Source organism: Pinus tabuliformis, chromosome J (genome assembly GCF_031772625.1).
Source record: "Pinus tabuliformis cultivar Carrire ecotype Pingquan chromosome J, CPIR1, whole genome shotgun sequence".
Lineage (NCBI taxonomy): Eukaryota > Viridiplantae > Streptophyta > Pinopsida > Pinales > Pinaceae > Pinus > Pinus tabuliformis.
In genome coordinates, this window is record NC_142295.1 from 906,499,746 (window position 1) to 906,571,834 (window position 72,089).

The 72,089-nt window shown below is 37.5% G+C and overlaps 2 protein-coding genes across 2 annotated transcripts in view; both read right to left on the reverse strand.

The window, feature by feature from the left end:
• LOC149229652 (uncharacterized) overlaps nt 1-1,467 on the reverse strand; it is a 3,976-nt gene extending 2,509 nt beyond the window's left edge. The window contains exon 1 of the mRNA XM_089381091.1: nt 1-1,467. This exon is cut by the window's left edge and continues 757 nt beyond it. Coding sequence (XP_089237217.1) covers nt 1-1,467 — 1,467 coding nt within the window.
• Nucleotides 1,468-25,192: 23,725 nt separating this feature from the next.
• LOC149229653 (uncharacterized) lies at nt 25,193-40,433 on the reverse strand. The gene is made up of 4 exons (XM_089381092.1): nt 40,326-40,433; nt 39,941-40,060; nt 27,067-27,888; nt 25,193-26,656 (listed from the first exon to the last, which is right to left on the reverse strand). The coding sequence occupies exons 1-4, from the start codon at nt 40,431-40,433 to the stop codon at nt 25,193-25,195; spliced, it is 2,514 nt and encodes an 837-aa protein (XP_089237218.1).
• Between the last annotated feature and the right edge of the window lie 31,656 nt (nt 40,434-72,089).

Here is a 72,089-nt window from a genome sequence, read left to right on the forward strand (position 1 = left end):
ATGTCTAGATAGAATTGGCTTCAGGCGATTTGCGATAATCTTAGCAATAATCTTATACAGACAGTTACAAAGGGAGATGGGTCTGAAATCATTGAAGGAGGAAGGGGAATCAGATTTCGGAATGAGGGCAATGAAGGTGGATTTGATGGCCGAGGGAATATTGCCACTTCTTCTATAGTCCTCCACAATCTTGAGTAAATCATCCCCCAGGATATCAAAGAATGCAATATAGAATTCGATGGTCCACCCGTCAGGTCCGGGGCTCTTATCTTTCTTGAACCATTTTATGGTAGCTTCAAGCTCTTCCTTCGTCACTTCCATCATCAGGTTCTCCGAGTCCTCCTGTTGCACAAACCTGGGGAAAAGTTCTGCAACCCGCATTATTTCCAAAATATTCACTTCTCTAGGCGCCTTGTAGATGGTCTTGAAGTGCTCATTGGCTAATCTAGCCAAATCCTGCTGAGTTGATACCACTTGGCCCTGTTCATTTTGAAGTTCCCAGATAGTATTAATGGCTTTCCTTCCATTGGAAAATTTATGATAGAACTTAGTGTTGTTGTCACCTTCAGTGAGCCAGATAGCCCTGCTTCTGAGACGCCAGCTCTCCTCTCTTTCCTTCAGGATTTGGGAATGCTTTGAGACTAGGGAAGTGTATAGGTCCTTGTTTGCCTGTGATAAGAAGGTACCATTGGATGAGTCCTCATATAAGGCTATGGCTCGTTCTGCTTCCTTCAAAATATTATCATCGTTTATCCGTTTCTGGTGTGCCCAATTTCTAGTGATCCTCTTAAGTTCTGTCAACTTCCTTATAAAACCAGCAGTATGATCCTCCCGTTCCAAGATAGGATTGGTTTCCCAATATTCAGATACCAGTTGCGAATAGGAGGGATCCTTGAGCCAGGAGGCATTGAATTTGAAGGGGCTTTTAATCCTCTGAATGTTATCCAACAGTTCCAAAAATATAGGCCGATGGTCAGATATGCCGCCAGTACCAACCCACTGCCTAATGCGAGGATGAAAGTTTAAGAAGGCTTCTTTGATAAGAAATCTGTCTAACCTTCTTGCAAGACTGTGATCTCCACTTCGGTTGTTAGTCCAAGTATACTGGATTCTGACTGAAGGAATGTCTACCCACTGATGCTCTTCGAGTAAGGTAGAGATCGTGTCGGATAGGCTGTCAACCTGGGCCGAGTGGCCCCAGGATTCACAGAATCCCAACGAGAAGTTCAAATCTCCTCCCAGGATGATGTTATCTGCCTGTAACAGTTCAGAGTCAAGAAGGGTCCTCCAAAATGTTTCCCTATCCACGCAAGGGCCATATACATTCATGATACAGATTTCAGTTCCAAGAGAGTGGGTGTATATGTCTATACCAATGAAACCTCTGCCTCCCCATAAGTTCCTGAGCTCCATAGACTTGTTACAGAACCCTATAGCAGTACCGCCCGATCTCCCGGACGCATCCATAGCATGGAAGGTCCAATTCGACAGCCATGAGTTAAGAGTAGGAATGAGGGAAGCAGCCGAGCAAAGGGTTTCTTGTAAGAAAATGACATCCAACTCGGTCGATGTGAGTAGTCTTCTGAGGGCTAGTTTTTTGGGGGGGCTAGCAACCCCTCGGCAATTGAATGATAAGAATTTCATGGAGGGTGAGGCAGAGGGCCGTTCCTTGCTCTAAGGGCCCTGTCAATGGTTTGTTGTCGCCCGAGGGCAACTTCTTCACCCGCGGCGTGTCTGGCTTTTGTTAGCTGAGAGGGGCGTCCCCTAGAAGATTTAAGGGAGGCCGGGGGAAACACAGGGTCCAGACCAATCGCATCTAATCCCTTATCCTTTGTTCTGGAGCGGAGAGGGTACCGGGGGGTTATAGGGGGAGAGAGGGGGGGGATAGAAGGGATGGAGGTTGAAATCAGGGAGGGGATGCTGGGGGAAGGGATGGGGGAGGGAAGGGGGAGGGAGCAAAGGAGGGAGGAGGGAGGGATAAAGCCCAGGGATCTCGGGAGAGCCAAAGTGTCCGAGGGTGGAAGAAAGGGGGGGAAGTACCCATGCAAGTATGAGATGCAAAAACTTTAGGTAAGCCAGATACAGGAGGAGAGGCAGGGAATAACATACCCGCAGTCGAGGTGATCTCCTTTGCTGGACCAGAGCTTGTTGGAGGAGGAGGCGAGGAAGGGATGGAGTCCGCTGGTCGCTTGTCCGATGCTACTTTGTCAGGAGATCTTCGAGGTTCCCCTGCATTTTCTGGTACAGTGTCTTCCTTGCACTGAGTAGGGCTTCCTCCCGTCTGCTCAGTCTCCAGTCTCTGATCAAAGCCCCTATTCTTTTGCAAGAGTGGGCAGTCCTTGTACAAGTGCCCTACTTTGTGGCATCTGCAGCAGCGATACGGAATGCCTTCGTAGTCGATAATCTGCTTGCGGGATGTGTCCCTCCACTGTATAGTGATGAATTCCTGAAGCCCTCCTCTTGTGTCAAGATTAATAAGGATGCGAGCATATGCCATCATACCCGTGAAAAGATAGGACTTGTCGTACTCCATGTAGGTGCCAATAGCGTTGCCGATCCGTCTGAATATGTCTTCAGACCAGTATTGTAATGGGAGACCCGGGAGCCGAATCCACACTGGTCCTATACCAATCTGTTCAGTCTCCGGATCGAAGAGTGGCATCCAACGTTTCAGCAGAACCGGGGCATGCTCAAAGTGCCAGTAGGAGGATAAAACCCAATTTGTGTGGTCGGCACGAGCGAATCTCAAAGCGAACCATCCCCTCACAAAAGTCTGCACGAAGGGGATGTCAACCAAATGGTGACCCCAAACCTCTGCTGCCCAGGCCTTCAGACGGGCGGTCGTGTAGTTCTGTCCCTTGATGCGACCAACCAAGACTCTGTCAGCGAAATCCATAGTTTCTCCCCACTGTATGTCCTCTTCTAGTCGCAGGAAAATGTCGTCCGCCTTAGATTTGTAGCACTTGTACTTCTTCTTGGTCCCTTGAGGGGGAGGCGGATGTTGTACCCAGCTCGGAGGAGGGTCCAAAGAAACAAGGGGAGGGCAAGGGTTTGACGAGGAGGGGGGGAGGCCGTCAGCCGAATATGGTAAAGTACCGGCAAGAGGCGGGACGACAGAAAAACAGCCAGAAGGAGGAGCAAAAGAGGTCTGTAGGTTCAAACCAACTGTTCCCCCGGTCACCGGTGGAGGAATCTGGGTTTGTGAGCCTGTGGTAAGAGGGTCTAAACCAGGGTTAGGGTTTAGGCAGGCGGAAACGAAACCGAGGGATGACGGGGAGGCCGGGGGGGTAGATAACGATGGCCAGGTAGGAGGGTCGTCCGGCAGGACCACAGGATGAGTCCGGGAGGGTTCAGCCAAAGAGTAGCCAGAGCTGAACAGTCCAGCCGACATGGGAAATGAGGAACGCCAGATGGATACCCCCTCCAGCGGGTCTTCGGAATAGTCCACGGCATCAATATCCTCCATGTCGACAGCTGCTCCTTGGAATGGAGGGCACCTCGTAACTGCAGGAGAAAACGGAGAAGATACCAAAAACCTCGGACCGGACAGCCAGGATACAGGTGCAGACCACGGATAGAGACGGTCGGTAACGGAACAACGAATAAACCCCTTAGTAACACGAACAGGTCAAAAAACCCCTGGTGGAAAGAAACCGCCGCAGGTAGTATGCAGTAACGGAGACACAAACAATAGCGATAGAGCAGGTTCAGCGGCCGTCCATGGTTAGCCACAGAAAATCGAAAACCCTAACCGTAACCCTCTCATGCAGTCTCCATCCTCCTCCCCACACACCGTTTGAGCATGTCTTATCGGAATGTTTGACATGATGAAAGTTGATATTGTTAAACGAATATTGACCTAGTTTTTTTGGGCCAATGACAAACATTATAAAATTGCAAATCAATTTGGAATTTCACTTTTATGGAAATTAAATTTGTGAACTATTTTTTATCTTTTTTTATTTTATGGTTAGTTTTTTAATATTATAATATTAATAATATAAATTTAAAATTATTAAGTATTTTGTTTGCAAGAGTCTTTTTTGACTTATGATAAATTAGTGTATGAGTTTTTTTTTTTTAAATGAAAAAACAAACAAACAAACAAATAAACTTACTAAAAAAAACATCAATAAAAAAATTATAAATTTCTCTATTCAATTAATATATTTACTAATTATTTTAAGAAATAAAATATTATTATTACATTGTAGGAGTGATCTATATTGGAATTGGGTTTGAGGATTTTTTTTTTTTTTTTTATAAATAGGTTAACCAGATTTGAAAAATAATTGAAGGTTTTTTAGTTTCAGATTAAAAATAACATATTTAATTTAAAAATCATTTATTTCACCACATATTAAACACAAACTGTTAATTTAAAAATCATTTATTTCATCTTGTTTATTTAAAAATCATTTATTTCATGTTCTTGTATATTTAATCACACACCATGTGAACACCTAGGCTCACGTCGAGATACAGTCAAATGGGCTCAAGCTGTTATGCTTTATCTCACGTCATGCAAGTACACCCAGGCTCACATGGGCTCACGCTGAGATACGGTCACATGGGCTCAAGGTTTTTTTCTTCCCACCCATCAAAGTTTAGTCTGCGTGAGAAACGGTCACAAGGGTTCACGTTGTTTTGCTTCCCACCAATAAGAATTTAGTCTGTTTCGCATGGAGCATTAGAGAAAGGGTTTTTGGAGGTCGTGCATGTGACCATGTGGGCTAGTGTGTTATGTCCATCGTATATGCCACCTACTTTGTTGGAAGCCTATAGTCATTAACCTACAGTTGTATTTTATTTTTAATTGTTGCAAGAAAGCGTTGTTGGTTGTTAGGGAAAATATTTTGGTCCGAAATTTTACACATCGTTTTTATTTTAATTCTGAACTATAATATCAAAAAGAGACTTGTTCCAAAGTGTTGTTTACTTTGTGTATGAAAATGGATCGGTATAGTCGTTATAGTCGTATCTTGATTGAAGGTGTTTTAGATTACATATGGCATAGTCTAATTTAGAGATGAAATGATTTTTTTTATGATATTTTTTCTAGTTAGTTTGAAATAAAATCTAGTATAATTTTTTAAAAACTTGAGTTTAAGTTGTATAATCTGTAGAATTCATTTGTTTTAGAGGTTTTTTCAGGGTGTTGAATCCATTTATAAATTAAAAAATGTACTTTAGACAACAAAAGATTTTATTTTTCCTAAAATTGTTTTGTTGAATCCTCATAAAACTATGCCATTATATAGTAGTGTTTGTAGTTGCAATGTGAGACAAGTAATTGGTAGCTTGGTTTGTGCTTAAAGTTGGATAAAAAATTGAGACTTAAGTTTCATATATTAAAAATTTGAAAATTATATATATATATATATATAGTTACCGAGGCTACTAATTCGCCCATAAAATAGTTGAAATTTTGGGAAATCTAGATTACAACTGTCAAACTTCAACAATTTGTTGCCCAGGAGATTTTTTATGGTTTTGAATCTATTTCCAACATAAAAAATAATTCAAACACTCCTATTCCATTTCCACCATAAAAAACAATTCAAACACTCTTATAATCAGATTTTTTTTTTTAAATATTCGCTAAATTCCAACAACAACAAAAAAATTCCAGACAAATTTATAACCTCAATAAACAAAACCTATATATATATAAATTAACCATATTAATTTATTAATGTAATATTACTAATAAAATAAAAACAATTTACTTTAATCTAAAAACTATAATTATCCAAACTACCTAATCATTTTAACAACATTACCCTGCGCTTTGATCCTCTACCTTCCTCTATATTTCATATTGATATCTTCGATTATGACTTTTAATTTCAACCAAAATATCTAAAACACATCCTGTGGGACATCAAATTCCAGGCGAAGCCAAAAAAATATAAAAAAACAGTTATTCATTTTTAACGGTTGGTGAAATGTCTGTCCCTTCCGGAAGAATTGTTTTTAGTGTTATTAGCGATCACAAATTGTTGGTTTTCTTTATCCTCCTCTATTTTCTTCTTTGAAAGACCCTGATCTGCGGGATTGTCGATCTGTAGGATTGTCGATCTTATGTGAAGTCCAACATGCGGGACCTCCAACCGCTGATAAGCTGATAGACTGTGCCCGGGACCCTCCGATTTGCGATGTGCAATATCGGTGTTCGACTGATTGCAGATTTCATTGTTTTCCCCTACTGTTGCTTCAGAAAAGCCCAAATTGTGATTTGCGACCCTTAGCCATTTTTTCTTTGTTTTCTAGCTTTGCCAAGGTATCTTCAATCTTCAGTAACTTCTGATCCAAGAGTCCATTTTTGGACTTCCACCTACCGTTGGAAAGCTTATTCTGAGCTCTATCCATTGGAGGGAGTCCGATTTAGCTTTGAGAGCATATGTGGCTTGGAATATGGCTGCAAAGTTCTCTGTTCTTTGGTACTCTTTTTATAACTGGAACTTTGTTTTCAGAAGGTGACAGCATGATCTCAAGATCTTTATCTTTCTTTCAGTAAGATTTTCTACCTCTTTCTTAAAATCTTGAAATTTTGTGAAAACTTCATCCTTTGTCTTAAGTAGATAAACCCAAGTTTTTCTTGAATGATCATCGATGAATGTAACATAGTTTAGATGACCTCCAAGAGATTTGGACATAGGCCCACATACATCAGAGTGAATGAGATCCAGAATCTCTTGGGCTCTAGATGTGCTGTTAGCAAATGGTTTCTTTGTACTCTTTACCAGGGCACAACCTTTGCAGACTCCTTCATGTTCTTCTTTCATATTTGGAATTCCATTTACAATGGAATTTAGGGTTTGTAGAATTTTTTAATAAAGATGGCCCAATATTCTATGCCATAATTCACATGGGCTTATCTCAATGTGGACAAATGATTGATTTTGAGGAGATGCGAGTCTGTATAGTCTGCGTTCTCTAACTCCAATGACTCTAGCTTTTTCAATGCTTAAATATTTGGCCCAAACTACTGCTTTACCATCAATAAAAGCAACTCTATCCCCCTTTTCTTCTAGAGATGAAGCTGAAATTAGATTTTTGTACAAACCTGGAACATATAATATGTTGGTTAGATGAATGTTACTCCACCTTCGAACGCAATTGATGTTGATCCAATTCCTTTGACGAGAAATATTTTTTTGTCACCTAGCTCCACTCAGTATGAAGATTTTCCTTTAGACAAGGTCTTGAGTTTCTTGTGATATCCGGTCATATGTCTTGAAGCTCCACTGTCTATTACCCATATGTTTTCATCTTGGAATGTTCCGGATAGAGCTTAAAACAATCCTTCATTTCTTGAATCTTTTGGATCTTGGGAAGAGAATAATTTACTCCATACTGTTTTGAAGTATTGCTTGATTATTCTAGCTAAATATGAGCACTTCTTTATCAACTTTTCCATGATATAGTTGATCTCCTTCCTGCCCTCTTTGAACAATATCTCTGATACCATGTTGAAGAATCTAGGGAAAATTATGACTTAGAGATTTGTCTTTAACTTATTGATAACGTTTGTGTTGTCTTTCTTATTTAATATGCTTATCTTCGTTATGTTAGTGCTTTCATCAAAGAGTTATCAAAATAGAAGATCAATAGTAGAACAAGTGCACAATATGTTGGACCCAAGCTAGGGAAAAACCTCTCCTCTTGAGAGTAAAACCATTGAATCTCTTCTTATAGATGTTTAGTAAATGAATACCAAGACCCTTGACAAAAATTTTGACTAAGGATTACCTTCAATACGCTTGTCACTATCCCTTGCACTATACAATCTTTGTTTCACAGTCTTTTTGTCTTTATGACATTGTACTCTTTTTGACTTCGGCCTCTTATACATTCGCATTTTTATCACCATCCACTACTTCTTAGCTAGATCATCTGAACTTTACTAAAAGGTAGAGTTTATCATGAGACAGACTTGTATCTGGATTTCACCAAGTCATTGTAGTTTTGTGTAGACTTCTTCGAGAGAATACATATCCCTCACCGAGAGATTGTGGATGCCAAACCGAGAGACTTTAGTTCTGTGTGGACTTCACCAAGAGAATCTATATATCTCACCGATAAACTTTGGATGCCTAACTAAGGGACTATATTTTTGTATAGACTTCACCGAGAGATAGTGAATTCTTCTTCACCAAGAGACTGGGCTTCTATGTATACTTCACCAAGAAATTGTGTATGCTTCTTCACCAAGAGATTGTGGTTATGTGTACTTCACCTTCACTTTTCCTCTTCCGAAATCATCCGCAGTGTTATTCTTGAAATGTCACTCCATGCGTTATACATATAGGTAATTTTTGACATCCATTAGGCTGGCATGTGATCCGTAAGTCAAACAGACTGATCAAGGAGATCACTGTGTTTTTCATTTAGTCTACTTGCAAGGGATAGTAACACTAGGTTTATTGAAGCGTAAATGCTTTGACATGACTATAGTAATACTTATGTTTAAGACACAAAATCCTAAAGACATCAAGAAGATGTGTTTGTTCTATGGTAAATACATCTTCTTGATGAAACCCATGATGCAAGGAACAATAAATGTCTCTTGTCATAATATTATATTTTACATGTCATAATGACTTCCTTGCCTCTAGTTCCGTTTTGGTAACATATCACAAAAATGCAATCTACCGGCTATGCATATTAGATCTACATCTGGACCGACGTTTGAACCTAGTTATGTTTTCTTCAACACAGTCCTCACTTTAACGCTTATCCAAATGATTATTATTATTATGGCACAATTAGTTTAATATGTAATCTATCAATCCCTACAATTAAATTGATTATCTTTCATATATATACCATATTTCGATGGAAGCCCTCGAAACCCTAGGGCCTCAGGCACAAAACCATACGACATTACCAGTATGTAAGAATTTTATTTATTCTATACAACTAGGGGAAAAACCTATTTCCTTTATAACTCTATTTCATTTGAACGTATTTAAACATGTCTATTAAATGATTAATTTCATTATATCTCACAATTTTGATGTTAAAGAAAAGGAGGGGGATTTCGTCTCATTCCAATATTATAACATACCTACCAAGTCGTTCCTTTTACATGTCCTATGATATATGATGCCATCACCCATGTAATTGGCACCCCACTTTGTTTCTCATCAAACACCATGAGTTTATACAGCTGATACTATCACATTAAAAAAAATATGAAGTCAATTTTAGCTCATTAATCATTATCAATTACTACAAATCAAATTATTGTACTAGATCAATCATTCTTAATACACTCACCCCATATTTATTTGTGTTGAATGTTGAATCCATGGTTATTAATATATCATTCGATAGCTTTAAAATGGTCTCCAACATCCACTTCATTTCAATGCCAACTGTAAAAGGGATCTCTCCACCATTGTGCTTTTGATAAAAGAAAAAATAATCCTGGGTTTTTTATACCAAAGGTTCACACTCATTTCATCCTTCTTATGAAACTAAGACTTTCTTTTCATTAGATGATTATAGATGTTAACAACATCTTTCATGCATAAAAATAAATCCATATCTCGAGTTGTGGCATCCATGTCAACATATTTTTTAACATGCATTTTATAGACCAAGTCAATCAACACTTCCAAAAAGAAACAACTCTCTACATAGGAAACAATGTCCCTTGATAACTTTGGTTGATGTAGGGACCTAACATCACCCGAAATTTCATGCTAACCATGAAAAGGCCATCCTTAGCTATATTCATGTTCGTACATGTTATATGTTATTATTGTTATGCCGGGGATTTGAACCATAACTTTTACATTGAAATGGCACTGACAGCCCCTCATTTTCGCAAATGAGGATCTTCGTTTCATTTCATTTTCTCCTCCTTTGTCTTTTGGGCCATATGAACAATAGGTACATAAAAATGTTTGAAAGGTTAATCCATATGACAAATGATAAGGCATGGTTGATACCAACATCTAGAAGCAATGCATCTCTAAAAAACTTACACTTCATATCACATGGAAGCAGTAGGCCTTGAGCCTGGGCATTTATTTTAAACCCGGATGAAATAACATGGAGCTTCTGGGTTGATTTCCACTCCTATAATAAAGTCAGGAATTATATGTGAAGGGATTTTTGCAATCCAATCAATTCCCATGTTGTTTCCATGTACTTCAGACCAATCTAAATCCTTTCTAGAAAAAATTATCTTTTGTTTAGGGTCTTGCACCAAAAGGGCAATGATAGTTTCCCATTTTCCTTGCTTTACCATTTTGTGACCCACGGAGTTGCTGCAATGGTGGCCCAACTAGTTGTTGCAACAGGGACCTAGAAAGTTGTTGCAATAGTGACCGAACAAGTTCCCATAATAGTGACAACATGAGTTGTCAGAACGGTGAACCAACGAGTTTCCACAACATCAATCAGCGAGTTGCTGCAACGTTGAACCAATGAGTTTCTACAAAGGTGAACCAATGAGTTGTTGCAAAGGTGAACCAGCAAGTTGGTGCAACCATGAGACAATGAGTTGCCACAACTATGAACTAGCTAGTTGCCACAACGATGAAATAATTTTTTGCTGCAATAGTGAACCAATTGACTTTTGGAAATTAAGTTTGGTGCTCTCCTAACCCTTCAGAAGCAAAAACCAGTTGGGTGTTTGACAATAGAGAACTAAGTCAAGTATTTCAGAATAGTAGAGAAGTTCCTCATAGAAATAAAAATAATGAGGGCTACTATATTGCACCAATTGTTAATTGATATGCAATCTAAGGAAATTTAATGTCCAGCAGAATCTAAAACCTATTCATAGAGAAACACCTTTCAAATAGTAAAATATTCAAAGGAATCACCATAAGCAGTCACTCTATCCAAGCATCAATATCATCATAGGCATTTATTTCATCCTACCTTGCTAAAGTAACTTATCGACATTTTCAACTTTAAGTCTGATATCCAAAAACTGAGGGAATGCAAACATATATTAAAGAAGATGGCCTAAAGATGGCATAAAAATTTAATTTTATTAAAACTTCGGGTTTCTTTATTAGTGAAATCCCAATGCTTGAAAACAGAATATTTTGTAAGGATCTCGTCTTTCTACTAGGTCAAACAATACTCATGAGGACTGATTTATTTTCATAAAATGAACGATCATATGGAAATAGGGTGCACCATTGAACTAGAGTTTAAGATCTTGTTATTTTTTATGATATTTCTATGCTTGCAACAATTACTTCAATGCCTTATCATCATTGATAGTGATTGTACATAAAACATCAAAAATACATACAAGAAGATATGAGATGATTTGATTACAATTGAGGCTCCCAATTATATACCTAGGTAGCTACCCATTCACGAATGGTCATGTCCTTAGAGACATAACTCTTCAACACTCATTATTAGTTAATTATTCATTATGCATGAGTTTTATTATTTATAGTTGTTTATATATATATATATATATATATATATATATATATATATATTATTCATAACTGGCTTCTAGGAAGGGGAATTAGCCCCTAATCGTACTCTTTAACACTCCCCCTCAACTAGGGAGTAATTCCACCTGTCAACATTCATCCATGGCTATGTTATCATGCCCGTCATGTGCCATCTCTGCAACTTGTCTCATCGTTGTTGAAAGATTGATATCATAGTCTAATAAGAAAGGATTGAAAGAGGGTGGGTCAAAAGACCTTGTCATCCTCGCCAAAATGACAGAGGAAAGTCCTCATGTCTAGTGATAGAACCCCTACCAAGCTTGATCCTTTAATGATCAAGTTGTTGAACATCATGCATCCTAGTCATAGTGAATACAATAGTACCATACATGTCCGTATGTAGTACAAATTAACCCTAATCACTTTTCCTAACTCATTGACTAGATGAGAGGTACTTCCCAAGAGTCCTAGATTGCAAGGGTAGGATGTATGCTAGGGTATCCACAGGGGAAGGTGAATCACTCATCTTGTTCTCATATAATGTGTTGAATAGGGGAAGGTGAACCACTCACCCTATGTTCACATATTGGGACATGTACTCCACAAGGGAAAGTGAACCACTCACCCTAAGCTAATATAACTCCAAGAAGAACCCTGGACCCCTAGGATCTCCCAGAGCTTAATTTTTAACCCAATCAAGATCCCTCCATATAGGGAATGCTTCTCTCTAAACGCTAATAATTTTTCCTTCCCAAAGGCTTTGTGAGGATATCATCAACCTAGCCATCCATCCTTGGGAGCCCCATTGCTCCTCCCAGCAGCATATAGATGATGGCACACAACTCACTAAAGAGATTATTCAAAACACATTGTCTTACAGCTGCCCATTCTAGTAGTAGTGATTTAGAAATCCTTTGTTTCCTATACATCCAGTATACCAAAACAAAAATCATGTTAAAGAAAATATTTAAATAACCTTACTCCCTCTCACTCCGGGAGACCACAAGCCTAATATTTTCTAATTCATGAAGGTGCCCCAGTGCCTATTCTGCATAATTTTATTTCGTACGACTAGACTTTCTCTAGTTTAAGGTGCATGTTGCAATACAAAGGATCCACCTGGCTACCTGCTCATCTTGGGATCCAATAACTTGAAGAATTACCAATCAACATGTGATGCTTCTGACAGTTCACTTCCATAGGGAAGTCCTTTGCTATAATTACTAGGAGGGTTCAACAGAGAACTCCCTTTGAGACAGATAAGATACAACATTCTTCAATTTGTAACCATGAGTCCTACTCATCTTCTTCAAGACCCGAACGTAGCTTCACTGTATGTGCTTATTAATTATAAACATCAATAATTCATAAGGATCTTGTCTTCCCTCTGAAGCCTCTTCATCAATCAGGGAGGCTTAAAATACATCCCACTCAATGAAAATTTGAACGAGTTCATCTATCTGGTGTACTTGTTGTTCCAATCAATGTAGGATCACACAGTATACACTATCCCAATTCATCAGCTAATGGTAACATATTGATCCAGTCAACTATCCAGGCCATACTATAACTTCTAAGAACGTTAATGAATATACGTTTTTAGTGTAGGAATGGTCTACAATGTCTGCATATTGCATTGATATAGACATCTTCAGTCCTTGCAACAATCACATTCTTGTTTTCCATATTAGACAATCCAGTCATACAGAGGTTCATATAACAACACTAGTTACATAGTATGCTTATTCTTCTGAGATTTCAATAGAGAGGATTATAAGAAGTAGCCCTTGGACTATTTAGAGACCGCGACATATCATAACCATAGTAGTATAACATAAAAATATTCCGAGTTTTGTTAAGACAATACCATGATGGTGATCCAAACTATACTCCTAATTTAGATTAATAGGGTTTAGTTATGTGCCATTATTAGATTCCAAATTGTGCTATTATAAGGTTCTGAACTACCTTCAATGAACCACAAAAATCACCAAAAGGGTATCACAGGGATGACTGACCTTGAGTGTCATGATAATCCTTTAAGAGATCCAAACTTATCTTGTCAATGCAAGACATATCATGGTAGTGTATGGAATTACAAACTTTGCATCTACTAATCATTTCTTTTTACATTCACACAGGTTGCCCATACCATATACCATGATGGTTAATATTCTACACATAAGCAACTGTCCTTGAAGGGTTCTTAAAGGATTTCTTTATAACTGCATACAATTTGTATGGCATTGACACATTCCTCTAATGTATTTTCATTTTTCAAGTATTTGAAACAGACCTTTGGTATATCAGAATATTATGATGCAAGTCTTCAGACTTATGACATAGCTTCTCTTATGATGATAAGAGATTATCTAAGAATACTTTAAACTAGATTGTAGTGATGATGCATACCTGTCATTCCAATGATTCGATAATTCATTGATATTTAAACTTAATTATCACATCATAGTATGTTATGCATGGAAACCTTTATCAAGTTAGGAACCAAACAATATGTCAAGTTGAAATCTCTTCAATTTTGTCACCTCTTTATTTCAAATGCCACTTAAGGTTTATGAAAGAGGGTCTTAACCAATCTTATTTGAGCAACCTAACTTCAAAAGAAATATGCTTGAATCATAGACCTTCGATTATGTTTTATTCCCTTTTGACATATATAGTCTTCGAGAGTGTTCAAAAAAAAAATACTATTAGCATATACATACATTATATTTCGGTAATTAGACATATTTACCAGGAATTAATGTCCACCATAATTTATGGAATTATTTGCATTCTTTAGGTAGGAGTATAAATTAAATATGTTGTACATAAAGATTGTAACAATCCCAAAAATTTAACACTATGTCGAGACCTTTCTCTACCAAACTTGTGATACCATGTTAATTTTTATGGTATGTTTCATGCTTGCAACAACTATTTCAATGGCTTATCATCATTGACATTAATTGTAGATAGAACATCAACAATATGTACAAGAAGCTTTGATTACAACTGAGGGTCCCAATTATATACCTAGGTAGATACCCATTCACAAATGGTCATGTCCTTGGAGACATGACTCTTCAAGGCTAATTATTAGTTAATTTTTCATTATTTATGATTGTTATTATTTATAGTGTTTTATATTATTTTTATATATTTTTTATTCATAGCAAGCTTATAGGAAGGGGAATTAGCCCCTAGTTGCATGGTTTAACAAATCTCTATTTATTTCCATGAATTAGATGGATTATTGTACTGGAAGTGTTCTTACGGCCCTTGAAATCTCAGGTTTCATATGGAATAAATTCAACAGAACTTTGTATGGAATAAATTCAATAGAACTTCGGGAACAAAATTGGGTTTCTAAAAGGTCTAATCTCTATATTTTTTGTGTGGGGAACCTTATAGTATGAATAGTATTGTCTGCATTCCCCACAGTCGAATATTCAAACGTATCCAGGGCAAAAAATCTTACAAAAATTGCAACAACGCAAACAACAAAGAGCAATGCAACTTACTGTTGCACTTCATTTTGGGTGACACTGACCTTTGCTCATCTGGTTACAAACGTGTCGGGTTACAATTGCTCTAAAATTATACTTTGTCTCAGGGTGCAAGAGATTTCATAAATGTACAGGTGACTTGAGAACTTGGATTTTAGAATAGAGAACACGACAAGCTGAAGCAGACTCGTCATGAATTCAGATGGGGGTGGTAGAAAAAAACGTCCTATCAAATGGAGCCTGCAAATGGTAATTGAGATGAAGACAGAGAAGGGTATTCGAGACAGAGACAAAGAAGGTGGGAAGATGGAGACATAGAGGGACGGGGCCCACAACGAGTCGACAGGGGTCGGTTAGAGTAGTCTCATCGATGACAAGTCGATGCAAAACCCAAAGGGTAAATCGTCGACTCATTAGACTACTCTAATATTGACAAGTAATGTTGGTGTGATGGAAACTATGGCCGAATATCTTTTACATGGGAATTCATGCTTTCATCGGAAACAAAAGAGTGGAATTAATGGAGTCATGTCAGTCCTCTAACATTGATTGTGAAAGTTGATATTGTTAAATGAATATTGACCTAATTTTTTCGGGCCAATGATAAACATTATAAAATTGAAAATCAGTTTGGAATTTCACTTTTATGGAAGTTAAATTTGTGAACTATTTTTTATTTTTTTATTTTAGGGTTAGTTTTTTAATATTATAATATTAATAATATAAATTTAAAATTATTGTTAATTATTTTGTTTGCAAGAAGTCTTTTTTGACTTATGATAAATTTAAAACTTATCTCTTAAAAAAAACCATCAATAAATTAATTATAAATTTCTCTATTCAATTAATATATTTACTAATTATTTTAAGAAATAAAATATTATTATTATATAGTAGGCCTGGTGTATATTAGAATTGGGTTTGAGGAATCTTATATTTTATATAAATAGATAAACACGATTTGATTTCTAAGAAAATATTCCTCATCTAATATATTGTCCAACCGATGATATGAAAAAGTAATTAAACGTATTTCAGTTTCAATTAAAAAAATAACATATGAGCAACGTTGAAGCTGCTGTGTTTTGTAGCGAGTTTCTGCAACGAAATATTGACAGTGGATATTTAACCTTTAACCTTTACAGAATATTTCTGGCAGTAGTCTTCCCAGGTTTATGTTTAACCTCTGCAGAATATTGTTCGCAGTAGTCTTCCCATGTTTATAGTTAAAATCTGAAACAAACCTTAATCTTGAACTTTTACAGTCTGACTTTTAATTTAATAGAATGAAATTTTAATAACGTTCTTTCTTCCTCACGAACCGTCCCTTTCCATCATTCTGCCCCCTCATATAAATTCAGTTACATAATTAGTGAATTCAGTATCATGAATCACTGACTTCAAACATCTCTTCTTTACCCGTGACTGTCTATCGTATCGTCAGTAAAAGCATATGAATCACTGACTTTCTCAGCGGTTGGTCCTTGTAATCATTATTTCTTCTGTAAAATCAATCTGCACGAAATGTTTACTGCCACGCTCAAGGCTGTGATCTGGGAAATCTTCCCATCTTCCTGCAGCGCGTTCGTTCAACAAATGTCAGGAAGAGGCTACCAGCTTCCGTATCATCTTTTTTCGTGGTAAAAGTGGTTTATCACTGTACTATGACAATAACTTGTAACTGACAATACCATATTTTAATATGTCTCACTGCTGTACACTTGTCATGATAATAATTTCTTTTCAAAGGAACCTCTTACGCAGTAATTATATATATATAAATAAATATTGTAATATTTCAGAGTAAGGAGATTTTTTTTTTAATAAATTTGGTTTGTCTATAAATATTGTAATATTTCAGGGTAAGGAGATTTTTTTTAATAAAATTGGTTTGTCTATAGATAAATGTGAAGTAACTGATTCAATTTCCCACTAAGATTAAGATGATATATTGGACATGTTAAAAGTGTAATCCTACCAAACTTACCAAAAACAAAATAAATAAATAAATAAATGTAAATTTATTTTAGAATCACAAATTATCATACTTTATATCATATACGGTTAAGTTGATATAATAATATCATTTAATGTTAAAGTGGTGATACTAATATTACTTTGTTAAAATGGTGGTATTAATATTACTTTGTTAAAGTGAGGTATTAATATTAGTTGTATTATGTAGATAGTATAAATGTTACATTTGGTTAAGTCGATTTAATATCACTTAATGTTAAAGTGGTGATATTAATATTACTTTGTTAAAATGGTGGTATTAAAATTACTTTGTTAAAGTGAGGTATTAATGTTAGTTGTATTATATCGTGTTAAAATGATAGTATAAATATTGCATTTGAATAATATTATGATTTTACAATTAATTTATTTTATGACATAACAAAAGCTTTATACAATTTACAGAATAAATAAGTTTTATTTTCATTAATTAGATGTTAACGAAAATAAATAAATGTATAAAAATACCATATGTTAGCACTACTTATCTCATATAGTGTTAGATAATTCTTAGAATTCTTAGTATCTCTGTCGTGTCAAAGATAATGCAATTATGAACTATCTTGCTATAGGGCTTACAAAAATACATGAATACGAAAAGTTCTAAAAAGATAAAAAGCTCACATTGTATTTTTCCCAATGCCACCCAAGAAAATCACTAAATTTCTTAAACCAATTGGCTCCTCAGATGACACAATTAAAGAAAAAGAAAATTTGTTATATAACATCTTGGAAAAAAAACAATAGCTAAATCTATGCGGCCTTATATTCTTGTATTATATGGTATTAAAACAGTGGTATAAATGTTACATTTGTGTAGCATTATGGTATTACAACTAATTTTATTCTATGACATAACAAAAGTTTTATACAATTTACAAAATAAATAAAGTTTATTTTCAATAAATTTGATTAAATAATTGTATATTAAAACAATTTTTTAGCACCGTTGGCTTATATAATGTGGATCAAAGTTGTGATATTAATGCCACTTATATCTTCAATAGTGTTAACTGGTATTAACACAACACTTTCCAATAACATCATTTTTTACATTTAACTTTTTTTATTACACAAAATAAAGTTGAGACATTTTTAATAATAATAATAATAATAATAATATTATTATTATTATTATTTCTAAAAATATAATAATAAATTGTGACTATAGCAATTTAGGATAATTATTGTATTTTTAGTAAAAAAAATTAATAGTTTTTTAAAGTGTTTAAAAGCATATGTTTAGCTATCTTATTGATATCAAAAGAAATGTACTAAATGTTTGTGAAGGTTTTTGTTACTCCTCTTCTCTCCTACCAAATATAAACAAAGGGGTTTAACTTGGTTGCCTATTCTACCAATATCATTTATCTCTCTAATTATCATATTCATCATCTAATGAAATGGTTTTGAGGGATTACCTACAGTAAGACTCCTGAGACAAAATATGGTAGAATAGAAAGAAAATATTCAACTCTTTAACACCCAACCTTTTTATTTTATTTTCTTTTAAATGTAATTATGATAAGCCTTTAATCTAGGAGGACCGATACTTGGTGGGAGGTTTCGGAATTGCTCCTTGCATGTAACCTCCAACTGTTAAACATAAGTCCCTGAAATAAAGGATGCATTTCCATGCTACCTTGGGAGAAGCAGCCCATGCATGCAAGTTTGTTTTGCTCAGCCCCCGGAGGGAACCGGTAAAAGCAGATGCACATGCAAGAGATTGCTCGATTCTTGGAGAAAAATGCGCGCATTTCCGGGTGGGAGGGTAGAGCAATTGACTGCTGCCTAGATTTGTGCAAATTCTGGGTTAAGCATCCTTGCTAGGGAAATTTGTGCAAATCTTGTTGGGAGTGTTGGTAGGAAGGATTACGCAATCTTGGACCTGCTAGAGAGGATTGCGCAATTTCTGGAGGGAAGGTTGGTTGCCCTCCAGAAATGTGCAATTTTCAATGGAAAGTTGCTCAGAACGTAGCTGGACCAAGTCCAGGTGAACAACTTGTGAGGGGAATGGATCAAGCTGTGACCTACAGGATACCTTTGTGCAAGAAAGACACTGAATCTTGCGAACTTGACGAAACAAGGCAAGCTACTGTGAAGGTTGGAAGGGAGGCTCCAAAACGAGGCTACAACAGGGCACAAGTTTGTATGTGTGTTACAAAGAAACCTAAAGCCTATGTGAGAGAATTGGGGTGTTGATATCTTGGCATGTTTACATTGAGGTCAATTACTTATATATCTCAATTTTCAGTATATATCACATTATGTTGAGTTTAAGCAAAATGGTTAAGCAGTAGCAATAGTAGAAGGGCCCTTGACCTTCCTATAGCCACTGTTTTAATTTCATGCAGTCATACTATAAATTTAGTTTTGAAAAATTGGGTAGCCACTGATTCAATTTCATGCAACATAGTATAAATTTAGTATTGAAAAATTGGGTTTGCTCTACTGGTTCAACAAAGCTGAGGTTTCTCCCATGGCACTATACTCGTCCAATTTCCATTGAGTTATCACATAACCCTAACCCTACTAGTAAGATGTAGCAATTATTACCTTCTCTTCATCATCACGGGAGGGGAGGAGAAGCATAGAATGTGTTTTCAGAAAGAGTCTTTGCGTTCTTTTCTCTTTTCCATTTATGGGTTATCATTGTTTTGTTTCTTTTCTCGTAGGGTCAATGCTGTGCCGTAAGGGGAGATATGGTGACCACGGACACCATTTTCTCCCATTTTCTTTAATTTAAATATTTTAATTCTAATTTATTAATAACTATGATTTTTTTTTAATAAGAAAATCTATTAACACTTCTAATTTATTAATAACTATGAATTTTTTTAAAATAAGAAAATTTATTAACACAAAGTATTTTGTAAAAGTAAATAAACCAGTTTGACTATGTTAAGTTTTTTAATTTTTCTGGGATTTTAATTTGATTTTTTATTATTCTTTACCAAATAAACCAGTTTGACTATGCTATGTTTTTATTTTATTTTTTAAGGATTTTAACCCAAAAAAAAATATAATTGTGAATTTTTATTATTTTTTACAAAATACATCGGTTTGACTATGCTATGTTTTTTAATTTTATGGGATTTTAATAAAAAAAAAATATGCTTGTGATTTTGTATTATTCAAAATGAGGTTTAGACTGATTAAAAAGTTTAAACTTAAATAGAAGATTTTTCAGCGTAAATCACATTCAGAAAAACCTTTGTCGACCCGTTTCAAACCAACTTGTCCTGACTATGAACCACACTAGTTGGTTCGAAAGGCGTCGACAAAGGTTTTTCTAAATGTGATTTACGCCAAAAAATCTTCTATATATGTTATGGATCACAGAAGCCTCAATTCAACAAGTTTAAACTTATTATTTCGAGAAATATAAAATTTATATAAAAATATGATTGAAAAAATTAAAAAGATGTAATAATTAAATAACATAAAAAATTAAAAAAATTATTTTAGTTTTTTTTAATCGTGATGATCTTATATTTTCATTTTTAAAAGTTATTCCAATTTATTACATTGAAATATTGAGAAAAATAAACATAATTTATATATTTTTAATTATTTATTAAATCAAATATTATATTATATATTTATTTATTTTATTTAAAAGTAAATAAAAGAAAAAAAATAAATATTTTATTATTATTATTAAATTTAATTAATTGATCTTTTTGTTATTATTAAAATTTTAAATTTTATTATATTTTAATAATCAATTAATAACAATAAATTTTAAAATTTACATTATTGATGATGGTGGTGGTGGTTAACTTTTATTTCAAATTTTATTCTTATGCTCAAAAAGCCTCTCGAGAAAAACCTCCCTAGAGAAGCCAAAATTTATATAGTTGTTTTCATTATTATACATTTTGTTTTAAATTTCTCAGTATATAGGGTCACCCTTTATTTTATTTTTCCTGGTTTGATATTTAAGTTTTTATAGATTTGTGTTTTCTTCATTTTTGTTTATCATTAAATTAGAGTTATTAAATTTAGTAGTATTAGTAGTATTGATGGGAAAGTTTGAAAATTTGATAGTTTGATTTGGTTTGTGAATTAACAAATACTACATAGTAGTTAGTCCATGCTGCTTAATTTAAATATAGTAAATTAAAATAGAAAACAACAAAAATACAAAGATTTAAAATTTTAAAATGTTATAATTAAATTAATTTTAAATGGTAATTAAATACATTATTAAATTTTGTAAATTAACATTATTTGTATTGCAACATAGAAATAATTATTAATAATTTACATTTGGCTTTTTATAGTTTGTAGATATGGTTTTGTGAAAATGTTATTATTAGACCTCAGTATAGAGATCATATCATAAATTTCTATTATACTTGGTTTGTTTGTGAATATGGGAAATTTTGTATTTATTCTTATTACAAACATCTTATTATTTTGAATATCATTAATTCATTAATAGTGTAAAATCTATAATATGTGGTGGTTAAGTTCGCACAAAAACCTAAGTGACCTCTACCCTTAAAAATATAATGTAAAAATAAATATATATCTCTCACATACTATTAATAAAAAAAAATTAAATTACATATGTGATTTTAAATAATATATTTTTTATTAGATTATATTAATCATTAGCTATTTTTATAAATAAAAATATAAAATGATTATATTTATTAGCAATAATTTTATCATTTTCTCAAAATAAATTGTATCATAAATATTCATCCTACACCTAGATGGGTATTAATAGAGATAATAGATACATTAATAGAAAAAGCAAAGCCTAATAATATGTTCAATTTGATAACCAATCAAATTAAACATAAATAAATTAAATTATTTTTAAAAAATTATATATTACCATACATAATGTGATAGTAGAATTTTTTTTGCAATTTGTTTTAGTGAAACCTAAACTAATAATATGTACTTGAAAAAAACCATTACAATATCCCATAAAAATAATAAACCGATTCGAGATTTAATACGGTGCACAATATATTGGGTTCACGGATTAATCTAGCAAGTCGGGTGCAAATTTCCAAACAAAATTATAAATTTTCATTTACCCGTGCGAACCATTTATTCTCCAGAAACTCTTCCGTATTCAGGAAATGGCATAAGGTTACTGCTCATAAATGATAACATTGGTTGATTTTTTATGCAATGAAATTTGTAAAATCTATGAATTTTGGTGTATTTAATAATATGGAATAGGTTATATAGTAGATATTGGTAAAATAAAGTAATTTTTAATTTTTAATTTTTAATTTTTAATTTTTAATTTTTAATTTTTAATTTTTAATTTTTAATTTTTAATTTTTAATTTTTAATTTTTAATTTTTAATTTTTAATTTATTTTTTTTTTTTACAAGAACGGTTATGAGATTTCATTAACTGAATGGCTAACAGCCACAAATTCGGTTACAAGAGGAAGAACATAATTCAACATGGCTGTCCACCAGAAGGGAGAGCTCTCCTGCTGCTTTCAGTTTCCTTTTTTTACATTTGGAATATTGAGCTTTGGCAGCTAATTTCCCGAGCTGAAAGATGCAAACAAACTGCTGTAATAAGAGGCAATAAAACATGGCTCTTTACGGTATTGGGTCCCAAAAGGTTTCCTTGTCTCTGAGAATTGTGTCGGCATCTAAGTGAACTGCTTTATTTGCCTCTATATCTGCCTCTTTATTATTGATTCTTAAGACATGAAAGTAGTTCAATTTTAGGGGCTTGGTCATGCTTTTGATCCTTGCAATAATCCTTGCGAGATGCAGATCCGTAGGCTTGGAATTGTTCACCACTGTACTTATGATTACCTGGGAGTCTCCAAAAACGTTTGCCTCCTCAATTCCTAGCTCTTGAAGGAGTTTGACACCTTGGAAGAGGGCCATCGCCTCAGCTTGTATACTTGAGGAGTGGCCTAATCCCCAAGCAAATCTGAGTAGGGGAGAACCTTCTGGGTTGATGATAAAGCCTCCCGCACCAGCGATTCCAGGATTCCTTTTTGCTGCTCCATCAAAGAAGAGAGAGGGAAGGGGTTGGTTGGACAACCAGAGCTGGAAATCCTCTTCGTTTTTCCTAATTTGCCATTCTTTGAGGGAGGGAGGGGGGCAACTCTTTTTTGGAAATTTAAAGTTGAGGACAGATCCTAAATCTCTGTCCTGTTGATTTAGATTTATGTCATCCCCTTTGTCTGCCAGCCACTCAGCTAGTTGGGTTTTCACTGAGTTGACTACTAATCTGTAGTTCTGTTCCTTACTTTGGAAAATTCTTCTGTTTCTTTCCAACCACACTTGCCAACTGATAAATTTGGGTAAAGCACTCCACACTGCTTTGATAGTTTTGTTTTTTGGGGATGTGCCTGGATATCTGGCCGACCAACCTGCAAACAGTTCCTGGATCGAATTGGGGAAATCGAACTTGAAGCTCCAGGCCTCAAGAAGATCATGCCAAATGGAGGTTACAAATTTGCACTTGATAATGAGGTGAAGGGCAATTTCAGAGTTTTCTTTACACATCATGCATCTAGAGGGGCCATGAATGCCTCTTTTCTGGAGTCTGTCTTCTGTGAGGATTTTTTGATGGCAGAGGAGCCAACAGAAGAAATCTATTTTCGGGATAGACGGGATTTTCCATATCCCAACCCAGGGGGTTGGATTGGGGGGCACATGGGGGCATTCTAGCCACTTGATATACCCTTGGGCCACTGTGTATCCTGTGCGTGTTGAGCCCCAGCCTCTCACGTCCATCCTGCATGCGTGAGTGGGAGCCAACCCTTGCAAATATGAGTAGAACGAGCTCAGCACAGGAGATAGTGCGGGAGGAACAAGGAGCTGCTTCCAGCCTGCCCAGACATCGTTTTTCCAGATAGATACGTCCCACAGAGAGTTCATATGATGCTCAGAAGTCCAACGCCTCAGATCTGTCGTTTCTCTTAGCTCAGCCAAAGGAGGTCTGCCCAGAATGTTGTCCGTCCACAAGTGAATCCGTTTACCATTACCTGGGATCCAGTAAGCGTGGTTGCTTATCAGTGGGCATATTTTGTTAATGAATGAACTGAGAGGAGTTTTGTATTCGTTTTTTGGTTGCTCCAAGCATCTAAGCCTCGTTCCTCTAAAATATTTTTTCCACAGTGCTATCTGGACCCAACCTGGCTTGGGAGCAATGATTTTCCATATTATTTTGGCTCCCATAGCTAGATTTTGGGCTTCGAGGTCTTTGAAATTTAGTCCTCCCTCATAAATTGGCTTGGTGACTGTTTCCCAATTAACTAAGGCGATCCTCTTCTCATTTTTCTTGCCTCCTTTCCAAAAGAAATGTCTGATTTGTTCCTCCATTTTTTTTATGATACCCACAGGAGCTAGGAGGACTGAGAATTTGAACAATGGCAAACTGTTCAACACTGCTTTGATTAGCACTGATTTCCCTGCTAAATTGAGCCAAGAAGCTCCCCATGCTTGCATTTTGGATTTAAATTTTTCTAGCTGTGGGTGCCAGTCCTTGCTCAGGGCCCTCCTGTGGAAAATTGGCAGCCCAAGGTACTTAAATGAAGACCAGGAGATAGTGGCTGCGAATCCTAGGCATCTAGCAATTGAGTTTGCAGTCGCAACAGGTGTATTCCAGCAGTAAATGTTACATTTCTCTTTGTTTAAAATGCTGCTTGAGACCTTGCTGTATTCATCCAAGACTTCTTTGAATTTTATAGCTGAGCGAAGAGAGGCAGCCCCCAGCAGTATTGTATCATCCACAAAGAGGGCATGATTAATATTTTTTGCCCCTCTTGCAATGCACAGGCCAACGATTTCCTGCTCTTGCTGCTTTTTATCTAAGTTGAAACTGAGAACAGAGGCCTGGAGGACGAATAAAAGGGGTGAGAGAGGACACCCCTGCCTCAGTCCTCTAGAGGCTTTGAAGAACTCCGCCGCTCTACCATTTACCAGAGGGGCTATCCAAGGTTCTGAAATGCATGCTCTGACCCAATTGATGAATTTTTGCCCGAACCCCAGTTTATGAAGCACATCAAACAAAAATTTATGCCTAACCCGATCAAATGCATTAGCAAGATCTAATTTAATAGCCATACCTTTTTCCTTTCGATGGAGGCTGGAGTGGATTGCCTCTTGAACCAGCACGAAGTTATCTACCAGCTGTCTGCCCTGAATGAACCCTCCTTGACTGTCAGGGATGATTTTGGGTAGAATTCTTTTCAGCCTGTTAACTATCACTTTGGTTATGACTTTATACCCAATATTGCATAAGGAAATTGGGCGGAATCTGCTGAAGGAGTTTGCTCCTTTGTCCTTGGGAATGAGGGCAAGAAAGGCTGAATTTGTGCCTCTGGCAGTCTTGGGGTTTTTGAATCATTTTGAGAAACTCCTTCTCCACGATCTGCCAGCAAGTTTGAAGAAATCTGGCCGTGAAACCATCCGGTCCCGGGGCTTTGTCGGGGTCCATTGTGAAAAGGGCCTCCTTGACTTCCTTGTGTGTGATTTTGCTCTCAAGGATCTGATTCATTTTGGAGGTGATTAGGTTAGGGACAGCGTCCAACAGGCTGTCGTTAAGCTCATCTAAGTGCTCCTCCCTGTACAGCTTCCCAAAGTGCTCTGAGGCTGCCTTTTTTATGCATGTAAAATCCTTCAAGACATTGTCTTCTTCTTTTATTTCAGTGATGGAGTTTCTCCCTTTCCTGGCTTGGGCTTGTTTATGGAAAAAGGAGGAGTTTCTATCGCCTGATTTTAGCCAGAGGCTTCTGGACTTGAGCCTCCAATATTCCTCTTCTGCCAGGCAGGCCTTATGGAAGCTTTGCTGAAGCCTGGCCTCCTTTTCCAACTCTTCTTTTGTAATTTCCGCTGTTTCAAGATGGAGGTGCTGATTCTCAAGCTCGGTTTGGATTTTTTTCCTTTGCGCAGCAGGATTAGGAAGGGTCTTGGCCCAATTTTTTAGCATGGCTTTGACTCTTCTGAGTTTTTCCTCCCACACGAAGAAGGCGGATCCCTTGACTGGGACCTTCCAACAATCTCTAACCCTGTCCATATAATCTGCCTCTTTAATCCAAAGCGAACTGAACCTGAAAGGGATGGGCCCCAGGTCTTTGGGGGGCAGCAGTTCCAGGCTGATAGGCTTATGATCTGATATACTGCTGTGGAGTATGCGCGATCTAGTCTCTAGTCCAAGGAGCAGGAAGGAACTTTGCACCAGAAATCTGTCCAATCTTGCGGCTATGTGACCCGGGCCAACCCTCTTGTTTGTCCACGTGTACTTGCCCATAGTTGGCTTGATGTCTATCAGGTCCCAGTCTTGTATGAGGTCTTCCACTGTTTCCCTTGCCGGATCTCTGACGATACTGCCTCCTCTTTTTTCTGACGTGTGAAGGGTGAGGTTAAGGTCTCCGGCTATGATTATATTTTCCAAGTTTTCTAGATTTGCCAAATTTTTGATGGCCTCCCAACATGATTTTTTTTCCCCTGCATTGTTAGGAGCATATACATTGAACAGACTAATAACTTCTTTAGAATCTAAGTGCTGCAATTTTAACAAGATCCAATGAGTGTTTAGGGACTCAGAGATAAGAGAGAACTTATTTGGATTCCAGAGCGTCCCAAGCCCTCCCGAAGCTCCACGGGCAGAGGTTGCATGCGCTCCATCTTTCTTCCAGACTTTTCTGCTTGCTTGGAGGAAGGCTGAGTCCTCCAGTTTAGTCTCCTGGATGAGAAGGATATCCGGGGCTTCCAGTCTTATTAGACTATTCATTGCTTCTTCCTTAGCTTTGGAGCCCATTCCCCTACAGTTCCAGGAGACTATCTTCATCATTTATTTTTGCTATGAGGAGCTCCTTTGGAGCTCTGGGTTTGGATCCTCTTCGTCTTCGGGGTTTTTGCTAGAAGTTTCTCTAGCGTTGGCTGGCTGCCCTGAAGCTTGTCTTTGTATGTTTCTTTATCCCTTTTTTCCTTTGATGACATGCGTCCTCTTGTAGATCTTCTGGGGGTAACCTGAGAATCCCCTATTTCCCCTTCTTCCTCCGATTCCTCGGACTCTTGGGTTTCCTCCTCGTCTTCTGATCTCTTCTCTTTGGATCCCTCTGGTTCGCTTGTAGATTTAGGAGGTGAGACTACTTTCGGAATCTCTGTCTCTTGAGTGAGCATGGTTTCTGATCCAAGGATCTCGAATTTATTCCCTTGGCTTTCCCTGGGTGGATGCTGGGCCGGGCCCGTTTGGGGGGCTCTGGCATTAACATTTGCATTCTTCTTGGATGTGGGTTTGGGTCTTTTGGCCTGGATCCATCCTTCTTCCTTCCCTTTTTCCTCAACCCCTTTGGACGGGCAGTCTCTGGCGAAATGTCCATAGACTTGGCACTTCCGACATTTGAATGGCAGCTGTTCATAGTCCAATTTCTGGATATGCGTCCAAGGGCCAACCCTTATTTTGACGGCTTCTGGTAGTCCAATCTCCAGATCTACCTCCACACAAATTCTGGCGCAGTCATATTGGTCTTTGTTATTTGCCCTGTCTATGAATTTCCCAAGTGTGTTTCCGATATGCTTCAGGGATTCCCAGTTCCAACAATGAACCGGCAGATTGGGAAGCCTTACCCACACCAGGACCGCAGATGGCACATCCACCGCCGGATCGAAATCTGGCATCCATTTGTTTAAGTACAGCCCTTGAGGGCCCATGAAGTAGGGGCCATTTCTGAAGATCAGATCCTTGTCTTCCTTTTCTGAGAATTCGAATAAGAAGTAGCCCCTACCGAGGAAGTAAGATGTAACCTTGCCTTTGATCAGCGGAGCCCAGTTTCTAGCAACCCAGTTCTCTGTTGATTTCGGGGAGGGCCAGAGACCTGTAAACTGGCCCACCAGAGCGCGATCCGCCAGAGATAATGCTACTTGAATCGGGCCTTCAGGAGGAAGAGCTATCTCTGGGATGTCTTCTAAATGCTACTTGAATCAGGCCTTCAGGAGGAAGAGCTATCTCTAGGATGTCTTCTAATCTTTTCACAAACTTAGCGGCTTCCACAACTTTCTTCTTGGGCAGAGAGGCCAACAAGGATCTGAAGGCCTCAGCAGCGGAAGGCGTAGCAGGGGAGGAGGGCCCCTGGGGGGGTCTGGCTCCTCCATGGAGCAGCAGGACGAAACCCTAGCCTACCGCAGCCAGGAGCTATGTCTTTCGGCCAAACCCTAGCCGACCGCAGCTCGGGGAAGGAGCTCTCTGCGAACCCGCCCGCAGAGATCGCAGAGACGCTGGTGCGGGCTCGCGCGCAGTCTTCTAGATCCGCGGGGTGCGGATCTCGCTTGCAGGGCCGAAGCGCGCAGGGCCAAAGCTTGCAGAGCTCTCAGAAAAAAAATAAGACAACAATGTAGGATAAAACACCAAACTTGAATAATTTTTAATTTTTACTTTTATTATATTTAAATAAAAAATTGTAGTCGAAAATTTTTCGTATAAATTTATAAATTAAATTTTATTTTAAGCAAGTATAAATTTATAAATTTTGATTTAGGTTATTATATAAAATAATAGATGTGGTTTATATCTCTTATAAACTATAGGTTATTATATAGAATAATAGATGTGGTTTATATATCTTATAAACTAGAGTTTGGTTTTTTTTTGTTCATGAGTAATTAGAAATTTGTATAATATATGAATTTATTCCAAATATCAAATATTGTTAATGCGGAATTTATATGGTCTATAGTAATGTCCAATTTATATAGAAATTCAATTTATATTGAATATCATATAATTTATGGTGTAGTTGGGTATATGGATGAATACAAAAATTGCCACAATCTTCTATTCTAAATGTAAAACTACATGCTTTGGTCCAATATAATTGTATTTGTAACATTTATAATTAAAAACAATTTTAAAAGAGTTTTTGGAGTTTTCAATGTTATTTTTTCCAAGGAAAAATTCAAACTTTCTATTAAGGCAATAAAAAGTTACATTTGTAGACGCATTTAAGGATTCAGAATACTTTATGTGCACAAAATAAACATAGAGTAAGTCATCTTTGGGTGGTAACATAGAACTGTGTACTACTCAAACCCAAAAAGAAAACCAGAAAAACGAGCCAAGTCCAGTTCCCGGACCTCCCCTTTATTGAGGAAAACGACCCAAACAAGAACATAGTAATTGTGCATAAATACAAAAATTTAATGTTTCAAATTATAACATGTTCTTGTCCCCTGTAAAAACAAACAGTATCAAAAAAGAGACCATAGCTTCTGCAGAGAAGAAAAAACATTTTGAAATAGGCCTTCCCCTCTCGATAAGGAGGCGAAAGGTTGTTGATCCGACACACGGATCCAATCCTTATCAGCTTTTGTTATGCACCAGTTTCCCATAGACAGTTGTAGACCCTCCTTAGAAAGGAGGCCTGCAACTGAGTTTCGCTCCCTGTAAATATGACAAACAGTTATAAAGTCAAAATTTTGTTTTAGATGTAAGACTTCTTCTAGTAACGGAATCAAAATATAATTGACATATTTGTTCTCCATTGAACCATTTAACAACATTCTGTGAGTCTCCAAAAATATGGACCGATCCCACCCTCATGTGAGTAAGCCAGCGTAGTAAAAGTTTTAAGGATTGAAGTTTTGCATAATTATTTGTTCCCGTGCCAAGGCCCACCGAAGCTTTTAAACTTTTTTGGTTGTTGATGTGAATGACAAGGCCCACACCACAGATGTCATGTGGATCAAATGCACCATCAAAATAGGCCCATGGTGTATCACCCCTAATTTGTTCTTCTCTTGGTCGCTTGGAGATTTTTACAGGATTTAGTAAGGGGATAAGAGCATAGATTGAGGCACTTTCTACAACAATACGAATGTGAGTAGGGACCAAATCCTTAAAGATGCTCCTATTTCGAGCCAGCCAAATGCCCCATGAAATTATTAAAGGGAGATTTTTCATATTTTCCTCCTGAACCTCATCCCACCATCTTTGCCAGGCATCACACATGTTTTCCACATTCCAAGTCTGAGTCTTCCCCAATAATCTCAAAGTTTCTTCCCATGTTCTAATACTGAAAGGGCACTTTGAAAAAAGGTGTTGTACTAGTTACTCCTTACTTTTGTAGAGGGTGCACCAACCTGGACCTTCTTTGTTTCTTTTCAGTAGGTTATCCCATGTAGGGATTTTGTTCCTTAAGATACAACAGAAAAAAGAGGTCTTAATTTTGCGAGACATTTTAATTTCCAGAGAGGTTTAACCACCATTTCAATGCTCCCTGTGCCCTTCTCACCATTAAGTAAGAGTATCCAGACTTTGGAGAATATTTTCCTATGGGAGCATGGACACATCTCAGCACATCTAGATGATCCCTGAGATGAACATTTGTTCTCTAGAGCTCTCTAATAAAATTCCGTCATTCCTCTTTCCATTGAGGTTCCAAATGCACTTCTTTTGCTGCTTTCCATGCTTGTTGCCATATTGTCGTCTGACCTTCCCTTGCAATCCGATTCAAGTAAACTAGGCCCTGTGTATGTAAACATGTCATGACCTCTCTTGATAGGGTATATCCCTCATTGCATCCTACTCACGGGTCTATTCCTAATCTAAGACTCTCTCCATTTCCAATGTGTTAGCCCAATCCGTCTTCAATGATCCTAAAGGATTCCAAAGTTTCCTTCCATACTACTGAAGCATGTGGAGACTTCTTTTCAGGGTTCCTCAACCATTCATCCATGGGGGTCGGATCTATATATTTCCTTTTGATGACTGTCATCCACAGATTGTCCATTGATATAAGTCTCCACCCCATTTTTGTTGCTAGTGAAGATGCAAAGGTTGGTAGGTCTTTAATGTGCCATCCACCCCATTCCTTTGGTCTAGCTACTTTTCCCCAGGCCACTAATGGCAGCATTGAATCCTCCTTTGTTTCGGCCACATGAACCTACTACATATTTTCCTTATTCTTGAGAGTATTCCTTTTGAGATCCATGTCAATGCAGTCCAATACACAGGGATGGCCACAAAAACCGATTTATTCAAAACCAACCTCCCCACTCTCGACAACCATTTATAACTCCAGTGTTTAATCCGGTTTTCAATTTTAGCCACAAGCCAGTACCAATCTTGTTTCGTGTAAGAGTCTAGTTTTAGATGAAATCCAAGGTACTTACAGCTTTCCTTCATCGACTTAGCCTCAAAAGGGAGGGTCGATGCAATCCTCATGATTTTAGTGCCTTAGAAACCTTCAAGAATCAAAGATGATTTTTAAGCATTGATACACATACCTATAACTACTAAGAACAGATCAATGTTATAATCATCCATGTCATTGTTTGAAAATATTGGAAAAATAATATATTTGAATAACTGTAAAAATTGCATTTCTTAATTTTTTCAATATTAAATTTTAAATGACGAAATTTTCAAATTAAACTCGAATTCTAATTTGGTAACTATGCATTAACCACCTTTTATATCCAGTGGTCTTCCCATGTTTATAGTTTAAAATTAGAAGCAAACCCTAATCCTTAATGTTTTCATTGTGATATTTAATTTAATATATTCAATTTTAATATCGTTCTTTGCTCCTCACAAACTGTCCCCTTAAATCATTCTACCTCCTCCCTTTTAATCGTTCTCCCTCAACTTCTTTAATTGTTTCAATTACTTTGGCTTGCGGGATCTTACAACCCCACTTCTTTGCCTCCCAAATACGGGGTGTACTTATGGCGTGTACATATATTACGAAAGAGGAGATGCTAAGAACTCTTACACAATTAGAACCATGGTATCGGAATAGTGTATATAATAAATTAAATCTTATCTAACAATTCTTTGCGATTTCAGCTTTAGGTTCCGATGTAAATTATGGCTTCTAAATTAAGCAACTGGATGCTCGCTGAAAATGTTGTCAAGCATTGGCATGGATTGACAACATTGTGATTGTGATGGATTGATCCTTTCTTTAGCCACCATATACGTTCTGATTGAAATACTCATGTGCTTCAAATTGAAACTCCATGGAGCAATGTAACTGCAATCCTTGTCACAATGTGACGTTGGACCATGGTTGACCATGATTACCATGGTTGATTTTCATATCAACACAATCCTTGTGACAATGCGACGTTCGACCATGGTTGACCAAGATTGACCATGGATGAGCATGTTTGATTTTATAAAACATGGTTAACCATGGTTGACCAAGGTTGACCATGATTGACCATGGTTTAGCATGGTTGACGGTGATTATCATATTGAAACAATCTTTGTCATAATAGACGTTGGACCATGGTTGAGACAATGATTGAATTTATAAAACATGGTTGACCATGTTTGACCATGATTGATATTACAAACCCAAGGGAAAATAAACCCTATGGATTAATGCTAAAAACCCAAGGGACTATAAATCTAAGTGAATAATATTAAACCCTAGGAATATGAACCCTTAGATTAATAAACCCAAGTAATTGATATTATAAACCTAAGGGAATAATAAACCCAAGGGATAAAAATTATAAACCCAATTTATATAAACCTTAAAATAAATATTTCAAACCCTAAAATAAATATTGTTGACCATGGTTGATTTCCATATTGAGACAATCCTTGTCAAAATGCAATGTTGGACCATGGTTGGCCATGATTGATTTTCATATTGAGACAATATTTGTCACAATGCGACGTTGGACCATGGTTGATCATCGTTAACCATGATTGATCATGGTTGATTTTCATATCGAGACAATCTTTGTCACAATGCGACATTCGACCATGGATGATCATGTTTGATTTTATAAAACATGGTTCACCATGGTCAAGACCATCATAGTTGATCATGATGAAAGAGATTTTAACCAAGGTTGATCATGGTTGATGAAATTCAACCATAGTTAATCATTGTTGACCATCGTTGACAATTGTTGACTATGGTTGACTATAATACATTGACCATAGTCGACCATATTCAAGCATGATTAACCATCATTGATTATGGTTCACTGCAGAGACATTGATTAACCACTATGACCATGGTTGATGATGGTGGAGCATGCTTGATTGTAGAAGATCATCGTTGAACACGTTGATCATGATAAACGATGGTTGACATTGATTGCCCATGGTTGAACATGATTGAGCGTATTTGACCAGATTCAACTACAGTTAACTATATTCAATTTTTATTCATAAATTAATACATTTTATTAATTCTATATTTATTTAGAGTAATTTATTTATAATAATTAATATTAATACTAATAGAAATGTTTATCTATCTATCTATATATATATGTATATATATAATAATAATAATAATAATAAATTATTTTAATTACACATTTATATAATTAATATTTTATGTGTTTATATTTATATTAAAAAATTTAGTGAATTAAATAAAATTTAAATTTTCATTTTTAAAATAAACCTCAATAGATTTATTAAAAATATTTAACTCTTTAAACATATATTTCATATTAACAAATTTATTAAAAAAATTAAATTAAATTTAGACTACCAATTTTACAAATTAATTTTAACTAAATTAATACTAAACCAGTGTTTACAAATAAGGATGGTTATACAATTCAATTTAAGAACCTTAAAACTTTTTATTGCAGTAAAATTATACAATTTTTATAAACATTAATAATTATAATTACAATAAATAAAATTTAAAATTTTCCAAGTATCTATTTCATTGGAAAACATTATTCAAATTATTAAATTCATAATTTAACCTTTTATATTTTTTTACAATTAAACTAAGTTTCAACAAATTCAAAATTCTTACCCTGCCTTACCCTCCCATATATATCTCAAATGGAAATGTATATTTACCGAATTTCCAGTGTTTTATTTGTCATTATGTTACTCGACAAAAGAGGCATTGAAATTTTATGGAGATGTCTTTAGTGTGACTTTTTGGACTTTCCAGTGACGGAATCCGACGGAAAAATTTGAGGTTAAATCTTGATTTGTGTTATTTAAACTGGTTTTTTAATTGCATATTTGGATTCAGCACCATGAAAAACCCCTAGGACTCTTTGATTGTGCAAGGATTACCCATCAAAATTATGATTTCAACAAATTGCTGGCGGATTTTAGAGAAATTTGACCGGAAAAACCCACCAAAAAAACTTCCAAAAAAACCCACTAGGACAACTCAAAATTTTATTTGCCGGGGATGTATGCACATGGTTATGGAAACCCATGACCGACAATCGGGTCACGTTTACTTGAAAATAGCATTGTGTCATATCTCTTGAACAAAAGAATTTACCTCGATAAAAATAATTACACATGCAGTTTTAAATCATGGATATGAATTATTTATTACTTATTTGTGTGTTGATACACTTGCCGCACCTATATGGAGGACCATACATCGAATCTTATATTAACATAAGAAATTTTGGTTAACACATTAATATATGTCATTAAGGTAAAAAAGCATAATGAGATCCTAATTAATGGTCCTAGCTACCTGTGAGTTGGTGGGAGTAGGGCTCTGGATCCTTCACTGTGCCTTTCAGCTGTTAGCTCTACCTCGAACGCAACACCCCCTCATCGACGGTATACTACTGCGAAGCCCTATCCAAAGGTGACGAGGGTTTCTTTATGCTTTTGGTTTGCTCGAGAGTTGTTTTTCCATCATTTGTTATATCTCTAGTATTGTTACCCAGCTCCAAACTTCAGCTCCTGTGCAAAGGTAACTTCGCTCCTCAGCTTCCCGTTTCATTACACCGTTACTCAGGTTTCTCTGTCATGTTTATGCTTTCATTCACCTTACCTTCCGGACTTGCAAGGAGGGTTTTCAAGTTCTGTTTCTAAAGGCACTGCTTCATGGTTTCAATCCCCAGTCCATGTATAGGTTTTTTTTTTTATAACTTAAATCTTGCATCCATTTCTATAATTTGTACTCTTTAATTATATTAAAGAGTTTGTGGGTTTTGCCAGGTTCTGCGAAAGGCTTCAACCTGCATGCAAATGGGTGTTCGAGGGTGAGGCTCCCTTCCGGAAACCGACTCCAAGGTTGCACACCAAACCTTCTTCTGGCCTTCGGGCAATGTGGATACTGTGTTCGAAATTACTTCTTATACCTAGGTCTGTGACATCTAGTTGTATTGAGCTATGAGAGTTAAGGAATTTCTATCGAAATTCGTTACCCATGTTGAATAGAATTTTTGGATCGAATTTCTTTGGTCATAGGCCTTCCTCGCCGGTTCTTTTAATTTTTGGATGTATAATTGTTAAACTGGATTTTTGTACAATGTTATACCTAGATTATTATCCTTGTTGAGTTTATGAACTGTTATGAGGGTTATTACCTCAGATTTGAAGTACTTGACTGTACGAATGTTTTTCTTATTTCTAAATATTAGAAACTTTGTCTTAATGTTCTTTGTTGGAAATGGTCGATGCTTTTCTGGGTTTTTCCCTCAGAACGATGGTATTATGCTCAGTACAGTTTGATGACTATTATGCATGTTTATTCATGAAGTATAAGTAGTTTCCTCCCTGACATTTTCGTTTGAAATTCGAGTTTCAACTCCTTGCTCAGTTGGTCTATAGTGTGCCAAATCCTCTTTGGTTTACTGGTCACAAGGATGAAATTCGACCTTTACCCCGCAAGCTCGAAATGTTTCTTTACAATGACGATTTGCGTGCAGGGTTTAGGAATTCTGGTTTGATTTCTTCCCAAATTTGGCTGTCACTTGTTTTAATTTGAGACTGATACATATTCATCGTATTCTTTAAATTCCTTTCTGGTTTATTTAGTTTAGCGGACGAGGTCGGCCTCCGAGTCCTGTATGTTTCCAAGGCTTGTTTATCTAACAGCAAGGGTCCAGCATGGAGTACCCTAATTAGTTCATTCGTCAATGAATGTTAATAATTTGCATTGAGTAGTAATTTTCTTTGAGCCGAGGAGTCCTTCGACCGTTGGCGAAATAATTCCTATAGTTATTTGTTTTCCTTGTTTCTTGAGGGTTTACTCACAGCAACCCTAGTGGAAGAATTCCTCTCGAGAAACTTTGTTTCCTCTACTGAGAAGAATGTATAAATTAACTTCCAGGTTATAAAATTCTTGGGTGAGATTTTGGATTCTAATTTACTGGTTTATTTAATTCTTTCTTTCAGCATGCCATTTCAGGTTCAGTTTACACTTGTTCTATAGTTAAATACTTATGTTTCAAGCATACACTTAGTCTTGTCTCCTTCTAAAGTTCAACTAATTAATAGCATGATTACTTCTCTTTCATTTATATTTGTTTACCAGCATACATATTCTATTCCTGTATACCTTCAATCATTAACTTAAACATTTTTGTTTCAAGCATGCAATCGTTCGTAAACATGCATATTCTATTCAAAAATACCTTTAATCAATAGCATAAATAATTTTGTTTTTTCAAGGATGCATTTAACCTTCGGGAAGAGATATATACTTATCTGACTTTGGAAGTTAATCACTGTTGACTTATTTGGACCAGAACAATTATATGTTACCAAATTTTCCTCCCAACCTTGAGACTTGCTTCCAAGCCTGAGTCTCCCCCGAATTGTTGCTCTCATGCAGTAGGACTAGCAATCTTTATCACAACTATGTGGTCTTAACCAGACATAACTTATCAATTTTGTCTGACATCTCAGCACATAAATCTTTTTCCTCTTTCTTTATCTCTCTTTCTTCTCTTTTCTTATCTCGAGTACCTCCACCCTCTTGATCTTTTTGAAAATAAATCACCTAGGGGGTAGTTAGAGATAGGTAACTGCCTACCCTAACTACCTATCATGTGAGAGTTTCATGTTTTTCATAAAAACATACTACCTATCATGTGAGAGTTTCATGTTTTTCATAAAAACATGTTTTTACTTCATGCACAATTAATCAAAATAATAAATATTTAAACTTAAATAGTAATATCCAATTTGTTTTACTGCAGTAATTAAATATTTACAATTGCTAGGGTCATCACACATTGAACTTTTATTCGCCGAAAATTCACCATTGGGGGATGTCTCGACATCGTTCTGAAAACCCATGACCGAAAATCGGCCACGAGAAGCCACAATTGACCACATGGGGAAAACGCAGAGATATGGAAAGAAAGGGATGAAAGATGCATTGTCTTTTTGCTCGCAGTAGATAATGCTTCAGACGAAGCATTTTCGTAGAATATCAAATCCCTGCCATTGAATAAAAGTCAAAGTGGGTTCATCCTCCGGCGAATGAGTGTTTGTGATTGCATTGTGAGACAACTAAGTAATTGACAGCTTGGTTGGTGTTCATGATTAAAAATTTACACTTAATTAAATTGTTGTAACTCTTTTTATATATATTTATTTATTAATGGATTTAGTTGTGTTAATAAAATAAAACCATTTTCTTTAATCTAAAAACCTACCTAACTATTTTTATCCTCTACCTTCCTCTATATTTCATATTAATAGATATCTTTTATTATGACTTTTAATTTCTAACTATTTTTATCCTCTACCTTCCTCTATATTTCATATTAATAGATATCTTCTATTATGACTTTTAATTTCAACCAAAATGTCTAGAGCACATCCCCTGGGACATCAAATTCCAGGCGAAGCCGAAAACATCTAAACAAAGTTATTTGTTTTTAATGGTGGATGAAATTTAGAAAGTTTTATTTTCTAAATTATATCAAATTTGCTTTTCTATAATAATAAATCTGAACTATTTCAGCAACTGTGGTGTTCAGAATAAATGATGTAATATAATATAAGTAAGGCTCACTTGTCTAGGGACTTCAATTATATTCATTGCGCAAATTCTGCATTGAAGCGATTGCCACCTCGTTGCTTGTTCTATCCCACACGATACACAATCTGAAAATAGGTTGGTAGTTGATGCAGACATTTAAAAAAGTAGAGGTGGAGATTGTGACTGCAGAAGCAGTTGTGTTTCGTAGAGAGTGGGTTGTTCAGATTAAAGCGATGCTCCATGACGATGATGATGAGAATTGTGAAGAAAATGGTATGGGATTGGCTAACCAAATATCCAATCCAATCCTCCACCTTCTGCTCCTGCTTAGTACATCACTCATTTCAGACTCTAAATTGACCACTCTATTTGTTGTGCTAGATTGGCCACTTTGTGTATCTTTTCTATTATCCACCATATATATTTCATGTATGTTTTGTCAAGGTTGAGAATCACTTTTTCTTTCACCTTTGTTGTAACATGAGTATTAGTGATTGTGTCCATGTACAATTCAATCTCCATGAAAGTGATTTCAGAGGTAATTGTGATTGTGATGGATTGATCCTTTCTTTAGCCACGATACTACACAATAGTTTTGATTGAAGTGCTGATGTGCTTCACATCGAAACTCCATGGAGAAATGTAACTGCATCCATGTCTCAATGTGCAATCCTATCGGGAAAGACATTTAATTACAGATTCGTTGTTGACAGAATATGTTTAACATATATTATTTTGAATAATTGCATGTGGACACAGTCATTTTGTGTTTGGATTCTGTGAGAAGACACTGAGCTAATGTTAATTATGTATGCAGCCTATCACATATTTTATTAACTCAATCCGCATGTGTAGTGAGAAGGAAAGGTGGTAGGGTAAATAACAAAGGATTATATCAATGAGAAATGACCATGAGAGCCTAGAGATTAGAAGGAGGTAAATGTTTATCTGATAAAACTTAATCCACTCTTAGGGGGAGATCATTCTGATCACCGGCCACAGCCATCTCCACTCCCAAATTTGACAATCTCCACTCCCAAATTTGACAAAAGACGCGAGCCACTATCTAACCGATGGGATAAAATGACACCCACAACTTATGTACTAACTAGGTTTAAGTTTCATATGAAGATTTAAACAATAATCGTTTAATAAATTTGATTTCTAATAGTAAGACTGGATAATAATAATAATAATAATAAATTTTAATAATAATATTATTATTATAATATATTGATGAAATTTAGTAATAGTTAAATATATTAATATAATCATGTAAATGTGGTTGATATATGTGGATAGGGGGTTTGATATATATAGATGCTATTAAAATTATTTTAATAACCCAATTAAAATATAAAAAAAGTGAAAATAGTGTATATTAAGATCACATTTACTCATATAATTCATATAATTTTACTAATTTCATTGTAACCAAAACCATAAATAAAATTTAGTTTTATTATCCAATTCGGAGCAAGTATATTCCATGGCTTCAAATTATGGAAGCCTTTTGTAAATAAGATTTGTATAAAAATGTATTGTTGTATCATAATTTGAATCTCCTCAATTATGGGATCATTGCCTTGTAACTATTTTTTTTTCACACCATCAAATTATTATGGGAGGCTTTGTGTGATGACGCCATGCTAGTGGTGATTATAATCCACTCATGAGCATGGTGCGACACCACCTAATTTTTCTTTTCACCACTAATCAAGTTTTCGAAATGCGCCTACCTTCCACACTTAGTTAAATTTTGTTAAGTGTTTACTTCTTATTTACAATGCACGAGAATTAACTTTCAATTATCTTCAATGTGCAACAGAAATAACATGTACAAAACAACAATGTACAATAATCATAAAGGGAGGGGCAACTCCCAACAGTTCACCCACAATACTTATGATAAGTTTTTGCAAGTATTTTACAAGTTACAATATGTTACAACAACGTACAACACTATGCACTTTATCTGAACAATTGTTGCCTATCGTGCAGCTCGTGCCTGCCTTCCTCTTGCAAAGGCAGCCCAACTCTGTTCATCCCGTGCCCACATCACTCGTGTAACAATGACCCAATGCTCGTTCAGCCCGCACCCACCTCACTCGTGCAACAACGACCCGATGCTCATTCAGCCCGCGCCCACCTCACTAGTGCAACAATGACCCAATGCTCTTTCAGCCCTTGCCCACTTCTATTTGGGTGGCAATGACACACACGTCGTGTAGCCGATACTCCTGTGCACTTTTCCACACTATGACACTCGTGTAGCATTGACCTACCTGTGTGCTGCATGCAGCAGCAACCCACCTATGCCCAGCCCAAGTCCTGCATTCAACTTGTGCCAACTGCACCCAACCTGCAACCCACATGTATAATGACTTTCTCACCGTTCGACCTGTCTGCACTACATCTTGTAAGGAACCCCAAATATCAGCCAACAAAATTTTTACAGCCCTACGGCTCACTTGAACAAGCCCCACTCTACCTGCGGTTCACCTGTGCCCTTGTTGCAGTTCCTTCTTGCTCATCCTTTGCTTGGTTAGATTTTGCCCGAGTTGGATGGTTCGATGAATGACCATCTTCGTTTTATTTATACGGCCTCCTGCCCATTGAATATCCAAGGGTCGTGTCTATTCATGTGGGCCGACCCATGAGCCAACCTACCCAATTCATGTGCACCCAGTCAGCGTGTAGATGCCCCTTCATCCATACACTCCATGACCGCTCGCCCACATCGCACGCCTCGTCTGCATGCTCGTCCGCATGACCCATCGCACTCTTGGTTGACTCCATTTGGGCGCCCCGCCATAGTGCGAGCGCACACCCTCTCACTCACCCTCCACTTGTGCATTCGGTTAAAAGTGCCCAACATCTCACTCGCCTGTTGGTCCAAATTTCAGTTTTTTGACTCTCCCAACCATGTGGCTAGTCTCGAGCGCTCGTTGGCCGCAATGCCAAGTCGAGGCCCTAAGACTTTCCCTTCAACTGATTATGGAAGCCTTCGTGAATAAGATTTGTATAGAAATGTATTATTGTCTTATAATTTGAATCTCTTGAATTATGGAATCGTGGCTTCAAGTTTGTATAGAAATATATGGTTATTCATAATTTAATCTCTTCTTTCTTTTTCTTTCTTTCTTTCTTTTTTTTTGATTTATAAATTTTATATGGTTGGTAAATATTAATTGACATCAATCCATGTTGTTAAAAACTAATATATATATATATATATATAGATATATGAAATTATAATTTTTTTTAAATATGGTTTATTACAATAACATGGGCCAAAATCATGATTTATCAATACTATCTCGCCAAAAAACTATAATATAATCATTTCATATGACACTTGTTCATATGACATCAATCAATTTAATTATGTTTGTGTCTAATATTAAGAATATTCTGTGACGATTAAATTCCAACCATCTACCTAAGTAGCTCAACCCTACAAATTAAATGGCTTGTAAATTTGACATTAGAATACTTACATAGATATACATCTCACATTATAGAGATTTTAAAAAACCAAAAAAATAATATATATATATATATATATGTGTGTGTGTGTGTGGAGATTTACCTTCATTTCTTCATGGAAATCCTTAATCTGTAAATAGGCTTTGTTACAATACCATGACCTACTAATACCACGTGCCCAAAAAACCACATATAAAATATATTTGTATGACATTTTTTTTAATTCAATTAAAAAGACAAAAAAAACATAACGACTTCAAAATAAACACACTTATCTAAATAATAATTTGATAATTAAAAATTATATTTTAAAGTAAAATAATATAAATTAAAAAATTAAAAATCAATATTTTTTTATCTCTTATTAATGAAATTTAACACATTTTTTTCTTTCTTCTTTCCAAAACTTTATATTTCCTATTTAATAATATTTACATATTTTTAAATCATTAAAAATTAAACAAGTTGGTAGATTATAACATTGAACCATTATATTTTTTTTCAAAAACTGAATTAGATAAATTTGTGTTATGTAAGACACATCCAACACTTTTAAATTGTTCTAAAGTTCATATAAAAAAACGAAACTTTATAATAGTCTTAAATGTTGATATGAAATATGAAGCAAGTGAAATAGAGATCAAGAAACTCATGAGGGGGTAAATTATTAAATTATATGATTCTCCTATGTTATATCTAGTGTCCAAGTGGCCCTTTATATAGAAATAGGTAACCATGATCACTTATTTAGTTTAATGAAGTCCATAACTATCCCCAGCAATATCTCCTACATATTTCATGAATTTCATAACCAAATGTTTATCCCTAACTTCCCTCATTTTTTATACTTCTATAACAAGTATACAACAGTAACACATTACAAATTCATCATAGTTTATTGAACATCTCAAATAGGAGTTATTCCTTCATATTCTCCTTTAATAAGCACTTGTGATCTCAATATGCATTCTTTATCTCTCTTTGCAACCATCCCTTTTTCATCTTCATGCTATATACTCTTTTTCTTCACTATTCTTTGTATTCATATTAAGTATTATGAAATATTTGGTCATTTTCCATTCTTCATTGGTCATCATATTCATATTTTATTTTGTCCCTTCAAAAACATAAATAATTTCACTACCCCGACATCATGACCAACCATCACACCTCAATTGGATTATGCATATAACAAATAATACATCACATTAAGGTATTTCTATTTACCGCAAACATTAGTGGTTTCAAATGATTATGAACTATGAATATGGCTCTAAACTTCTATGTTCTTTGGTACTCTTTGTACAACTAGAACTTTGTTTTAAGAAGGTGACAACATGATCTCAGGATCTTTATCTTTCTTTCTATAATATTTTCTAGCTCTTTCTTAAATTCTTGAAATTTTGTGAAAACTTCATCCTTTGTCTTAAGTAGATAAACCCAAGTTTTTCTTGAATGATCATCGATGAATGTAACATAGTATAGATGACCTCTAAGAGATTTGGACATAGGCCCACATACATCAGAGTGAATGAGATCCAGAATCTCTTAGGCTCTAGATGTGCTGTTAGCAAATGGTTTCTTTGTACTCTTTCCCAGGGCATAGCCTTTGCAGACTCCTTCATGTTCTTCTTTCATATTTGGAATTCCATTTACAATGGAATTTAGGTTTGTAGAATTTTGTAATAAATATGGCCCAATTTTCTATGCCATAATTCACATGGGCTTATCTCAATGTGGACAAGTGATTGATTTTGAGGAGATGAGAGTTTGTATAGTCTGCCTTCTCTAACTCCACTGACTCTAGCTTTTTCAATGCTTAAATATTTCGCCCAAACTACTACTTTACCATCAATAAAAGCAACTATATCCGCCTTTTCTTCTAGAGATGAAACTAAAATTAGATTTTTATACAAACTTGGAACATATAATATGTTGTTGAGATGAATTTTACCTCCACCTTCCAACGCAATTGATGTTGATCCAATTCCTTTTACAGGATAGCTTTTGTTGTCAGCTAGCTCCACTGAGTATGAAGCTTTTCCCTTAGACAAGGTCTTGATTTTCTTGTGATATCCGGTCATATGTCTTGAAGTTCCATTGTCTATTACCCATATGTTTTCATCTTGGAATGTTTCGGATAGACCTGAAAACAATCCTTCATTTCTTGAATCTTTTGGATCTTGGGAAGATAATAATTTCCTCCATATTGTTTTGAAGTATTGCTTGATTAGTCTAGCTAAATATGAGCACTTCTTTACTAGATTTTCCATTATATAGTTGATCTCATTCCTACCCTCTTTGATCTCCTTCCTACTTTCTTTTCATTAGACGATTATAGATGTTATCAACATCTTTCATGCATAAAAATAAATCCATATCACGAGTTGTGGCATCCATGTCAACATATTTTTTAACATGCATTTTACAAATCGAGTCAGTTAGCACTTCCAAGAAGAAACAACTCTCTACATAGGAAATCATCCCTCTTGATAACTTTGGTTGATGTAGGACCTAACATCACCCAAAGTGTCATGCTAACCATAACAAGGCCATCCTTAGCTATATTCATGTTCATACATGTTACATGTTATTATTGTTATATCGGGGATTTGAACCATAACTTTTACATTGAAATGGCATTGATAGCCCCTCATTTTCGCAAATGAGGATCTTCGTTTCATTTAATTTTCTCCCCCTTTGTCCTTGGGGCCATATGAAAAAGCATAGGTCCATAAAAATGTTTGAAAGGTTAATCCATATGACAAATGATAAAGAATTTTTAATACCAACATCTAGAAGCAATGCATCTCTAAAAAACTTACACTTCATATCACATGGAAGTAGTAGGCCTTCAGCTTGGGCATTTATTTTGAACCCTGATGAAATAACATGGAGCTTATGGGTTCATTTCCTCTCCTATAATAAAGTCAAGAATTATATGTGAAGTGATTTTTGCAATCCAATCAATCCCCATGTTGTTTCCATGTACTTCAGACCAATCTAAATCCTTTCTAGAAAAAAATATCTTTTTTTTTTAAGGTCTTGCACCAGAAAGGCAATGATAGTTTCCCATTTTCCTTGCTTTACCATTTTGTGACCCACGGAGTTGCTGCAATGGTGACCCAACAAGTTGTTGCAACGGGGACCTAGAAAGTTGTTGCAATAGTGACCCAACAAGTTCCCATAATAGTGACAACATGAGTTGTCACAATGGTGAACTAGTGAGTTGTCACAATGGTGAACCAACAAGTTTCCACAACGGTCAATTAGCGAGTTGCTGCAACGTTGAACCTGTGAGTTGCTACAAAGGTGAACCAACGAGTTTCTACAAAGGTGAACCAGCAATTTGGTGCAACAGTGAGACAATGAGTTGCCGCAATTTTGATCTAGTTGGTTGTTGCAATGATGAAATAATTTGTTGTGCTATCACTCCTCTAGATCTCTAAGGCTGAGGAAGAGTCTAGCTGAGGTAACCACAAACCAATCTTTTAGCTTGGTAGCTAGCCCTACCAAGTCGGAGAGGGCTCTCTCCAAGGGATCACAGCCAAGAGGGCTGGATAGATTAGGGTTTTAGGCTAGATGTAAAGTGCAGAGGGTTGTTTGATTTGATTTTGGTTGGGTTGTTGGAAGAGGAATAGGTCAGGGAAAATGAGGGTATGATTGCAGACATATGATGGAGCAAGGTAGCTAGGCACTCAAACACTTTAAGGTTATGAAGTGAGATGGATAAGATTGGTGAGGTGCTAGAAAGAGCAAGACAAGCATGTATTCTTCCTAAACTGAAGAAACTAGACAAACTATGTAGATTTCCCCAAAACAGAGCATATAAAATGTATTCTGCTTATCAACTTGAAAATCAACATATCATAGAAGTGAAATGCAATATGGGAGTACAAAACATTCAAGCATATGCAACATAAGAAGAAACTAAGTCAAAATTTCATACCACAAGTATCCACCAAAATAGTTGCAACTCATTCATTAAATTCTACCAAATACTGATTACACTAGTGTCTCTGATCAATAGCCAAACATCCAACTAATTCCAACCTGTGAAATGGCAAAGAAAATACATAATATAGGCCTTAAAACAACTCATCCTAGCCTCAAGGGTCGAATCCATGAGAGGAGGAGTAAATGCAAGAAAGGCTGAACTGATAGATGGAGTATAGGGTGGTCAAAGTGACTCATCCCTAACTTAAGTAAACTGATTCATTACATGCCATGTAGGCCATTTAACTAACGTATTTACCCTAGATAATAGTAAAAAACATAATAATTACATCATCTTGATCAATTACATGAGTAAAACATCAATTTCCCCAGGTGAAAGTCAATTTAGAGTGAAACAATGAAAATTGCAGAAGATTGTCAAACGCGCCCTTGAACTGTCAAATGCACCCTTTCGCGCCCCCCAAGTTCAGGGATGCTTTTGGGTGCCTTCTTGGTGTCCAAATTTTCTCTAAGATAGCTCGTTGGAAAGCCCTTCAAGTCTAATTTCTAGATATGCCTTAATTTTTTAATTTGGAGGTCATTTCCCCTATAAAAATTCCAATCTCCCAAGACTGGTAAACGTGCAGCGACCAAGCCAAAAAGGAGGCAGAAAGGTGGTTTTTTGATGGTTTTATACCCTTTTGGCTGACTAGTTTTCCTCCAAATGCTTAGCAAATGCATAGGGTGCATGTCCTCATCACTCTGAATCCAAAAATGCTAACCATTTGCTCATTGGATGCCCAAAAAAAGAGCGCAACGCCCAAGGTGCTACGCGTTTGACCGTTTCACTGTGCTTGTTCTACATAATTTTATTTCGTACGACCAGACTTTCTCTGGTTTAAGGTGCATGTTGTAATAAAAAGGATCCATCTGGCTTCCTGCTCATCTTGAGATCCAATAACTTGAAGAATTTCCAGAAGGAAGTCCTTTGTTATAATTACCACAAGGGTTCAACAGAGAACTCCCTCTGAGACTGATAAGATACAACATTCTTCAATTTGTAACCATGAGTCCTACTCATATTCTTCAAGACCCGAAGGTAGCTTCACAGTATGTGCTTATTAATTATAAACATCAACAATTCATAAGGATCTTGTCATCCCTTTGAAGCCTCTTCATCAATCAGGGAGGCTTAAAATACATCCTTCTCAATGAAAATTTGAATGAGTTCATCTCTCTGGTGTACTTGTTCCAATCAATGTAGGATCATTGTATACACTATCTCAGTTCATCTTCTAATGGTAACATATTGATCCAGGCAACCATCTAGGCCATACTATAACTTCTGAGCACGTTAATGACTATAAGTTTTTACCGTAAGAATGGCCTGTAATTCTACATACTGCATTAATATAGACATCTTCAGTGCTTGCAACAATCACATTCTTCTTTTCCATGTTAGACAATCCAGTCATACAGAGGTTCATATAACAACACTAGTTACATAGTATGCTTATACTTCTGAGATTTCAGTATAGAGGATTATAAGAAGTAGTACTTGGACTATTTAGAGACTGTGACATATCATTACCATAGTAGTATAACATAACAATATTCCGAGTTGTGTTAAGACAGTACCATGATGGTGATCCAAACTATACTCCTAATTTAGATTAATAAGGTTTAGTTATGTGCCATGATTAGATTCCAAATTGTGCTATTATAAGGTTCTGAACTACCTGCAATGAACCATAGAAATCACCAAAAGGGTATCACAGGGATGACTGAGCTTGAGTGTCATGATAATCCTCTAAGAGATCCAAACTTATCTTGTCAATGCAAGACATATCATTGTAGTGTATGGAATTACAAACTTTGCATCTTCTAATAATTTCTTTTTACATTCACACAGGTTGGCCATACCATATAATATGCTACACATAAAGAACTGTCCTTGAAGGGTTCTTAAAGGATTTCTTTATAACTGCATACAATTTGTATATCATTGACACAATCGTCTAATGTATTTTCATTTTTCAAGTATTTGAAACAAACCTTTGGTATATGAGAATATTATGATGCAATTCTTCATACTTATGACATAGCTTCTCTTATGATGATAAGAGATCATCTAAGAATACTTCAAACAAGATTGTAGTGATGATGCATATCTCTCATTCGAATGATTCGAGAAGTCATCGATATTTAAACTTAATTCTCACATTATAGTATGTTATGCATGGAAACCTTTATCAAGCTAGGAACCAAACAATATGTCAAGTTGAAAGCTCTTCAATTTTTTCACCTCTTTATTTCAAATGCCACTTAAGGTTTATGAAAGAGGGTCTTAACCAGTCTTATTTGAGCAACCTGATTTCAAAAGACATATGCTTGAATCATAGAATTTCAATTATGCTTTATTCCCTTTTGACATATATAGTCTTCAAGGGCGTTTAAACAAATATTACTATTAGCATATACATACTTTATATTTCTGTAATTAGACATATTTACGAGGAATGCCCACCATAATTTATGGAATTATTTGCATTCTCTAGGTAGGAGTACAAATTAAATATGTTTTACATAAAGATTGTAACAACCCCAAAAATTTAACACTACGTCGACGCCTTTCTCTACCAAAGCTCTGATACCATGTTAATTTTTATGGTATGTTCCATGCTTGCAACAACTACTTCAATGTCTTATCATCATTGACATTAATTGTAGATAGAACATCAACAATATGTACAAGAAGATATGAGATGATTTGATTACAACTGAGGGTCCCAATTATATACCTTGGTAGATACCCATTCACAAATGGTCATGTCCTTGGAGACATGACTCTTCAAGGCTAATTATTAGTTAATTTTTCATTATTTATGATTGTTATTATTTATAGTGTTTTATATTATTTTTATATATTTTTTATTCATAGCAGGCTTCTAGGAAGGGGAATTAGCCCCTAGTTGCACAGTTTAACAAATCTCTATTTATTTCCATGAATTAGATGGATTCTTGTACTAGAAGTGTTCTTACGGGCAATGGAATCTCAAGTTTCATATGGAATAAATTCAGTAGAACTCCGTATGGAATAAATTCAATAGAACTTCGGGAATAAGATTGGGTTTCTAAAAGTTCCAATCTCTATATTTATTACATGAGGGGTATAGTATGAATAGTATTGTTTGCATTCTGCACAGTCCAGGGCAAAAAAATCTTACAAAAATTGCAACAACGCAAACAACAAAGAGCGATGCAAATTACTGTTGCACTTCATTTTGGGTGACGCTGACCTTTGCTCATCTGGTTACAAGCGTGTCGGGTTACAATTTCTCTAAAATTAGACTTTGTCTCTGGGTGCAAGAGATTTCAGAAATGTACAGGTGACTCGAGAACTTGGATTTCAGAATAGAGAACGCGGCAAGCTGAAGCAGACTCGTCATGAATTCAGATGGGGGTGGTAGGAAAAACGTCCTATCAAATGGAGCCTGCAAATGGTAATCGAGATGAAGACAGAGAAGGGTATTCGATACAGAGATGAGAAAGGTGGGAAGATGGAGACATAGAGGGATGGGGCCCATGGCAAGTCGACAGGGGTCGGTCAGAGTAGTCTCGTCGATGACAAGTCAACGCAAAACCTAAAGGGTAAATCATCGACTCATTAGACTACTCCAATATTGACAAGTAATGTTGGTGTGATGAAAACTATGGCTGAATATCTTTTACATGAGAATTCAAGCTTTCATTGAAAACAAAAGAGTAGGAATTAATGGAGTCCTGTCAGTTTTCTGACAATGGTTGTGAAAGTTGATACTGTTAAACCAATATTGACTTAGTTTTTTCCGGCCAATGACAAACATTATAAAATTGCAAATCAGTTTCGAATTGCACTTTTATGGAAATTAAATTTGTGAACTATTTTTTATTTTATGGTTACTTTTTTTAATATTATAATATTAATAATATAAATTTAAAATTATTGTTAAGTATTTTGTTTGCAAGAAGTCTTTTTTGACTTATGATAAATTAGTGTATGAGGTTTTTTTTTAAATGAAAAAACAAACTTACTAAATTTAAAAAAAAATAAAAAAATAAATAAAATAAATTAAAATAAATTAAAAAAATAAATTAAAAATAAAAAATAAAACATAAAAATAAAAAATAAAAAAATTATAAATTATAAATTATAAATTTCTCTATTCAATTAATATATTTACTAATTAGTTTAAGAAATAAAATATTATTATTACATTGTAGGAGTGGTCTATATTGGAATTGGGTTTGAGGAATTTTGTTTTTTATATAAATAGGTGAACAAGATTTGAAAAATAATTGAAGGTTTTTCAGTTTCAAATTAAAAATAACATATTTAATTTAAAAATCATTTATTTCATCTTGTTAATTTAAAAATCTTTTTTTTCATGTTCTTGTATATTTAATCTCACGCCATGTGTACACCTAGGCTCACGCTGAGATACAGTCACATGGGCTCAAACTGTTATGCTTTATCTCACATCATGCATGTACACCTGGGCTCACATGGGCTCACGCTGAGATACGGTCACATGGGCTCATGTTGTTTTGCTTCCCACCCATCAGAGTTTAGTCTTCATGAGAAACGATCACATGCGTTCATGCTGTTTTGCTTCCCACCAATAAGAATTTAGTCTGTTTCACATGGAGCATTAGAGAAAGGGTTTTTGGAGGTCGTGCATGTGACCATGTGGGCTGGCGTGTTATGCCCATCGTATATGCCACCTACTTTTGCTGGAAGCCTATAGCCATTAACCTACAGTTGTATTTTATTTTTAATCGTTGCATGAAAGCGTTGTTGGTCATCAGGGAAAATATTTTGGTCTGAAATTTTACACATTGTTTTTATTTTAATTCTGAACTATAATATCAAAAGGAGACTTGTTCCAAAGTGTTGTTTAATTTGTGTATGAAAATGGATCATTATAGTCGTATCTTAATTGAAGGTGTTTTAGATTATATATGGCATAGTCTAATTTACAGATGAAATGATTTTTTTAATGATATTTTTTCTAGTTAGTTTGAACTAAAATCTAGTATAAATTTTTAAAAATTTGATTTTAAGTTTTAAAATCTGTAGAATTCGTGTGTCTTGGGGGTTTTTCAGGGTGTTGAATCCATTTATACATTCAAAAATGTACTTTAGACAACAAAAGATTTTGTTTTTCCTAAAATTGTTTTGTTGAATCCTCATAAAACTATGCCATTATATATTAGTGTTTGTAGTTGTAGTGTGAGACAACTAAGTAATTGGTAGGTTGGTTTGTGTTTAAAGTTGGATAAAAAATTGAGACTTAAGTTTCATATGTTAAAAATTTGAAAATTATATATATATAGTTACCGAGGCTACTAATTCGCCCATAAAATAGTGGAAATTCTGGTATGATTTTTGCTAAAATCTAACCGAAATTTTTGGAAATCTAGATTACAACTGTCAAACTTCAGCATTTTGGTGCCCAGGAGATTTTTTATGGTTCTGAATCTATTTCCAACATAAAAAAACCAATTCAAACACTCTTATAATCAGACTTTTTAAAAAAAATAATCGCTAAATTCCAACAAGAAGAAAAATTCCGGACAAATTTATAACCTCAATAAACAAAACTTATATATATGAATTAACCATATTAATTTATTAATATAATAGTACTAATAAAATAAAAACAATTTACTTTAATCTAAAAACTATAATAATGCAAACTACCTAATCATTTTAACAACATTACCCTACGCTTTGATCCTCTACCTTCCTCTATATTTCATATTAATAGATATCTTTGATTATGACTTTTAATTTCAACAAAAATATCTAAAACACATCTTGTGGGACATCAAATTCCAGGCGAAGCCGAAAAAATCTAAAAAAAAACAGTTATTCATTTTTAACGGTTGGTGAAACATCTGTCCTCCTCTATTTGCTTCTTTGAAAGACCCTGATCTGTGGGATTGCCGATCTGTAGGATTGTCAATCTTGCGTGAAATCCAACATGTGGGACCTCCAATCGCTGATAAGCCGATAGACTGTGCCCAGGACCCTCCGATTTGCGATGTGTGATATCGGTGATTGGCCGATCGCAGATTTCGTTTTTTTCCCCTACCGTTGCTTCAGAAAATCCGCGATTGTGATTTGCGACCCTTAGCCATGTTTTCTTTGTTTTCTAGCTTTCCCAGGGTATCTTCAATCTTCACTAACTTCTGATCCAAGAGTCCATTTTTGGACTTCCACAAACCGTTGGAAAGCTTATTCTGAGCACTATCCATTGGAGAGAGAATGATTTAGCTTTGAGAGCATATGTGGCTTGGAATATGGCTGCAAAATTCTCTGTTATTTGGTATTCTTTTTACAACTGGAACTTTGTTTTCAGAAGGTGACAACATGATTTCAGGATCTTTATCTTTCTTTCAGTAAGATTTTCTACCTCTTTCTTAAATTCTTGAAATTTTGTGAAAACTTCATCCTTTGTCTTAAGTAGATAAACCCAAGTTTTTCTTGAATGATAATTGATTAATGTAACATAGTTTAGATGACCTCCAAGAGATTTGGACATAGGCCCACATACATCAGAGTGAATGAGATCCCGAATCTCTTGGGCTCTAGATGTGCTGTTAGCAAATGGTTTCTTTATACTCTTTCCCAGGGCACAACCTTTGCAGACTCCTTCATGTTCTTCTTTCATATTTGGAATTCCATTTACAATGGAATTTAGGGTTTGTAGAATTTTTTAATAAATATGGCCCAATATTCTATGCCATAATTCACATGGGCTTATCTCAATGTGGACAAGTGATTGATTTTGAGCAGATGCGAGTCTGTATAGTCTGCCTTCTCTAACTCCACTGACTCTAGATTTTTAAATGCTTAAATATTTGGCCCAAACTATTGCTTTACCATCAATAAAAGCAACTCTACCCCACTTTTCTTCTAGAGATGAAACTGAAATTAGATTTTTGTACAAACCTGGAACATATAATATGTTGTTGAGATGAATATTACCTCCACCTTCCAACACAATTGATGTTGATCCAATTCCTTTGACGGGAAAGCTTTTGTTGTCACCTAGCTCCACTGAGTATGAAGATTTTCCTTTAGACAAGGTCTTGAGGTTCTTGTGATATCCGGTTATATGTCTTGAAGCTCCACTGTCTATTACCCATATGTTTTCATCTTGGAATGTTCCGGATAGAGCTTAAAACAATCCTTCATTTCTCGAATCTTTTGGATCTTAGGAAGAGAATAATTTACTCCATACTGTTTTGAAGTATTGCTTGATTAGTCTAGCTAAATTTGAACACTTCTTTACCAACTTTTCCATGATATAGTTGATCTCCTTCCTGCCCTCTTTGAACCATAGCTCTGATACCATGTTGAAGAATCTAGGGAAAATCATGACTTAGAGATTTGTCTTTAACTTATTGATAACGTTTGTGTTGTCTTTCTTATTTAATATGCTTATCTTCATTATGTTAGTGCTTTCATCAAACAGTTATCAAAACAAAAGATCAATAGTAGAACAAGTGAACAGTATGTTGGATCCAAGCCAGGGCAAAACCTCTCCTCTTGAGAGTAAAACCATTGAATCTCTTCTAATAGATGTTTAGTAGATGAATACCAAGACCCTTGACAAAACTTTTGACTAAGGATTATCTTCAATACGCTTGTCATTATCCCTTACACTATACAGTCTTTGTTTCACAGTCTTTTTGTCTTTATGACATTGTACTCTTTTTTACTTCGGCCTCCTTATACATTCACATTTTTATCACCATCCACTACTTCTTAGCTAGATCATCTGAACTTTACTAAAAGGCAGACATTATCATGAGACAGACTTGTATTTGGATTTCACCAAGTCACTGTAGTTCTATGTAGACTTCTCTGAGAGAATATGTATGCCTCACTGTTGATGAGGTAAATCCCCTCTGCGAACAGAGGCGATCCCACTAGCCTAAAACAGAACTAGCCACAATCAAACCACGCTGCTACACAAGTTCCTAGTTATGCATCAAAGGTGAATTAAGAAGACCAACATGGAGTCCAACGTTATGATTGAAGCAGAGTTGATATTCCCGCTCCCTCGCTCCAGCAGATCATAAACGAACACCTGCACATGCAAAGGAAGAGACAGATACCAACATAACATCTACCAAGGCATAACTATATTTCAGTCAGAAAGGAAATAAATCAACACATCACCATAATAGACAATGAGATTGGAACTATAATAGCAGTCGCTCATTAATTAATAATAAACAGGAAAAGTTACAACCATGGTTCTGACGTTGAACCTCTCCTGGCTGGGCGAGTAACTATATGTGTCTTGCAATGCATCTCCTCTCTGGCAGCATAACCCCTCTAGCATTCACTAACATTCCTCCAAGAACTCAAGAACTCAACATCTAGCACTCCATGACTAATGACTATCACTATAATCACTAGCTTGTCCAATGCATAAGGACAAGCTTATATAGATGAAGAAGGGAGGAGGATACGATGAACCGGGACACCTATTGTGGATTAACATTATCCCCAAAAGCCATTAAAGATGGAGATAGGATAGAGCTCGACATAAGACTGATTTTTTATCCTCAAAAAGCTCCATGTAATGAAGGAAATAGCAGTCGGGCGTGCGTTAAGGCAAAAAGCATGACTAAACTTGGTTGGCGCGACTGTTGCTCTAAGACAGAGCTCCAATGGTCGCGCCCTCTTTTGAGGATCTCCATGATTGGCGCGGGTAAGATACTGTGGACTTGCACCAATGGAAAAAGAGCACTTTTCAGGGATAATCTGTAGGAGGTGTCTTCAGGGAACATGAAGTACATACTCAGGGGAACATAATGCAAGTGTTTTTAGACTTTGTCACTTCTTATAACTCCCGGGATGGGTCCTCCAAGGTAAGACAAGAGGAGTAATAGGGATGGTGACAAATTACTGTGTAACAGATGCCCCCTAAAGCATGAAGTCCGAGAGGTGGAGAGGGGTGAAATGCTTTACAAGAACACATAAGAACACATAAGAACACATATAGTTACTGCCGCCGAGGATCTGCATTAAGAGACATGACTGATAGTTCAATTATATGATGTACGTGGTATGGTCGCAACCATCCATAAGAGAGTACATAAATAATCTAGATCCATAGTATGGACGCAGCCATCTGGTTAGGATCAATGAATTGACTCAGGTATGGTCGCAGCCATCCAGTGAATGAGTCAAGTATCAAGAATCACGCCTGGAATACAACAGACACAATCTAGGGTCTTGCGCTCCATCTCGATCCGAACAAGAGTACAAGTTCAAACATGTGAATATATGAGCTGAAGTCGAACATGCATGAACATCGTCTGATTACCAGTCAATAGTGGAAACTGTTAACAGACGCGAGAGGTACCACCAATAATGACAATGGCCCTCAAGGTACTATAGGTACAATCTACGGCGCGTGAATCAATGATCTGAAGTCGAACACCCGTAGAATCATTCGATCAGAGGCCAATGATGAAAACCTCACGTCGAACACAAAGAACCTGCCATTGAGGTATGCAGGCTCCAAGGCACCGGAAAGGAGTCTCTAGATCAACTTCCTGGATAATGAGTTGAAGTCGACAGGAAGTGACCTTGATCGAAGGTGGGCCATAATGTTTCCCACATCATCGACACGAGATAGAGAGATAATGTTGTGAATCAAGATTGTGTGAACTATCAGAGGGAGGTTGTTTCTTTGCAGAGGTCAACTTCTCTTGAACATATCGGCGGCACATTAACGGAATTGGCAGTATTTGACATCAATGTATCAAAGGTCATGATGACGAGGCAATGAGTGGATGAGAGGTCAAATAAGGTACCCAAGTCCATGGAAGCAAGTGAAAGATATGAGATGAGATATCCCTACCCTGGACACGAAAGCAGAAAAGTGCCATGTTCAAGAGCGACATACTGCCGTCACGGTAATAATTATGGTTCAAAAATTTTCTTTTCCCCCCGCCATTTCTGGCGAGTACCCCAGTTATTTTTAACAAGCTTGATGGGGATAGCATATGCTTGTGTTGTGACAAAATCCGATGTCATTAAATTTTAACGAGTCTGACAAAGGAAGAACTCAACGTCTTTTCATGTTTAGAGAGTTTGAAAAGACAGCAGAAAAGGAAACTCCAGGGATGTCCTTTTTCGTAAAGTTGTGTCTCTCGGGCCCGAAAAAGTATAAAATAATACCCGAAAGAACCGCCCGATCATTACGATCGAGGAGTACTTTTCATAATTAGTGATTTCGACCTGAAAAAGTAAAAAAGCGGTCAAAACCACGTCGTTTCGTAACCATTAACGAGTTTGGAACGACAAAAACCCGGTAATCTTTTTATGTTTTAACGGTCGACAAAAAGAACTTAAAACGACCGCCCCTTATTACCATTTAACGAGTCAAGAGGAGCGACTCGGCAATCTTTTCCTCTTTAAATGGTCAGAAAAGAGCTGAAAGCAGACCTTATAGTAACCTTTTCTCGTGTTTTACCGAGCTCGAAAAAGCCGAAAAAAGGAGCTCGTTATGTTGCTTGAGTGGCACTAATCCCTGTCAACATACAAAAACAGCGTAAAACCCTACTTTGACATAAAAATATTCCACAAAACGTTATTTTAATGTATTTTTAAGCCAAAAGAAATTATAAATAGTGAAATGGTAAAAAATAAAATTACTTTTCACTTTTTACCTTGTGAGTTTACCGTTGGAGGGTTTTGGGTGCAAATTTCAACTGCTGATTGCGACCAATCCAGGAGACCATTCGAGCCGCCGTTTGAAACAGGTAAGAGGCCTCATCTTTAGCTCCATTTCTATTTCATTTATTTAGTTTTCCCTCCACAGAATGGTTCTCTGCAAGGGGGATTGCAAAAATTAGGGTTGCGCCCATTGGCGCGAGTTTCCTTCACGGGTCCGCGCCAATGGGCAATTTTCTCTAAAGGAGACGCGCCATTGGCGCGACTGTTTTGAAAACAGTCGCGCCAATCGCGCGAACTAAATTTTACCCTCTTTTCACCGTTGGATTTGCAATTTTCTTTGATATTTGATTTCATCATTGATTTATTGATGACATCTTCGGTTTTTGGTTGCAGGTATTGGTCAAAATGTCAATAGAATGGAGAGAAAGGGAACACGAGGCCATAGATGCCATGGCAATGGAAGATGACGCATGCATGGATGCGTTGCGAGATTGTGGCTTGAAAAAATTCTTCCTTACCTCATACCTACGTGCACAGCCCGAGTTACTAAGGTTTATCGTGGACGCCTGGGATATTGAGGATCAGGTATTCCGCCTGAAGGACCAGACATTGGAGTTGGATGTCTCTGATGTCTATTTTATTACTGGACTATCTCGGCGGGGTGTACGGCCCATCTTGTCCGGTAGCAGGCCTTCCGGGGAAAAGATGGGTGAGGTAATGGAAAGGGTTTGTCCTGGGGCCCATTTTGGATCCAACAGTGCCAAGGTGGACATTGTCACTATCCCAGATTTGGTGCTACGAGTGGTATTATTTACTATCACCCGGACGGCTGGGATACAGGCACCCCACGAGGCCAGCAAGAATCTCTTACTGCTGGCAACTGAGTGTCTGCAACCGACACTGTTTGATTGGGCATCGACAGTGACAACAAATATAAAGAGGCAGCTTACCAAGTGTAAGCGTGATGGCAATAAGCGGTTTGGATATGGATCTATTATAGTGTCGTTTTTCTTGGAGCGGTTACCGATATTCCGGATCCCGGGAGGCATAGTGGCAGACCCGGTGCCACGGGAGCCGAGGTTGGCTCGATGGGCACCACTTATGCCTAGAGGAGGTGGGGGCCAGCAGATGGCCTGGAGGCCCGAGTTCTTCATTTGGCTCCAACACCAGTTGATCGTCGTGGAGGACTGGCCCTATGCGGGCACTGATTTTACTGGAGATCCAGACCTCCCGTTGCCTGAGGGAGAGGACTGGGACGATGAGCTAGGTAAGAACCCTTTATGTTTTTAATATTTTAACATATTCAAGTTTTTGTAATTCATGTCTGTTTCTTACAACACCTATATGTATGCAGATGTTGGTGCAGAGCGACCAGCCGACTTGCCTCATAACGTGCGGAGAGCGCAACCTGCAGCAGACCCTCAGGTGGAGGGTGAGGATGATCTAGTTCAGAACCTTGAGGCCCTTACTCGAGGAATACCAGATTACGGCAGATTGGCCGATGTGCCTAGAGCGTATCAGAGACACACGGTGGGAGTATCTACTCGCGTCCATCGTCTGTTGAGACGTTTGGTGCGGGCGGTGACATGCTATCATGAGCATCACCGTGCTTAGACGCCTAGGTTTCATTTTTGTACATTTTGAGAGACATGTTGTCAGCGGCTGTATAGGACTTGGACATGTATCATTTTTGGGTTATGTAATGCGCGCGGCGCAAACATTATGACACACACGTATATATATATATACATACGTTTATGGTTCATTATTGTGTTTTCATGTGCTTGCTTATATACTGTTTTAGTTACAAATTATGCAAATGTCTATCTAATACATGATTGGCCAATGCATCAGATAATGTGTTTAATTGTCTCGGAACATGTTGATATGTAATAAAATCAAAATGCCTTTCTAACAACCTTACACGTAAATACAACCTTAGAATATGATGGTTTCTGACGGAATATTGCCCATTGAGCTGATGGACAACAAGTTGAGAGTCCAGGTTCACTATTAATGCGCGAATACCGAAATTAATTGCTCTAGCAAGTAGCTCGATTACAGCACAGTATTCGGCGACATTGTTAGTAGTACGGCCTAAACACACACCCCGGCAATCTATTAGCTCGCTATGAGGATCGTAGATTACCCATGCCGCAGAAGACAAATTGCGGGTACTGCGGCAGGCACCATCAGCGAAACCAACATAAGGTGCGTCCGGCATCTGCATAAGAAGCGAAAAACACAATAAGTGGTAGCTATGTCTCGAAAACCGACACACAATACACTAAAGTACATGTATGTACACAATAAAATGTACCAGCATTACGCATAGTACTTTTTCAAATAAAGCCCATTTCGGGGCTTCCCAAGAGGGTTTCCTTCATAATCAATCAGCTCGTAGGCCCCTTTCTGTAGGACTTTCTTGACAATATAAGGGCCTAGCCACATAGACTCCAGCTTTCCTGCGCCTAGCTTATCTTTTGCTTGATCATAGAGTAGGACTAAGTCTCCCTCAACGAAAGAACGTGGACGGACGGTCTGATCGAAGTGAGTCTTGACTCGCTTCTTTTGCGTTTCGATGGCCAAAGAGGCCAGGCGGCGAGTCTCATCTAACCGTTCTAAGTAAAGAAGGCATTCTTCTAACGGGGTGGTGTTGGGAAGCAGCTCGATGGCTAATTTCAATGAAGGGATCTCACACTCAATTGGAAGGGTAGCCTCTAGTCCATAAACTAGTTGAAATGGAGTGAAACCAGTGGCATCCTTCACGGAGGTTCGGTAAGCCCATAAGGCAGGAAATAACATCAAATGCCAGTTAGATTTATGCATACCAACAATACGTTGAAGCATTGTAACCAAGATTTTATTGACAGCTTCAACTTGACCACTGGACTGAGGGTAGTATGGAGTTGAACTATCATGTTGCAAGCCTAGCTGGGTTGTTAATTCCGACATCATATGATTACGGAAATGCTTTCCGTGATCAGTGACAATGGCTTGGGGGACGCCAAATCGCGAAATAACATGATTGAATAAAAATTGCACCGCAGTGTGACCGTCTTCAGTTAATGTAGGCATCGCCTCGGCCCATTTAGTAAAGTAATCGACGGAAACGATGACAAACCCATGCCCCCCGGCCGAGCGAGGGTTATAGGTCATATAATCAATGCCCCATTTTGCAAAAGGGCCGACGGAAACCACAGGGTGCAACGGAGCAGAAGGCGCTCGCATTTTCCGCTGGTATATCTGGCACTCATGACAAGAGCGGACGGCAAGGATGCAATCCTTGAAAATAGAGGGCCAAAAATAGCCAGCACGAAGGATTTTTTGGGCTGTAGCATATCCAGACATATGTCCGCCACAAGCACCAGAGTGATAGTCATTGAGAACCTGTTCAGCTTCCTCTAGAGTAAGACAACGGCGGAGAACGTAGTCTGCACCAAGACGATATAATGTATCTCCAATGATACGGTAGGGTTGAGATTGATGACGAATCCTCCGCCGAGCGTCTTTAGACACACCCGGGCGGAAGGAGGACATTTGCAGATATGTGATTATATCTCCGTACCATGGATCGAGGGTGCTAATGAGGAACAGGGTTTCATCCGGAATTTGATCTTCTACAGGCGAGGTCGAGGGAGAAGATGGCAAAGAGCAAATTAACTCAGCAAACACAAGGGATTTTTTAGACTTGGCAGTGGTAAATTCCAAGTCAAACTCTTGGAGGATAACAATCCACTTTGAGTATTTGCCCCCCAGCAACTGGCGTGACAATATATACGTCATGGGGTTGCAATCAGAAATCACAGTAGTAGTACGCAAAAGAATATAATGACGGAAGCGTTGTACAGCACAAACTACGGCTAGTGCCAACTTTTCGATATAAGCATATCGAGTTTCCGTGTCTAATAGGTTGCGGCTGAGATAATAAATAACATGTTCAGTGTTATCATCATCAGTTTGGACAAGAACCATGCCGATAGTGGTATCGGCGGCGGCCAAATACAAGGTGTAGTCGCGATAATAATTCGGAGGACGAAGCAATGGAGCAGAAACAAGGAGACTCTTGAGACGCTCAAAAGATTCCTGAGCTGTGGCATCCCAATGAAAAGGGACATCACGCTTCAGTAATCGTGTAAAACCTTTAGCCACCTCGGCATAGTTGGGAACAAAACGACGTAAAAAATTGGCTTTCCCCTGCAAACTCTGCAACTGATGCAAAGAAGCTGGGGGAGGGAGATTGACGATAGCCTCGACTTTAAGGGGATCCAAACGGATGCCCTCTCGAGAAACGATAAACCCGAGAAGTCTGCCAGATTCAACGCAGAAGACACATTTGTGAGGATTTAGCCTGATTCGGTAGTATCGACAGCGAAGAAAGATTTCGCGAAGGTGTTTAGGGTGGTCCTGACGTTTAGCTGAATGAGCAGGGAGATCATCCAGATAAGGTTGTACAATATGTCGAATGTCATGAAATGCATAAGACATTGCACGCTGGAAGGTAGCACCGGCATTTTTAAGACCGAAAGGGAGCTTCTTATAGGCAAAAGTCCCCCATGGGCAAATAAAAGCAGTTTTGTGTTGATCAGCGGGAGCAATATTGATCTGGTTATAACCGGAGAAACCGTCCATAAAAGAATACATTTCACTGCCGGGACACTCGTCAATGATCTGATCAATGAATGGTGTGGGAAAATTATCTTTAGGACAGGCTTTGTTTATATCACGGTAATCGACACAAACCCGGATTGTACCTTGTTGTTTAGTTACAGGCACAATGTTAGAAACCCAATCTGTAAGAGGAATAAGGTAAATAAAACCGGCGTTAAGAAGCTTTTCTACCTCGGCCTTAATCGCCGCAGCCTTTCGGGGGTGTACAGGGCGTAAATGTTGACGAACAGGCTTAGCATCTGGGTACGTGATTATTTCATGCATCACTATACTAGAATCAATACCGGGCATTTCTTCATAGGACCATGCGAAAACATCACGAAATTCGCGAAAAAGTTTGGAATAAAGTTGAATCTCCTCTGGAGTACAAGTGACTCCGATGTGAAGATTCTCGACTATCCCGGGTTTAACAGAGATGTCGAGGGGTTGGGTTCGCGTAATTTTTGCCATATTTCCTTCAGAAAAAACCTGATTAATTTGAATAGGCGTTTGAAGGATTTGTGATGGGAGACAAGGAGAAAACCGCTCGAGGCATGTTAGAAAATGTTGCGAGGCAGGGAGAAATGAGGAACGATGGTGAGAACTATACCAGGGAGGTTCCTCCAGAGACATAGTCTCAATAATAGCTTCGTCGGAGAGGAAGGTTTCTCTTAGAGAATCCGAAGAAGCCTCGTCTAGAAGCCCTGAGGATGGAGTAAGCGCAGAAGAGGGATTTGAGGCAGCAATGATTTCAACATAATTAAGCTCGGCAGGACTCAACGGCATCCGGTTGCCCCAGGAATCTACTTGGTCTGTGGGAGGTACGAACCACGGATCAGAGCCAGTAGTGACCATATTGACAGAGGCGATATTTAGAGGAGGGAGCGGAAAAACACCTATAAGATCGGGATCTTTAAAAAGTCCAGCTCCCAGACTCTTAGGTAATTTGGAGGTATGCTCCATGAACGGGATGGTGCCTTCGGAAGAAGAAGCAAAAAAGGAGCGCTGGTCAACGGTAACGATCTTCCCTTGATGAGGGAAACAGATGATTCGGAAGAAAGATGAAGCAACAGCTTGCATTGCGTATATCCAGCTACGTCCGAGAAGGAGGTTGTAGGTTAGAGTAGCATCAACGACTTCAACTTCCATCTCGACCGTCTTCCCTTCCAAAGAGATTGGTAAACGTTGGAGTATACCGTAAGGACGGGACGCTCTTCCATCAAAAGCTTCCAAGGTAGTGGGAGATTGGCTCAACGTTGGAGATCCAATAGCTTTCCAACAGGCAACAGACATGATGCAAGTTGAGGCACCTTCATCAATAACTGTACGATGAATCGTCTTGGAATCAATAATTACCTGTATGAGGAAGGCGATTTGGGGAGGCAGTCTTTGAGTGTGGCATTCTAAGTCAAAAGTTATTAAATCCGAATCGGCCGGGTCTATGCCACCAATGGCAGATAGCATGGACTTCCTCTGAGAAGGGTAGCTCTGGAGAACCTCTAAAGCAAACATAGCTGACGGAGTCTGTGCTAAGTCCTCAACGATGTTGTAGTGCTGTGCAGCACGAGCATTCAGATTATATGAGGATTTCCGGAGTACTCCTTTTGGAGGGGGTCGAAGAGGCGTTTCAGTGGTAGGTCTCTCGATGTGGAGTGGACCTGAACTGGACAGGGGAGCACCTGGGGGAACCTCAGGCTCCTTCCCGGCAGATGACGGATAATATTTCGTTCGAGTACTGATATTAATGGGTACTGTACCAGCCATAAACACTTGAGAACCAAAGGAAGAGGGAGGCTGAGTAGGATCAGCCACCATTTGAGTTTTTTGAGTGTGCTGGGTGGGAAAGGGCTCTTTGAGTACCGCAGGAGTCCCAGAGGTGCCTTTTAACAAACGACTAACTTCGGACCGCCTCGGGCAATCCTTGGTAAAGTGATCCTCATCGCAAATAAGACAAGGATATTTGGGTTTGCGTTTAGTGCCGTCCTCAGGTTGAGGTTTTGGGGTTTCCTGCTTAGGTTGTTCTGGTTTATTTTTCGCTTTCCCTTTTTTCTTCTCTTTTGAAGCCTTGTTTGCCGTATTAGATTGGACGACATTAACCTCAGAAGTAACATTCGAACCAGGCGATGCCTGGGAAGGTTGTCCATTCGAAGCAGATGTTTTTTGCTTTGCAGGGTTCGCCGGATTTTTCTTTGAGGATGAATTAACCGAACCAATGATACCGTCAACAGTGGGTGTTGGCGGGGCTTTAGACGTTCCTTGTCTTGGGACATCAGGCAAATAATCATATAATGTACCTGACTGAGAATAAACCAAGTCAAGGTACTGAGCTCGAGCAATAGCTTGCTCTTCAGTGACACACGCCCCCATGGCGATATCCCGAGCTATCGGAGGCACGAACGAAGTCGTAAACCAATCGGTAAGAAGCTGGTCGGGAATCCAAAATTTGATCATACGTCTACGCCGTCTCCATTCATGGATATGATCAGAGATATGCGTAGCCGTCGTTTGTCTTAAGGAAGTGAGGAGGTGTGTACCCGTTTCGTATCGAATGGGTAACTGGAAGTGAGTGAGAAATGCCATAGCCAAAGAATTGAAATCTTGAAAGGACCCGCGATGAAGTTCGATATACCACTTAGCGGCAGAGCCAGTGAGAGTCCTTTGAAAAAGGCGAAGCCGAATTAGATGAACACCACAAATGATATGTCATAACATGGGCTTGTGGGTCTTCATTGGCTTTAGCATCGAATTTTGGACAGTCACCAGGTATTTTAGTTGGAACTGGAGGCCAATAAGGATTATGAAGAATAGGATCATTGGTTAACTTTGATACATCCGGTAATTCTAAAGTCGCTAAGAATGGTAATTGAGGATTGAAAGACATCTGGGGCTGCTGGTAGGGTGGAGCACCAGGGTTCCAACCAGGTGGTGGTTGCCCCCATGGATTTTGTCCGGAAGGATTTGGCCCCATAGTGTATTGGCCATAGGGATTTGTATATTTCCCCCCAGCATAAGGATTACCAAATGATGCTGCAGATGTGCCATATCGTTGTTGATAAGTTTGCGAGGGATTCGCTTGCAGTTGTTGGTAGTTCTGGTATGGGGCAAACGAAGGTTGCCCTTGAGGTTGCTGGTAGCCATATGATGGTAGGGCTCCAAATTGAGTTTGAGGACCAGGTTGGGTTGGATAAAAAGTTTGTGATTGAGACCCAGCCTGCATTTGAAGACCAGATGGGTATTGGGGTCCCATTTGGGGCCACAGACCGGATTGAGCAGCGCCAGTAGGCTGTCTGATAGGTTGGGTTGTCTGGCCAGAAGGAAAACCTTGTTGATAGTGAGGTTGGCCGATCTGTCTAGAAGGTTGTACCTGCTGATACTGAGGTTGGCCTACCTGTTGGAATTGGAACTGTTGTTGCGCAGCTGGAGGTTGTCCCAACGGACTAGATAGCTGAGGGAGCTGGGCAGTTGGTTGGCCCAACTGTGTTTGAGGCTGACCAGCTTGCCCAGAGGGTTGTGAATACTGGACAGTAGGCTGACCAAGTGGTTGAGTAACTTGTCCAGACATTGGACTATACTGGACATTGGATTGGTTTGGGTTAATAGTTTGTTGACCACTTTGTCCAACGGGATAACCTTGCTGGATACCAGGTTGGACTTGTTGAAAAGACGACTGACCTGAGTTACTAGAAGGTTGCATATAAGAAGAGGAAAAGGGAGCACCAGTAACGAAAGGGTTTCCATGAAAGGATTGCCCTGGTTGGTCTTGAGGGGGTTGTCTTGGAGATTGCGCAGATAAAACTTGACCACCATGGAAAGAGGTGGAGGTCCAATCAATTGACAATGGGACTGATACCTCAACAACCGGTTGAGATGACAAATATGGATCATATGGCCCCTGTACTGGGAGATTTGTCACGGGGTCAAAGACTCCAAACAAAGAAGCCGAGGGACGACTAGAAATGGGAGTCGAAGAGGCTGCACAAACCGTTTGAGCGGTTGTGACGGAGGTAACAGATAGACTGTGACTTTGTGGAGTAAAAGGCTCCGTAGTAGGAAAAGTGTGTGATGACCAAATGGGACCTGTGAACGGAGTTCCAGAAGGCGTAGCATCTCTCAAAGCTTTATAGCCTGGTGGTAAATTGGTAGTAGTAGGTGTACTACTAACATGTATAGGGTCCGTCGAGGTGGGAATTTCACCGCTTGTCGCAACGGACTCATCGGTCGTTGTAGGAGACAAATCATCCATGTCGGATGAAACTGGTGGGACTGACCCACGAGGAGAAGTATGGTCCCAAAAAGGGATACCGTCCTCAAAAGGTTCCCACGTAGGGTTCCAATGAAACTGGTAAGTCTCGTCACCTGGGGCACGAGAACTAAGTGGTTTTATACTTAGAACCACAGGAAGACTCACCACCGGTGTTTCGGTAGAAGACGAAACTGGTAATTCTGCCAGGATGAAACTTACGAAGTCTATCGAGATAACTCCTACTTCGAACTAACAGAAATGAAAGCTAATTGGGTAGATGTTATCGTGGCCAATAAATTTTAAGACACTGAACTTAACCTTATCATTTTTTAAGAGTCGAGAAAAGGATAAAAGATGACTCTAGTCTCCTTCGAATATTTAATGAGCACGAAGTGACAAGACGCTCACAGGCACCTTTTCGTTTAAGGAGTCCGAAAAGGATCAAAAGTGACTGCTCTGGAATTCTAGGTAGAGGGTGTGCCAAACTTCTCGCAAAACCACAGAATACTTTTTAGGGTACGGGTGGTCAATCTTCGTGAATGCTGTGTTCACTGCATTGCGAATCGTAGGGCGGCTGACACGGCTTCCTATGGATAAAGGCTTTATTCCTATAGGGGTCTCCCAATATATACTCGACGGTACGTGGGAGCACAGTCCGTATTGGCACCTATCGTTTCACCGTGGAGGAATCACCCAACCACTCGACGATAAACTACCAGGTTTAAAGACGCCGGAACACGTCTCTAACCTAGACCTCTAGAGTATTTGCGTTATGTTCCAATGCGTTGTTATGTTCATTGAGTTTATTTTAAAGTTTATCTTCGATTATGTTTCAGTTTTTTGGTCCTACCATATGTGATATCTCAAAAACTTCTTAAATGCAAACTATATGTCAAAATTATATCATTTGATTCGATGAATTCTATCTACAGGAGAGTTGAGATCTTTTCACAAACGAAATGATCACAAAGATCCCAATGCAGCTAATAACAAGAAATGAAATTTTTCTTTTTCTTTTTAATAGCAACAAATAACAATAAATGCTAACTAATATGATGCAAAAGATTTTTTGTTTTTCTTCCCTTTAAGATGGCATGATGCATTTAAACAAATCTTAAGAGATATGCACAATCCAAGTTCACTCAATGAAATAGAACCAATTCTGAAACACAAAAATGAACTATGCAAGCAAGGAAAAACACAAAGACTTTCACTGAACCATGTAATCTAAGTTCGAATGAAGTCAAGTGAAATCCAAAGAGGCTAGAAATGAAGCACTCAGAGTATAGAAAATCAAGCTTTAACAAATCACTGGATAGGTGCAGAACACAACCAACAAGCTGACTGGATAATCAAGAGACCGAAACTTCCCATAGAAGGCTAGACATGCAAAGTCACTAGATATCCTAGGGCTGAGACGAAAATCAATAGAAATAAGCAAACAGCTGAAGGATAAAGGCTAAGACCAGTCAAGCAGAGGTTCAACACACTTCCAGAGGCTGTAAGAGATATAAAAAGAGACTGAAAGATCTTTCCACCCACACACAGCCAAAATTTACAGGGCTGGCGCGACTGTCAGCCTGCAACTTGCGCTACCACAGGATTGGCGCGAGTTGCCCTTGAGCAACATGCGCCAACTGGCGCGACTGTCAGAGTAATAACCGCGCCAATTAAGCTTGCCGGCTAGAAAAATAAATGATATGACCTCAGGTCGGGTTGACAGTGCTCAGATGGGTCAAACAGTAAAGAATAAACTCAAAACTGACTCAGGAAGCTCATTCACTCAAGCAAGCAGAAGAAAATTAACATGCAAGACAAATTACAAATAGCTTCTCCCCAGCGGAGTCGCCAAATTGTTGGTGAGGTAAATCCCCTCTGCGGACAGAGGCGATCCCACTAGCCTAAAACAGAACTAGCCACAATCAAACCACGCTGCTACGCAAGTTCCTAGTTATGCATCAAAGGTGAATTAAGAAGACCAACCTGGAGTCCAACGCTATGATTGAAGCAGAGTTGATATTCCCGCTCCCTCGCTCCAGCAGATCATAAACGAACACCTGCACATGCAAAGGAAGAGACAGATACCAACATAACATCTACCAAGGCACAACTATATTTCAGTCAGAAAGGAAATAAATCAACACATCACCATAATAGACAATGAGATTGGAACTATAATAGCAGTCGCTCATTAATTAATAATAAACAGGAAAAGTTACAACCATGGTTCTGACATTGAACCTCTCCTGGCTGGGCGAGTAACTATATGTGTCTTGCAATGCATCTCCTCTCCGGCAGCATAACCCCTCTAGCATTCACTAGCATTCCTCCAAGAACTCAAGAACTCAACATCTAGCACTCCATGACTAATGACTATCACTATAATCACTAGCTTGTCCAATGCATAAGGACAAGCTTATATAGATGAAGAAGGGAGGAGGATACGATGAACCGGGACACCTATTGTGGATTAACATTATCCCCAAAAGCCATTAAAGATGGAGATAGGATAGAGCTCGACATAATACTGATTTTTTATCCTCAAAAAGCTCCATGTAATGAAGGAAACAACAGTCGGGCGTGCGTTAAGGCAAAAAGCATGACTAAACTTGGTTGGCGCGACTGTTGCTCTAAGACAGAGCGCCAATGGTCGCGCCCTCTTTTGAGGATCTCCATGATTGGCGCGGGTAAGATACTGTGGACTTGCGCCAATGGAAAAAGAGCACTTTTCAGGGATAATTTGTAGGAGGTGTCTTCAGGGAACATGAAGTACATACTCAGGGGAACATAATGCAAGTGTTTTTAGACTTTGTCACTTCTTATAACTCCCGGGATGGGTCCTCCAAGGTATGACAAGAGGAGTAATAGGGATGGTGACAAATTACTGTGTAACACTCACCGAGAGAATATGGATGCCTAACTGAGAGACTTTAGTTTTGTGTAGACTTCATCGAGAGAATATATATATCTCACCGAACTTTGGATGCCTAACTAATGGACTATATTTTTGTATAGACTTCACCGAGAGACAGTGAATTCTTCTTCACCAAGAGACTAGGGTTCTGTGTATACTTCACCAAGAAACAGTGTATGCTTCTTCACCAAGAGATTGTGGTTCTGTGTACTTCACCTTCGCTTTTCCTCTTCCAAAAGCATCCGAAGTGCTATTCTTGAAATGTCACTCCATGTGTTATACATAGAGGTCATTTTTGACATCCATTAGGCCGAGATGTGATCCATAAGTCAAGTCGACTGATCAAGGAGATCACTGTGTTTTTCATTTAGTCGACTTGCAAGGGATAGTGACACTAGGTTTATTGAAGCGTAAATGCTGTGACATGACTGTAATAATACTTATGTTTAAGACACAAAATCCTAAAGACATCAAGAAGATGTGTTTGTTCTATGGTAAATACATCTTTCTCATGAAACCCATGATGCAAGGAACAATAAATGTCTCTTGTCATAATATTATATTTTACATGTCATAATGAAAATCGAACCTAGTTGCATTTTCTTCAACACAGTCCTCACTTTAACGCTTATCCAAATGATTATTATTATTATGGCACAATTACTTTAATATGTAATCTATCAATCCCTACAATGAAATTGATTATCTTTGATATATATACCATATGTCGATGGAAGCCCTCGAAACCCTAGGGCCTCAAGCACAAAACCATATGACATTACCAGTATGTAAGAATTTTATTTATTCTATACAACTAGGGGAAAATCCTATTTTCTTTATAACTCTAGTTCATTTGAACGTATTTAAATGATGAATTTCTGTTATAGCTCTGATACCACTTGTTATAGATCTAATCTAGAAATACTATAGATCTGATATGAAAATATAAGATAATGCAAATGAACCCAGAAAGTATATGAAATGATTCTTTATTGATCAAACCCTTAAGGTAGGGCAACACCATACATTCACTCCTTAAGGAAGGAGAACACTCCACAAGCCATATGCATGTTCATACAATAATCCTTGACAATCTTCCTTGACGTGGAGTCTCTAGCCTCTATATAGGCCTCATACATACAATACCATGGATTATTACCATGGTTCCCTCATACCATCGAACTAATACCATGGGCCCCTTACATTATTACTAACTACTTGTGGTCCCTTACATGATATGGGTTAACCACCTTATTTATTACTATGGCCCCTCCCATTATTACATTATTACCTTGGGTACCTCCCTTTGTACCCATATTATCCCCCCTAGGTATATAACATTCCACCCCCTTAGCATGTTTCGTCCCTGAAACATGGGAATAACACAAATAATAAGATCTACTCAAAAGAGTAGTCCACTGGTACCATGCACATGCATCTAGCCATCTAAGAGAAAGGTGAACCCTCAATCTCGCTGGTGCCTCGCTCGCTTGAGATGGAAGTTGACCATGGCAGCTCTTCTGTGTTGATGTGTAGTAGGTGGATCTTCACTCCTCGCTATCCGTCATACGGGGGTTGTTGTCCTTGTGGCTAATTGGTTGCCATCTTGTTGGTTGTTTTCTTGCGGGGTGATGTGGGTGATGATATGTTGAAGTTTTAACCCACGGTGTCTTTTTCTTTAATTCACCCTGCTGTGGTGCCTGTTGTGGTGTCTTCTTTTCCAATATGACTTCAACCACTGAGCCCTCATCTGATGTACCTGTAACCTTTTCTGCTTCAGCCTCTATTTGTGTTTGATTGTCGATCATCAAAGGCTCATCATCTGATATGTCAGTCCCTGGAACATCTTCTGCTTTAGTCTCCATGTACTCTACCTGTTTATTGATGGAAATATCCTATAATGTAATTTTCTTCTTTTTATACAAGAGCTTCAGGAATTTCTTCTGCACATTAATATTGATAGTACCCGCAGATTCCATCCAAGGATATCCCAAAACAACATCCATATTATCCATCTCTGAAGTATAAAAATCACCATGCAACACATACTTATCCATAGAAATCTTCAAATCCTTATACACTAGAACATCTTCATTATCCACTTGTGTGTTTTCAATGTGTTTTGCTGAAATTTGCAATTTTTTTGCCAAATTAACATTGATGAAATTATGCTTACAACTAGGATTTATAGAAACAGTGATCTTCTCCTTCTGAATCAATCCATGAACCTGCAATAAGGATATACCAGTATGAAATAGCCCCACATGTTTCTCCTTATCTTGTTTTCTACCATGAGACCATCTGTTTAAAAGTAATTTTTCAAATTCTTCATCGAGCAGGTTGTAACACTTCGTTTTGTTAAGTAATCCCCACCATGTGGCTACCTCCTCTCTAAATAGTGCTACTACCCACCATTTCCAATTGTTTTTCCATAATGATTTCTGTTTTTTTATGTATTCTTCAATAGTAGGACCATTATTTTTTCCTGTAAAACCTAGACCCGCCATGAAGAGGGTTTTGAACAAACTTGGCGAAAATTTGAAATTGTCACAATTTAGTCAATATTGCTCAGAATCCCTATTATGACCTGTTTTCAGAAATGGAACAATCATTCTGCATCTACCCATGTGATAGAAATCTTGATCTAGGCACTGAAATTTCAGATCTGTGCTGCAACTCTCCCGCCGTCACCAAAATTTCTGCAAAAAGAGTTGATTTTAAATCAGCTATATCTCCCTCATCTGGACTCCGATTCGATCGATTTTTTTTTAAATCGGCTATTTTTTCACATAGAATCCAGATCTACAATTATATTTTGTAGATCTTGCACCAGGATGTCCAGATCTGTGCCGCAAATTCGTTGCCCCGAAAAATTGTCTGCAACACCACTGATTTTTAGATCAGTGATATCTCCTTCATCCGGACTCCGATTCAACCAATTTTTTTTTTGAAATCGGATATTTTTTCACAAAGAATCCAGATCTGCAATTATATTTTGCATATCTTGCACCAAAACATATATATCTAATCTGTAAACTCATCGCCCCTGAAATCCTGCAAAAAATAATAAAAAAATTTCTCCACTTTTGCCCAAGAAAGTGCTTTGATACCACTTGTTATAGATCTAACCCAGAAATACTATAGATCTGATATGAAAATATAAGATAATGCAAATGAACCCAGAAAGTATATGAAATGATTCTTTATTAATCAAACCCTTAAGGTAGGGCAACACCATACATTCACTCCTTAAGGAAGGAGAACACTCCACAAGCCATATGCCTGTTCATACAATAATCCTTGACAATCTTCCTTGACGTGGAGTCTTTAGCCTCTATATAGGCCTAATACATACAATACCATGGATTATTACCATGGTTCTCTCATACCATCGAACTAATACCATGGGCTCCTTACATTATTACTAACTACTTGTGGTCCCTTACATGATATGGGTTAACCACTTATTTATTACTATGGCCCCTCCCATTATTACATTATTACCTTGGGTACCTCCCTTTGTACTCCATATTATCCCCCCTAGGTATATAACAATTTTATTATATCTCACAATTTTGATGTTAAAAAAAAGGAGGGGGATTTCGTCTCATTCCAATATTATAACATACCTACCAAGTCGTTCCTTTTACGAGTCCTATGATGTATTATATGATGCTACCACCCATGTAATTGGCACCCCACTTTGTTTCTCATCAAACACCATGAGTTTGTACAGCTGATACTGTCACATTCAAAAAAATATGAAGTCAATTTTGGCTCATTAATCATTATCAGTTACTACAAATCAAATTATTGTACTAGATCAATCATTCTTAATACACTCAGCCCATATTTATTTGTGTTGAATGTTATTTTGAGGATTTGAACCATAACTTTTACATTGAAATGGCATTGGCAGCTCCTCATTTTCGCAAATGAGGATCTTCGTTTCATTTCATTTTCTCCTCCTTTGTCCTTTGGGCCATGTGAACAAGCATAGGTACATAAAAATGTTTGAAAGGTTAATCCATATGAAAAATGATAAAGCATGGTTGATACCAACATCTAGAAGCAATGCATCTCTAAAACACTTACACTTCATATCACATGGAAGAAGTAGGCCTTGAGCCTGGGCATTTATTTTGAACCCGGATGAAATAACATGGAGCTTCTGGGTTGATTTCCACTCCTATAATAAAGTTAGGAATTATATGTGAAGGGATTTTTGTAATCCAATGAATTCCCATGTTGTTTCCATGTACTTCAGACCAGTCTAAATCCTTTCTAGAAAAAAATATCTTTTCTTTAGGGTCTTGCACGAGAAGGGCAATGATAGTTTCCCATTTTCCTTGCTTTATTATTTTGTGACCCACAGAGTTGCTGCAATGGTGACCCAACAAGTTGTTGCAACGGGGACCTAGAAAGTTGTTGCAATAGTGACCCAACATGTTTCCA

Coding starts and splice junctions, on each gene's coding strand:
- LOC149229653 (XM_089381092.1), bottom strand. CDS start 40,433: ATGGGTCATGCGGACGAGCATGCAGACGAGGCGTGCGATGTGGGCGAG. Junction 27,889..39,940: donor CTGCTGCATGCAGCACACAG/GTAGGTCAATGC, acceptor TGATTCAAGTAG/CATTTAGAAGACATCCCAGA. Junction 26,657..27,066: donor AAGAGACAGAGATTCCGAAA/GTAGTCTCACCT, acceptor CTTCTCATCCAG/GAGACTAAACTGGAGGACTC.